At 42.0% G+C, this 72,089-nt stretch overlaps 3 protein-coding genes across 3 annotated transcripts in view; 2 read left to right on the top strand and 1 right to left on the bottom strand.

The window, feature by feature from the left end:
- Positions 1–2,622, top strand: part of LOC308145182 (sodium- and chloride-dependent betaine transporter-like) — a gene marked incomplete at both ends in the record, with an annotated part of 8,670 nt that extends 6,048 nt beyond the window's left edge. The window contains 7 exons of the mRNA XM_080516544.1: positions 103–206; positions 357–481; positions 572–684; positions 857–994; positions 1,094–1,196; positions 1,284–1,384; positions 2,431–2,622. Coding sequence (XP_080372670.1) covers positions 103–206; positions 357–481; positions 572–684; positions 857–994; positions 1,094–1,196; positions 1,284–1,384; positions 2,431–2,622 — 876 coding nt within the window. The remainder of the gene's footprint in view (positions 1–102; positions 207–356; positions 482–571; positions 685–856; positions 995–1,093; positions 1,197–1,283; positions 1,385–2,430) is intronic.
- A 15,102-nt stretch (positions 2,623–17,724) lies between these two features.
- Positions 17,725–30,117, bottom strand: kdf1b (keratinocyte differentiation factor 1b). The gene is made up of 4 exons (XM_080515666.1): positions 30,033–30,117; positions 27,388–28,339; positions 27,216–27,302; positions 17,725–18,956 (listed from the first exon to the last, which is right to left on the bottom strand). The coding sequence occupies exons 2-4, from the start codon at positions 28,331–28,333 to the stop codon at positions 18,898–18,900; spliced, it is 1,092 nt and encodes a 363-aa protein (XP_080371792.1). The 5' UTR covers positions 28,334–28,339; positions 30,033–30,117; the 3' UTR covers positions 17,725–18,897.
- A 2,069-nt stretch (positions 30,118–32,186) lies between these two features.
- LOC308144376 (palmitoyltransferase ZDHHC18-B-like) lies at positions 32,187–41,947 on the top strand. The gene is given in 9 exon segments (XM_080515484.1): positions 32,187–32,559; positions 33,051–33,211; positions 35,598–35,747; positions 35,830–35,967; positions 36,089–36,282; positions 36,284–36,391; positions 36,487–36,596; positions 36,850–36,952; positions 39,000–41,947. Coding segments are annotated over 9 exon segments (1,515 nt in total). The 5' UTR covers positions 32,187–32,302; the 3' UTR covers positions 39,294–41,947.
- Positions 41,948–72,089: the final 30,142 nt, after the last annotated feature.

The raw sequence follows: 72,089 nt of genomic DNA, 5'->3' as shown, positions 1-72,089 counted from the left end.
AACAAGATTGTTACAGAGGAGCAAATATTGAACGTTACCCACCAGTCGCTGTCCCTCATATGACGATATCAGTTGTGTTTCCCTTCACCTTTTTTTCGTCAGGTGTGGATGGATGCTTGTTCTCAGGTCCTTTTCTCTTATGGTGTTTCGGCCGGAAGCATAATCACACTGGGCAGCTACAACAAAGAGAAAAACAACTGTTACAAGTAAGCCATGTGATTGCCACACTACTAGTAATGGTTTTTGGTATATTTTGGAGTCCGCGATGTGACCTCTTACATTGGTTTATGGCGACTTAAATAGAACCTTGAACTCTGATGTCTTGTGTCACTCTGATCGGTTCCTTTCTCATGCAGAGACAGCTTGTGGTTGTGTGCACTCAACACTTGCACCAGCCTTGTTGCTGGCTTTGCAGTTTTCTCAACTTTGGGCTTCATGGCTCATCGCCAGGGAATTCCCATCGACGCAGTGGTCGATTCAGGTATCTTTAAACGTTAAAGCTTGGTTTTATTTTGAAAATGTCATTTGCATCGTCATAAGTTTGTTGAAAAGCCCCTTAATGTCCTGGCAGGTCTTGGTTTGGCATTCATTGCGTTTCCTCAGGCTGTAGCCATGATGCCTCTTCCTCAGCTATGGGCCTCCTGCTTCTTCCTCATGCTCATTCTGTTGGGGCTGGACCCAGTGGTAAGACTGCGCAGTGCTTACCGCTGCCAAGTATTCACTGTCGCTGATAAATCTTTGGTCAAACAGTATGATAGCAAAGAAAACTCAGTTGATACTGTTGGAGTCCCAAAATCCTTCTATTGCACAACAAAATGACTAATGACTAAGACACATTCTTCTTAATGTGTCTCAGTTCACAGGTTTGGAGACGATAACGTCAACTGTGGTCGACATGTTCCCGATGCAGATGCGCAGACCCTGGCGCCGAGAGTTCTTTCTCCTGCTCTTCTGCTTGGTCTGCTTCATCATACAGCTCTCCACCGTCACTCAAGTACTCACCCTGAATCTCATGCCCACTGATTATTTTATAACAGAAGACCAATTTAAAGCGTGTATACTGTAAGCATGTTGTTTGCCCTGTGATGTCCAGGGGGGGATCTATCTCTTTGAGCTGATTGACTACTATGGTGCCAGTGGAGCGAGCATATTGTTTGTTGGCCTGCTGCAGTGTCTTGCTGTAGGGTGGGGCTTTGGTAAGCAGAACCACTGTAATGTTAAGGTATTTTACAATTTGATTTTTGTCATTATAAATATCAAAACATGATGCGTTCGTACTGCAGGTGCTGAGCGGCTGAGTGACGAGGTTGAGAAGATGATCGGACAGAAGCCACACTGTTTCTTCATCCTGTGCTGGCGATACTTCACCCCTCTGCTCTCTGTTGTGAGTTAACAGCCATTAACAGTCATTACTTGCTTTGGTCTCAGACAAAGCAGGATAGAAGAGAATAACAGTGAGTAAAAAAATGATCGATTTGAGATTGTAATCCATATCTTTGACTGGACCACTTTCACTGCTTTTTAGCCATGAATGTTTCAAAAAGCTTTTTCCTAATTGAACTAAACAGCAATTTCACATTAAAAAATTTTCTCCCACATCTTTCACTATGTAACAACGAAGTGTGTGCATTTGTGTGCATAGTGTCTGAAATAACATGCGTTAGACCTGCGTTTGTCTTTTCAAACACTATGCCATAACAATCAACTTGATAGGATCAACCATGAAGCAATTTATCACACTACCAAATAAACAAATGTGACACATGCATTTATCATATATTCATTGACATGCACATGAAACATTTAATTTGTAACTTAAATGTGAGGTAATGTGAGGAAGATGATTCAATTCAATTCAATTCAATTCGATTCGAATAGAAATAGGACAGAAATGCTTTATTAATCCTAGGGAAATTCTTGAAACATCTCTGTATAGAAAGTGAGAACAGAAAGAAGCTCATATAAATAAAAGTCTCCCAGCAGTCTAAACCTAGTGGAGCTTAACGGTACAAGGTGGTCCGCCCCTAGACAAAACGGTAAGCTTTATTAAACTGAAAAGTTTCAAACCTAATCTTAAAAGCAGGGACTGTGTCAGTCTCTCATGGAAACTGGGAGCTGATTCCACATGAGAAGCACCTGATAGCTGACGGCTCTACCTCCCATTTTACTTTGAGAAAACCTGGGATGGAGCCGCAGGACGACACACTACAACAAACAAAATTGGCTTCTGTATTTACCAGTCGCGGTGCATGAGGTTCAGAGTGACACTGATATCTCACTACATGCATACAAAAGTGACTCCTTACTTTTCAGAAAATATGACACAACCCCCAACATTCATTCTGTTAAAAAATAAATAAATACATTTGTGCTGTGTGAGACGTAACTGATATGGAAGATGTTTTTTTCCCCTCTTTTATTTCCTTCAAGGTTGGTTTTGTCTGCTTCTTTTTGGAATACACGCCGCTCACATCCAGGAGGGGAGATGCGTTCCCACGCTGGGCGTACGGTGTGGGCTGGGCCATAGCTCTTTCCTCTGTGGTTGCGGCACCAATCTGGGTTGTTGGTAAAATCTGTCTCACCAAGGGCCCCCTCAAAGAGGTATCAGGAAAAACACATTAGTACATCAAAATATTTTGGATTCATCTGACTGGTGTTCTCTTTTTGGCTTTGTCTTCAACAGCGTTGTTTGGCTCTGTTGCGCCCTGTTCATGACCCTGATGCCCTGGAAGCAAGGCAAAAAGAAAGGAACAAAGATGCATGTACTGTCATTTGTCAGAAAGTCCAATTACTGGAGAAGCCTGTATGCTAGATACTATAGTTCACTATAGATACTATAGCAGCTGCAGTAAAATGTTTACTTTAAATGCTTATTTTATGCATTTATGCTTTGATGCAAGGACAGTAAACCAGCATCACAACAGGAGGAAGGCTGAAGCCATTCAGTTTGTGCGCTATTGTGATTAAAGTATGGCTCAGTTTGCTCAGTAATTCTAGATCTGGTGCTTTCTACAAACCACTGCTGTTGGTCTCACAGATATAGTAAAAAACAACCAAATAATGAACTATATATGACTTATGTTAGTGTTATGTATTGATTCTTTGTGGGAAAATGTGATTTATCATTGATAAATGTGACATTTTGATCCACAAAAATGTCTGTCAATGTAAGGGAGTAATACCAATAGGCTGGTGATGGAGTAAGCATTTATTCATAGCAAGTTTTTATTATGACCACAGGATTTTTTTTTAATACGGTGAATTAATAAAGCTTGGGAGCATTTTAGGTTTTCTTTCCCACATTTTGCACAATAAAGAACTTTGGTTTCTCTTGATGTTTTTGATTTACTCTGACAATGTGCATTCTTTCCAAAATGTTTCAAATTCCAGTAAAAGAAAACTTCCAATCAGTCAAAAACCACAGCTTAGAAGGGCTTGAAAACCGTCTGAGTCCAAACTGCCAAAAAAAGGTTCAAGATCAGGAAGATCAACTTGATTAACTTGTCCATGTAGCTTTCATAAATTACACTTCCTCATATTTTCCTATAAATTAGATTAAATACTAAAAAAATTATATTCAAAAGGCTCGCACAAACTTGATGAAGTTGTAACTCACACATGCCGCCATAATTAGTATAGACCAAACCCTGAAACCTGTTGAAATGCTACATAATTTGAGATGATATTAAACAGAGACTTTGTAGGTGGCTCTTAAAATGTAACTAGGCAAGCTCAATTTCCTCAGTATCATAAACACATTTTCAAAATGTCTAATTTGTGGAGCGCAGTAAAATGTGGATGTGGTTGAACTCTGCAGTTTTAAATATTGACTTGATTTTGATCAACGACCCCCCATAATTCTGATTTGGTGTGAAATCAGTGAACGTATTCTTTTGTCAGATATATAAAGAAGTTCACAGCACATCTATTTCAATATATCGATATTTATTTTTAAATAACAACAACAACAAAAACAAAATCCAATTGTACATAAGGGCCCGTTTTGGATTTTCATATTTCTTCAGGGAATTTCATGAGAATTGTTCAAGTTTTTAATTCCAAATGATTTAATGTGCATGTCAGCAGGTTTGTGGGGCCGACAAAGCGTCCACCGCAACAATGGGATGGACCTCATCTTTTGGAACGAGACAGTGGCGACAGATATTTGTGGAATTTGTGTCTTTCTGTCAATTTGCCCACATTTCACAGCCACAAAGCATCTGACGAGAACAACTGAAGGTGAATCAGCTGATTTTAAACCCAGCTGAAGGTTGGTGGTTTAATTTCTACTGAGCTGGAGGAGCTCGCAAATTACCCTGACTATCATATAATAATTTACTGTTGGAAAAGTAAAAAAGTGACAAAACATACTGATAATATGAACCTAGTTTTAAAGTTACCTGAACAAATCATTGGGGAATCAAGATGGATTTAGTTTTTTCATTTGATTCAATACATTTTAAATAGATTAAGTTTAACTATTTCCCTCCCAAGGTTTTATTTGTGCATTGTGCAAGGTAGAAAAAAACACAAGTAACAGCAACGCCAAGATTTACCTGGGACTTACTCTCATAGAAATGTGCATTGTATTACTGTGCTAAGCACTCCAGTGTTTTGGGTTAGTGGGAAGAAATGTCCAGAAAATGGCTTCACAGTAGCAGCTCATAACTGAGCCAAATTAATCTAATTACTATGTTTCCCTCCATCATGCTCATGGTGAAGGTATCATTTTAAATCTGTTGCTTTAGCGCAAAACATTTGCAAATGAGAAGGAAATCATTTTCATTTGAATAGATTTTAATATGATTTACATGTCTTGTTAATATCACAATGTAAATTGTGCTCTTTTTTTTTTTTATTATTCCTTTGTTGCCTTATAAGGGTGCAGCCATGTGGCAGAAGAGCTCACATCAGTTCAGCTGCAGCTTCCATCATGTTCTCTGTGGCGCCGTTACTGCTGCTGGCAGCTGTTTCCTGTGAGGAGTTTTCACTTACTTATAAACAGAGGAGAAACACTGAATAATTACACGAATGATGAAACTGATGATGGTTTCTTATTCCAACAGGTGTCGACAGTGTCAGTTTCATTCAGCCTGATTCAATGTCCGCGCAGCCTGGGCAGTCTTTGACCATCACCTGTCAGGTGTCTGGTTATTCTTTGACTGACAGCAGATTTGCTACAGGTTGGATCAGAAAGCGGCAAGGAGCAGCAATGGAGTGGATTTTGGTTCGATGGGGTGGAGGAGACTTTTACCAAAACAATGCGCTGAAAAACAAATTCAGCTACCGCACACTCGCTGCTGCCAGCAGAGTGGAATTAACAGGGCTGAGTCTGCAGCCTGAGGACAGTGGCGTTTATTACTGTGTGCGAAGTGCCACAGTGACACGAGCCACCAGCATGCCTGTACAAATACTTCATTCACATCAGGCTCAGTCACTCACTGCTACCACTACTACTACGACTACTACTGCTGCTACTACCAGGCCCGCCCCTCCCTACATGCAGAACACGCGCTGTGCGTAGGGCCCCGCGATCCACGGGGGGGGCCCATTTTGCGCAAGTCAATTGAATTTCCCTCGGGATCAATAAAGTATCATCATTCTCTGCAAATGCGCAAAGGATGCGCTGCATTTTGCCGAGAGGCGCGTAGAACACCGCCACCAAGTCAGCCCGAGGCAGGAGAGAGAGAGAAAAAAGAGATGCAATGATTGAAAGCGCGAAGCGTCACCATCTGACTTATTGGCATAAACATAAACTGCTAGCATGTCTGCTCGTGCTAATCATGAGACAGAAGAGATGATAATTGTGTCTAGATGTGGACTGGAGATATTGTTCTACTGTTGATCTGTAAAGTTATTGTTCCACTTTTGATCTACAAAGTTCCTGTTCCACTGTTGATTGAGGCTGTTCATTTGATTCGTTAGTAATTGTAATTTATTATCATAATTATTATTATGTTATTGGAAGGGGGGCCCAAAAATAAAATCCTGCTTAGGGCCCCCACTTGGCCAGGGGCGGCCCTGCTGATGAAGCCCCGAGCTGCTGATGTTGGTAAAGTTCAGTTTCTGCAGTTGAAGCTTAGAAAGAGAAATATCACACATCAGATCTGTACAGAGTTCAGCCACTAGATGGCAATAAAACCATGAGGTGAAGAAAAAGGAACACGCTGAACTGCTTCAATAACAATAATTAAAGTCACAAAGACTAAAGAAAATGTTGATTAGAACATTTAGAATAGAATAGAATAATGTGTCATTGTACAATGAAATCAAAAGACAACTCTTGAGGTAGAGAGTAGAAATAGAGTAAGACAAAAAGAAAAAGCTGTAAATATAAAAGATAAAAAACTAAGTAAATATACAAGGGAGCCAATACATACATGCATGCATACATAGATAAAAGTAATTCACAAAGCATCCTGAGGCCTCAGAGCTCCTTCAGGTGGAAAACCACTAGAAGTAGTGAGGAGGACTTTAAGAAGTCTAAAAGTTTGTTAAACAGACAAGATGACGGAAAGACAAAGAGAAAGGAAAGATGTTCTCTGTTTGTTTAATCAGTGGCACCAAGCCACTGGTGTTCAGCTGGCAGAATAGAACCTCCACTCAGAGCAATTCTTCTGCGGCGCTCACCACAGTATTTATACTAGATTACTCTGCACACTGCTCTCACAGCTGACAGCGGCTGTGAGAGTAAATGTTCTCTTAGAAAAAATGTGTCATTGGATCATTTCCCAGGGCACACCTGACTATATCTAGTGGTTGAAAAACACTGCAATAAACCATCTGTCGTCTCACTTTAATTGCTCAAATCTTGTGTTTTTATGTTATTTTTGTCGTCATGATCATTAAAAAATATTAAAACCAAAAGTCAACGGACAAATTAAATGATTATTTATTATAATTTGGTGGACAAACGTATAAAAACTATGAACATTCTGTAAAACAATAATTTGTCACAGTGCAGACAGCAGAGCCACACCAGGGATGTTCATCCTCTACAACTCACCTGCTCTGCAGCAGGATAGTTGTAGAGGATAAATCACCATGGTTACTTCACCTGGATGAACCTGGTCTGCTTTCTTTCAACCACTTTGGGGATAACTTTATCCAGGATAGATGATTTTTCCAGGCTTTATCCCTTATCCTGGTTTTGTACAATACCCCCCAGGTGTGTGTGTGTGTGTGTGTGTGTGTGTGTGTGTGTGTGTGTGTGTGTGTGTTCCATGTCTGGGGACAATTTGAGCAAACACATGATTCCTGCCTGGTTTTTCATTGATTATTTGAAGTTTATGAGTCAGAGACCATCTTTTTGCAGAACTTTTTTGTTTTATTTAAAAAGTTATCGACGCTCTGCAGGAGTGGCGACTCAGATGGTTCACAGTACTGGCATCAAGTCTGCCAGGTACCTGGACCGTCTCTTCTTGAGAGGCAGGTTGAGCTCTGTGAATTTCAAAACATGAGATGTCAGGAAAAACTTCAGGAAAGCCGAGACCAACACTCCTCAACTATCCACAACCTGGAAGAGTTACAAAGCTCTAACATAAAACAACGACACAGGGAAAGTCAACAGCAGCCTCCACTAGCTCAGTTCTGCTTGTTTGTGAGAATCCAGCATGATGTTCTTACCACTGGACAGCAGCTTGGGGGACGAATGGCCAGTCTGCTGGGAGTCTGCCCACTGTTTCAACCATCTCTGCATCAAAAAAAGCATTAAAAGGACAATGAAATAACCTGAAAAGTGCTGAGCTGAGCTTTACTTTGAAAAGTAGAATTAACTTCCACATCAACGGGTGGAAGGTTGTGGACTCTGCCTGCAGCTCGTTACCTTTTTGCAGCAGCCACTCCTCTCCTCCACTAGAAGTGGGCGGGGCCTGTGTGTGGGGAGAGCTGGTGGACCAGAGTTGTGGTCCTGAAAACACACAATGGAAGACTGTGTTGAAAACGAGTGTTCAGGCAACATGGGGGGAAAAAGTGAGTCAGGATAAGTGATCTTACCTTTATGCTCGTGGACATCCTGGATGTCTAGAGAGAGAAAATAAACTCATTCAACATGTTTGTAATGGGAAAACAAGTCCCTCACTGTATCTGGATCCAGTTTAATGGTGAGCTGATAGGCAGCAGCGCTCACCTTGACCCTCTTGCTCTTTGGCATCCCCCAGGTCTCTTCTGTGCTTCGTCTCTTTGTGGACGTGTGCATCGTCAGCTTGAGCCTGGTGGGACTGAGCAGGTCGGCGGAGTAAGACGTAGTGCACAGAAACAATTCATATGAACTCCCAGCTGTCCAGCGTTCTCCAGCTACCAAAACAAACGAGAAGGGAATTGGTTAGATATCATGAACAACAAAAACAGTCGAGCTTTGTGTCGTGAATGAGCCACGTTACCCGAGACATTTTTCTTTTTACGCCGCTTGGCGGCTGGGAGAGGGGGCCGGGCATAGCTGTGGTCCTGACAAACACAACGGAAAACTGTTGCATCTTCAAACGAGTATTCAGGCAACAACAACAACAACAACAAAATCGAGTCTGATTGCAGGAGTTAGCAAAAAAACAACAAAGGTATGAAAGGAAAACAGGCTTGATCCATATTTCACACCTCCAGAAAGATTCAGTGTGCAGTGAATGTTTGTTGAAGGAGTGTGGATTCTACCTGGAGCTCCAGCCAGAGACGGTGGACTGGGTCTGGTCTGAGAGGATGTTTTACACAGTCAGCCATTGCTTTGAAAGCTCCCATTCTAGAGATGGAAAATGTGTTGGATGTTAGAATGAGCGGTGATACATATATGTGTGTAATAACAACAATAATAGTGAAAAAGTATCATAAAGTACCAGCAATAGTGAGAATATAAGTAAAATATAAGTAAAATGGCAGGTGTTTATGCACGTTGTCATGGAGATCAGGTTAGCATTAGCAGCTAGCTGTCAGGCCTTGATGGATTTGTAGTCATCAAACAAATGATTGTGATTCCAGAGCCAAGTGACCAATTTGAAGGATTTTTGAACTTACAGCACCAGTTTTACAGTGTGAAATGTTACTTTTCCTAACTCTCGTAGTTAAAGCTTGGATGCACTTGAAGTTTTTCAGTATTTTTGAACTAAAAAGTTTCTCATCAGTGTTTATTTACTCTTATTTTTGTGTTAAACAAATCAAAACATCTCAGAAATGGAAATTGGAATGAATAAAGTGTGAATACACCTGAAAGCGTACAACATAATTCGTAAACAACACAATCTCACCTGAATATGTAGCAACATTAGTATTAAGTGAGGTGAAAAAGTTTTTAAAAAAGCGTGTAAAGATTCTTGCAAACACTTACGCTGACTTTCTGCGCACTCTGGACGAATTTCTCCCTATTTTTTGGACAGGCTCGCTGAAAGAATGGCTCTGTGGGTCTGGAGCTGCTCCGAGTGCGAGGGCTGCCGGCAGACTGAAGCTAGCTTAGCACTGCTAGCATCACATTAAAGGCTCTTAACGGCTAACTGTCACCATGGCAACAGATCCTGCTGGCCTCCACGCAAATGTCAAATTTTCCAGAGTTTTCCAGAGTTTGTAATATGTATATATTGATAATTATATTAATTGTATTAATGAATAATTATATTATTGTATTAATTAATTATATATAAAAATTATTAGATCATATTTGTTGGACCGCACTGTCAATTGAGCGACGCAGCGGCCCGGTGTTTCGGATTAACTCGTTTCCGTGTTAATTGGTGACCACCAATTGACCACCAATTAACACCGGATATAACAAACCAGATGTAACAAACCAGATATAACAAACCAGACAGAAATCCGTAGCGGTCCTCGCCAGGGTCATTTAATCACAATTACAATAAAGTTTCAAAGTGAGTCTTATTTTAACATCTGCAGTGACGATCAGCAAGGACTGAAAGAAGTTGGTCACCAGTGAACAAGGGCGCCAGTTAATCCGAAACACCAGCGGAAAGTTCGGCGGAATGATTGATAGCGATATTCCTGTCAGTGAGCAAACTATTATTAATCCCGGAGGGAAAACTAAAGTAAAATAAAATGGAGGAAGAAGGACAGTCAAAGGATAAGGTAAGACCTCGACAACTATCCTGCTGCAGAGCAGGTGAGTTGTAGAGGATGAAGATCCCTGGTGTGGCTCTGCTGTCTGAACTTGTTGTTTTACAGAATGTTCATAGTATTTATACATGTTTGTCCACCAAATTATAATAAATAATCATTTAATTTGTCCGTTGACTTTTGGTTTTAATATTTATTTAATGAGCATAGTTTATTTATAACAACAAAAATAACAAAAGCACAAGATTTGAGCAATTAAAGTGAGAAGCTGGGAGCAGAAAAACTGCTGGATTCCGGTATGTAGAAACACATAACTTCACATGACCTGGAGCACATATAGGACAACAGGAAGCACCGACTTGGATCTTTCATTGAGGAGAATTTCTGAAACAAATAACCTGGACTTTACATTCGGGCAATATGATTTACAGACAAATGAGCTCGACATCGACCCTGAAAATAACCTTTTTACTAGAGCTATTAACGATTGTCATTATTATACAGAGGTTCTTTACAATAGTTAACTTAAGAACTTTAAGGCATTCTCTGTAATCCACTTCAATAGTTGAAGCCTCTATGCAAACTTTGACCACATCAAGAGCTTCTTAAAACAGTTTTCTAAACCATTCAATGTGATTTTAATAACAGAAACATGGACTAATAATGACAGAGAAATGTAATTCTCTATTGATGGCTATGAATTTCTCAGTTTGAACAGAAGAAAGAAGCATGGTGGGGTGTAACTATGTTTATACACTCAAACTAGAGTTACAAAGTGATGTAAAATAAGACTATGGTGGTGGATGACACACTTGAATGCCTTACTGTAGAAATTACAAGGCAAAGAAAGAAAAATATCATGGTAAGTTGTATTTAGAGAACACCTGGCTCTGATATAGAGATTTTTTCTAATTGGATGGAGGAACACTTTTCAGTTTCAAGAAAGTCATGTTTGTGGGGGGATTTTTTAACATCGATCTGTTAAACCCAAATAAACATAAAAAAACGGACGAATTTATAAATACTCTATTCAGCATAGGTCTGTTTCCTCTAATAACTAAACCGAGTAGAATAACAACCCATAGTGCTACTTTGATTGACAACATTTTCTCAAATGAAATAGAATGTGATACAGTCAGCGGATTAATGATAAATGAGATCAGTGATCACCTTCCAGTTTTTGTAGTGTACAAATAATGTTCAAATAATGAAGAGGAAAACAAACATTGGTTTAGAAGGGTAAAAACAGATAAAACTATTGATGCATTTAAAAAGGAGCTATGAACTCAAGACTGGAGTATTGTACTCAGAGAGAATGATACTAATAAGGCAAATGATGAGTTTGTAAAAATATTCCCAAAATTATATGATAAACACTGCCCAATGAAAAAATACTGTATAAACAGTAAGTGTAAAGAAAACCCATGGATGTCTAAAGGATTGTTGAATGCATCCAAGAAAAAAAATTCACTTTACAAAATATTTATAAATAATAGATCAAAAGATGCAGAGAACAAATATAAGAAATATAAAAACAAATTGACAGGTATAATTAGAAAATGTAAACAGGATTATTATAATAGGTTGTTAGATACCAATAAGAATAATATTAAAGGCTTATGGAATGTCTTAAACAGTATAATTAGAAGTAAACCAAGAACGATCAATTATCCACAGTATTTCAAAGATGAGGATAAAACTGTAAATAATATGAATGAAGTAGTTGATACATTTAATAAATTCTTTGTAAATGTTGGCTGTAAAAATAGCAAACGATGAGAATTATAATTGTGAGCTCATAAACACAAATCCTCTGTCCTGTTCCTCAATCCTGTGGAGGAAAAGGAGATACTGGACATTGTTAGAGGGTGTAAAAATAAAACCTGGACACATTATTATGATGTGGATATGAAGACCTTAAAAAGTGTTATTGAAAGTATCTCTAAGCCGTTAACATACATCAGTAACTTATCATTACAAACTGGACAATTTCCTCATAGCATGAAAGTTAAAAGTGATTCCTCTGTTCAAGGCAGGAGATAAACATCTCTTCACAAACTACAGGCCTGTCTCCCTTTTACCGCAATTCTCTACAATCTGAGAAAAAGTTTTCAATTCCAGACTTGACAGCTTTATTGAACGGTTTAATTTACTCAAAGCTTTACACACCTTATACTGTTCTCTGATTTTGCCCTATTTATATTATTGTACTGTGGTTTGGGGTAGTACTTATAAAAACACAGTAAAAGCAATAGTAATATTACAAAAAAGAGCTATTCGATTAATTCATAAAGGTTTTTGGACCACACAAACTCGTTGTAGATTTATTTTTCTGCATAAAACTTTCAAGGAAATGTTTGGGGCTTTTTTTGTTTCTATTTTAAAAGGGGAAAGAAAAAAGATGGGGACAGTACAATTAAGAAAACTTGAACCTGACATTTGTCCTCTGACTGTGTGTCAAGTCAAGAGATCAGTTCCCGGGACGAGGCCTGTGAAGCCAAAGCCTATAAGTCAGCCACAACCAGCTGCTGAGAGGAGTGACCGCCAGAACATGAACCACACTTCCCTGCCTCCCATCACTTTAAACCTGCAGGCAACAAGCAGGCTGTGCACGGGAACGCAAACACCAGAGAAGAAAAACACCTGAACAACAATCACGAGAGATCCCAGGTCCAAGTGGAGCTTTTGACTGGTCACATGGTTGGATTAATAATCATTTATTATTTAAAGGGATAGTTCAGGAAATACGATTTAAATACTCCACATTTTATAAGAAATAATCTAAATCAATTAATGTGCACAAACAAAAATAAATCAAATACATTTATTTTTCTGCATATTTAGTATCTTAATATTTTCAATGCGGTGCATTACATACACCAAAAGCTTGAAACATTCAGACAGATGTTTTGAAACTTGTGAAAATGTTACAGTGTGTGTAGAGAACTGACCTGATGTGTGTCGTTCCGTTTCAAAACAACCAACATCACCAACTAGTGGACCAGCATGGATGTTGCAGGATTTTCAGGGTTTCCATGGAAACACAGATTCTTTTCAGAACGTTGTGGTGTTAACACAAAACTTTGCTGAAATGAAAAAGCAAAAAAAAGGTTTTGATTTGATCCGTTGCCGTGGAAACAGAGCCTGTCAGTCACTGTGTGGGAACCAGATGTTCTTTACGTGTTGGTGACAGGTTGTATCTGCTCTTCTGGAGCTTCTGCAGCTTGTCTGAAGTTGTTGCCTGACATGGATTCTCTTCTGTTTGTTTCTCAGAATCTGATCTGGGATCAGTTCCTCCTTCAGGAAACTTCACGTTCACAGGATGAAGGAAGGCATGAGTGAGGATTTACACTCTCACCCTGACAGATGTTTACAGTAGTGATGGCCAAATGAAGCTTCAATGAAGATTCATGAACCACTGTCTGTATTTTCTGACTCCACCAGGTGGAACTCTTGGTTTGAAGATAGAGGATGAAAGACTGTCAATGAAGGGTTTTCAAACATTTATTAAACAGACAGTGCCATCTAGTGGCTTTAAAACATATAGAAAGTGGTTCATGAAGCTTCATTGAAGCTTCATTTGGCCATCTCTAGTTTACAGCCTCTAACACCAGATTATAGAGCATCTTCCTCCTCTATCATCAGATTATAGAGCATCTTCCTCCTCTAACACCAGATTATAGAGCATCTTCCTCCTCTAATCCAGATTATAGACCATCTTCCTCCTCTAACAGTCAGATTACAGAGCATCTTCCTCCTCTAACATTCAGATTATAGAGCATCTTCCTCCTCTAACATCAGGTTATAGAGGATCTTCCTGTTCTAACAGATTATAGAGCATCTTCCTCCTCTAACATCAGGTTATAGAGGATCTTCCTGTTCTAACAGATTATAGAGCATCTTCCTCCTCTAACATTCAGATTATAGAGCATCTTCCTCCTCTAACATCAGGTTATAGAGCATCTTCCTCCTCTAACATCAGGTTATAGAGGTTCTTCCTGCTCTAACAGATTATAGAGCATCTTCCTCCTCTAACATCAGGTTATAGAGGATCTTCCTGTTCTAACAGATTATAGAGCATCTTCCTCCTCTAACATTCAGATTATAGAGGATTCTTCCTGTTCTAACAGATTATAGAGCATCTTCCTCCTCTATAACTTCAGATGAACGTAATAGTGGATTAGTCATTACCCACACAGATCAGATTGATCAGTTTCATAGAAATAACTGATCCCGTGTTGCTGAATTTGAAACAAAAAGTGAAAGTAAACATGATGAAAAGTACAGAAGAGACAGAGAGGCTGAATTAATTATGGGTTCGTCCATATGTGTCTAATCTGTTCCCAACTTTACATCACACACACCAGAAGCAGTTAAAGAACCACAGTCAGTATTTCAGCACTGATGAAAACAAGCTTTACTACAGTCAGATTGAGAGAAAGTGCATTGAGGTTCCCTTTCAGAACCCTGGTTCTGCTGCTGGGGGTGTGGAACCTCTCGATGGAGCGGTGGATGGGCAGGTATCTGGAGATGTTGGTTTTCCTCAGCTGAGCTTTCTGCTGCACAACAAACACGACGTCATTGGGCTGTGGGTTCTGCTCAGCTGGCCTCCATGGGAGGAGAGAACATGACGTTCAGGAGAACCTGGGCCATCTTGGCTCTCTTGGCCATCTTGGGTTTCCCTCCAGACTTCTTGCGGTCGATCTGGTGACGATGAACCCAACGTCTGGGACAGGAAGCAGAACCAGGCCGAGGCCGACACATGAGGAGAACCGCACTGAGTCCCATACATGGTTCTAATGAATAGCTCTGGCGGACTGGGGTTCCACTAAACTCTTCAAAGGTTATTTCAACATTTCTCAGTTCTGGGTCATCACTTCTGTTCCCTGATGTTCCACACAACTTCAATGAGTTTTCTGGGATCCCTTCACCTTCACTCACTCTTCTTTGTGTCATCAGTGAGCCTTAACGTTGAATCCTGTCCTCAGTGTTTCAGAGCAGGTCAGTTCTTCAAGGTTCCTCCCAGTTGGACAACAGGAACCGTCACAGTGAAGCTTCACATTCACATGAGCGTATTTGACCGTGGTCACATTTCAACCGCCCCATGGAGCCGTTGTCGTGACAACAGCAGGTCAGGGGAGGAGCAGAACAAACTCAGAGCGTCTCTGTCGCCCTCTGGTGGCTTAATCCTGTACTGCTCCCAGGAGGAAGAGGAGGATGAGGAAGATGAGGCAGAATCACCTGAGAGACTCGGAGCGGTTAAACTGACGACAGTCTGAAGACGAGAAGTAACAATCGATGTCCTGCAGAACCAGGTCCTTCATGTCACTGAAGGAAATAATAGGGAGAAATAAACATGGAACAAGCAAATCAAGCCTGAACAAATCCCTTCTATAAAACAAAACCATCTTCAACATGGTTAACAATAGAGATGGCCAAATGAAGCTTCAATGACGATTCATGAACCACTTTCTATATGTTTTGAAGCCACTAGATGGCACTGTCTGTTCAATACATGTTTGAAAACACCCTTCATTGACAGTCATTGACAGAAACTGTTTCATTCCCCAAAAGATTCTCCACCTTTAAAGAGCCTTTTCATTTAAAACAATCAAACTCTGGGATCTTCCAGTCCAAGTCTGTAGACTGAAACACTTTTTCTCAAAACTTAAAAAAAATCACATTAGTTAAAACCAGCTGTGTCACATTAGTCTATTTTAATTGTCCACTGTGATGTATTTTAGTATTTTGTATGAATTTTAATTTCCATTGTTGTAAATAATAATGTTACCGATTTGACTATAGTTTATATTTTTAATGTGTATTGTGATGTGTTCCATAAGATTTTTAATATCTGTAGGCATTTCTATGAAAGCAGGTGTTACATTGTAATGGTTACTGTTAATGTTATACATGTTTACTGTATGTTATATTTGTAACTATGTATCATTATGTTGTGTTCCTGCAGATGGAAACGAGCGACGGCTAAAATCTGGTACAAAGCATCTTTTCTTCAAGATAAATGTTTTTTGCACACGGCCCCTGAAAAGTAAACTAAATCAATAAACACAAATAAAGAATAATTGAGGTGTCATCATGTTAAACTCATAATGTCATACCAATGTCATAATGGTTTTAGTTTTGTGCTCTTGCTTGTTGCCGATGTTGAGGAAGCGCTGCTCCAGATACGTCTTCATCACGACACACGAGGCGACAACAAGTGGAAGAGCGTCTCCTCGCTTCTCTTCAGTTTGTCCTTTTTTCTACAAAACACGTGTGCAGACATGGCGGAAGGACGAAGTGAAACCTATCAAATTCTACCCCTTGTCCAATATTATAGAGAGTTCCACCTATGAAATTAATATCTTTCTGTATTAAAAATATATTTTATATGCAGTAAGAATGCTATGTAATATGACACACACACACACACACACACACACACACACACACACACACACACACACAACCCGACTAGACCTGGACATGAGGGCAAACAGTGACAGACAAATTAATAAGAGTACCGTTTTAAAAGCATTTGGAGAATAACAACTACATAGTGTGATGAAACAAGAAACCTGACTATTGTAGTATTAAAATATTGAAATTAAAAACACTTAAAGTAGGCATTCATCTATTATGCAAAACAGATTTTCATTGTACCGTTTAATATCATAAAACATGGAACGTGTACAAGTTGTGAAAGTGACCTTTGATAATGAGAGCTGTGTAGAATGAGTCCAGGCCCCCCCTGAAAACAAATCCTGGCTACGACTTTGTGGAAATTGGTATTTATGCACTGGAATGAGACGTTCCCCTCCAGGAGGCTGAAACACAACTGAAGTGGCAGATTAAAACTTCACAAAGTAGCAGGACTCAAAGTATCACTGAGTGTCGTCGGGGGTGGAAAACAGCGAGGCCTCACTTCAGAAACATGAAGGTGGTGTCGGTGTTCCTCATGAGCACAACCTTACCTACTGTATAGGTAGAGCAGAAGGGCAAAAGCTCGCTTCATCTTGATTTTCAGTGTGAATACAGACGGTGAAAGCGGCGCCTCACCATCCTTCTGACTTTTTGGGTCTTAAGCAGGAGGCGTCAGAAACGTTACCACAGGGAGAAGTGGCTTGTGGCGACCAAGCGTTCATAGCGACGCCGCTTTTTTATCCTTGGATGTGGCACTTCCTGTCATTGTGAAGCAGAATTCACCAAGCGTTGGATTGTTCACCCACTAATAGGGAACGTGAGCTGGTTAGACCGTCGTGAGACACGTTAGTTTTACCCTCCTGATGATGTGTTGTTACAATAGTAATTCTGCTCTGAATTACTATTAATTACTACATTAATACTAATTACTACAGCTCACGTTCCCTATTAGTGGATAAACAATCCTTGCTTGGTGAAGCCACTTCTCCATGTGGTACCTTTTCTGACGCCTCCTGCTTAGCACAACCTTACCTACTGTATAGGAGGTAAGGTTGTACTGCTGTACTGTAGGTAGTGCTCCATTCAAACCTGCTGTGTTTCTTCAACATGGAGGCTTTTCAACAGGTTTTACTGAAGAAGTTGGATAAAAGATGACTCATTTTAATAGATTCTTTATTTTAAAATGGAGTTGTTTTTTTTTTTAACTAGTAGGCGTCCCCAAGTTCTACGATGACCCCAACGTGACGGCAGATAGAAAATATTTTCTGTGATTTGACTCTTCACATTGAACCCGTCTCCACGAGGAAGCCAACATTTCAGCTTTATGTGACATTACAAATACAAAAAGCGGAACATTTCCTGGGAATAGATTTTCTTATGAAACTATGAAAGTGAAAAAAAAACAACAACAAAAAAAACCTGGCCTGAAATGAATTATTGAGCTACTGGGAAAATTCCTAATTCCCAGTTGTGGAAATACATCTGATCTCTGTCAAAACTGGAAGATGAGACTGGGATTGTTCCGGACGGCTCCCAGCTGCTATGTGAAGGTGATCAGAAAAACTCAACATTCCTAATGACGTAATAATCCACCTTCTCAGTCAAACTCCTCCGGAATGGAGCCAAAGAGGTGTAATAGCAGAAATAACTGAAATATTCAGACTTTGTGAGCCTCGGCTACATAGTTAGCTCGCCGCAAAAATAACTGCACAGATTCTAGACGTGAGAGTCGACACTAATCATTGAATCCATCAAAAATGAATTAAACTGATATGGGAATTTACATGTAAGAAATGTGTCATTCATCTGCAGATTTTCTAAAACCGCCTTGTTGACTGTTCCATGTCATCACGTGGGTGCATCAACTGGGAAATGTCTTCATAACTATTAAGATTCCGAGTTCCCACCACAAAATAACTTGGTTTCATGGTTTAACGTGTTCGTCTTTTCACACCCTGGACGGATCACAAAGCACCACAACACTGTGCTAACGTTTCTATTTGTGACATTATTTTCGCGGCACAATATGAAACTACCACGCATCATTTCTTCATTACACTGTTGCCTCATTGAGCAGAGCGTATTAAAACAATTATAAAAAACTATCACAACACAGAATGGGTTGATACACAAAAGCTTAAATTAACAAATATGTTCACACACTCCGAATTTTTTTTTTACCTATGAGAATAAAGCCATATGTGCAAAAACAAACAAACAGGCAAACACAAGACATCACATTCAGTTTTCCATGAGATTGAGAGAATGAGAATGGAGACCAGGAGTAGGTGAGCCTGCGGAGCAAGCTCCCGATCCTTCAAACACACTCCTATCAACTTTTATCAACCGGAACGACCAACGCCCAGAGCCCCGCGTTCTGAACAGTCACGTTCCTCCTTCAACCTTCAGACGGCTCAGCGGGATTCATGTCGTCACAGCCGAGGAGTCGGCCGGGCAGCGGGAGGGAGGACCGGAGGGCTGACCTGGGGAACCAAGAAACAGAAATGTTAAAAAGAAACACAAAGCAGGCGGTGAGAGAAACGGCCAGAGCTTCAAAGCAAACCAAGGACGTCGTCAAGTGAAAACGGACAACTTTGATGTGTTTTGGGCGTCTGTTTCCACGACAACGGTGACCAGAGCAACTGAAAACGGCTCCCAAGGTGGGACTCCAACTCCATGGAAATGGGAAAAATTTAACTTTTTTTGTTTTGTTTTTTTTTCTCCCTGTTTTTGTTTTTATTTTGTTTTGTTTTTTGTTTCGTTCTGTTTTTCTCTTTTTTTCTTCTCTTTGTTTTATGTCCTTTTATTTTTGCTTTTGTTATAATTGTTGTGATTATTTTGGTTTTTGCTCTGTTGTTGCTCAGGCTGGTTTAATCTCATGGCAGCTGGAAAATATTTAGATCACTGTGATTATTGTATTATTAAAAAGAAAAAAATGCATGTAGCACTAACAAGGGTATTGTATGTATCTCCCCACCAAGTCTTTCTCTGTCTCTCCTCTCCTCTCCTCTCCTCTCCTCTCCTCTCCTCTCCTCTCCTCTCCTCTCCTCTCCTCCATCCTTTCACCCCAACCGGTCCGCAGAATGCCGCCACTCTGACTCTGGTTTCTACAAAGTTTCTCCTTGTTGGTGCAGTTTTTCCTTTCCACAGTCACAAACACAGCTGCTTGCTCATGTGGATATGTTGGGCTTTTCTGTTTTCTCTATAAAAGCACATTGGAATGACTGTAATGTATTTAAAAATGTCTTTCTTTTTTTTTATTAAAAAAAAGAAAAGGAAAGACTTTACTTTTCTGCTACTGTGCATGCGCACCATGGACGGAGCAAATACTTTTTCTGCACGTGCTCAGTCGGGGGACGGAGGTTCGCTCAGACTTGGTGTTCCCATACGTTTGGAGCGATTCCATCATACGTAGTGAATCCGAACTCTGCAGGTGTGAATCCCTCAGTGTGAATCAAAGCTCAAACTCAAACTACTCCCCCTGGTGGTCAGAGACGCATCTGACCACGGTTACTTTGAAAAAGTAATATGATTACTGATTGCTAGTTACTTCTTTAAAAAGTAATTAGTTACTTTGCTGATTTCTTGTATTTAAGAGTAAATGAGTAAGATTCTAAGTGACTTTCCAGGTACTTTTAGCAGCTGTCAACAACACCCCCCCACCGTCTCAACAAACAAATGACAACTGACTTTTCCAAAGACCCTGCTGATCACTGCCTGGCCTCCTGCTGACACATATTTAACCTTTGACCTCTTGCACCCTGCTGATACATATACATATTTCATTACAACAACCAACAGCGCCAACTTGTTGCCCAACTTGAAAACTGTAATTACAAGTTATTTGTCAAATAATGTAATCAGTAATTTACTTTAAGCACTAAAACAAAAAAGTTACATACCAGAGTACTTTAAGTTACTTTTGGATTACTGTTAAGTTAATGTTTATTTTCCGGACAAAATCTGAATGTTTGGTGAGAGGCTGAGTCTGGAGCATGAATCACTGATTCATAATAACTAACAACCTGCCACTGAGTCAATGAGCAGACTAAAAAAAAAAAAACTTGTGTAGCCCCAATTAATACCTAAAACACGAGCTCCTCTAAACGTATTGAGAATGTCTTCCTACCATCACCACCAGGACTGGTATTGGCAGGTTACTGGCAGGTTATGAGTTAATAGAACTAGTTAACAGAGTCCAGGTGTGTATCAGGTGTGAAAGTGAGCAGGTTTTATCCTACCAGATGTTTCTTCAGGTGAGACTTCTAGTCCCTAGACGTTCACAGCACTTTCACGGCTGGGAGGGTTCGGGTCATTAGCATTGTACAGAGAGGTTAAGAGACTCCTCCCACTTTAAAACATAGTGATGAGAGCAGCTGGCTGCAGTATCCATGGTAACGCGTCAGTGCCGGCCAGCCTGAAAGCGTCAGGAAGTGTCACAATGCCAGTGGCCGGCGCCTGTTTTAGCTAAAGTTATGGTTTATTGCATCTGATTTTCTATTGTAATCCTGCTCAGTAATCCCAGTTTTTATCTGTAACGAGATTACACTTTTTTTAATGTATTGTAATGGTACAGTTAAATTTTTTTGGTATCCTAATTACATAACGCTGTTACACGTAATCCGTTGCTACCCAACCCTGGCGGGTCGCCTGTCCCTTTAAGACGCCGGTCTGCGTCAGAGACGTGACTTCACTCATCCAAAAGTGGAAGTGAAGCGATGGAGGATGGTTCAGACGTTCGACGCCTCATATGTTTTGGATTCTTTCCGGAAGTAGCATCACGAGGACCCAGAAGATGGAGTGGGAAGGACGGAAGACGAGTGAATTGTTTGGAGCGAAGGGCAGGTTGCAAACTGTACCGTGAGAGCAGCGATGGCTGATAGTTCAGACGGAGAGGTCTGGGCTACTGAGAGATTAGTCAAATGAAATGTGCAAGAACACAGCCTTGGTCAGAAGCAAGTAGCGGAGGAGAGAGTAATCTAAGTATCAACATGAAGAAGATCAGAGCTGCCGGCAACAAAGACGAAAGCATAGCTGAGAACCAAAGGGAATGGAAAGTTATTATTACACTTGATAATGATAAAGGACACTTTCACCAGTTCAGGTGACGAAAGCAATTGGTAAAATAAAGTATGCAAAATTGTTGAACAATAGAAGGATCTTTATTTCTGCAATAAACAAAACACAACAGGAAAAGACAGTGAAGTTGAGTAGCCTGGACGGAGAGAAGATTCAGGTACAGATACCAGGAAAGGCAGCAAAGCTGAGAGGAGTGACGACACATTGGAAAGAGAGGCCTAAAGACTGCAAACTAATAAAGGTGGTGTCAAACCAGATAGTTTGTCAGTTTTATTGGATTTGAGAAAAAATTGCCAACTGAGGTGAGAATGGGCTGGTTTGACTATAAAGTGAGAGAGGACATCCCACAGCCTTTAAGGTGCTTTAAGTGTCAAAGAATGGGACACAGTACAGTACCGCAATGTAAATGGAAGCAAAGATGTGCAAAACGTGGAGGGGAACATGAAGATGGTAAATGTAGTAATGAAGCTCAGCTGAAATGCTGCGACTGTGGAGGAGAGCCTGGTGCTGCAAGGCTGGATGTGAGGAACAGAAACAAAGCAAGGAAGTCCAGAGACATAAGATTGAGAATAAGGAATCATATGCAGAGGCAGTAAAGAGTGTTTGAGTCATTGAAAGGAAGCAGAGTAAGATGAATGAAAACAGGTATGTCGATGAGATGCAATACTATAGTGAAGGCCGACCCCCAACCAGAAAGGCCGGCGCAGCCACAGCAGACATGTAACATGAATGCAATGTTGAGGAGAACACCTTGATTGTAGAAAAGAAGAGCTTTGTAGGTTTCACGTGTAAAGTTGTTAATGTAGCTACAAAACAAAAAAGGAAAAGTGACAGGATTAAGACGGTGGTGGACGCTGCTGAGGAGTTTCTAGGAATTAAAGACTTGAGGGCTGAAGAGACACGTGGGATGTTGAGCATAAATAATGATGGTGGATCACAGAGTGTTGCTCAACCTTCTGATGGTATTCCAGCTCATACGATGGAATGCCACAAGCTTCATCGCAAATGGTCAGGAATTCAAAAAGTTTATCGCAGAATCCAAAAGTAAACCTGATATTACTTGTGTTCAAGAAACTTTCGGCCCCACCTGGATTTGATCTTACCTGGTTTTCAATCAGTGGCGTATGATAGAAGTGAAAACCAGGGTGGTGGGAGTGCAACTTTTATTGGGGATGGAACAGCATTTAGAAGGATAAAAACCACACGAGAAACAGAATGTGTAGTTGCAGGAATATGTAAAACAGATGGGAACATAATAATAGTTAACTTGTACAATCCTAGTAAACCATTAAGACGAGAATCCTGAGAGAAGGTAGTAAATAGACACGGTGATAGAAGAGAAATATGGTGCGGGGACTTCAATGCACACAGTGGCTTCTGGGTAGTAAACACTGTGAGGTGGTGGAGGAACTGGTACAAACACTGTGAGGTGGTGGAGGAACTGGTACAAACACTGTGAGGTGGTGGAGGAACTGGTACAAACACTGTGAGGTGGTGGAGGACCTGGTACAAACACTGTGAGGTGGTGGAGGAACTGGTACACGGCAGGCAGTTAGAGCGTATTTCCATTATTTAGACACACAAACACATTGTCAAGTATTGATCTCACTCCAATTTCCAATAATTTGGCAAGTGCCTGTGAATGGAACGTTAAAGTATTGGAAGCGACCATTTTCCAGTTCTGTGCTCTGTAAACGTTTAGATCAACGTACAAGAAAGTCACAAGAAGTGGAATTTTGAAAAAGCAGATTGGGGAACATTTTCAGAACTATGTAGTGAGTCAGTGAAAGTGATTCCAGGTGAGGGTAGCGTTGAGGAATAAGCATCAGAAATTTCAAATGTAATACGAAATGCTGCATTAAATTCTATACCAATGAAGACATTGGAGGGGAGAGAAGATAATGGCTCCGTGGTGGATTATCGAATGTACTCAAGCTATAAAGGAACGAAATGGTGCACTGAGAATATTGAGAAATCATTTGAATCAAGAAAATGTACTCAATTATCAAAGGAAAAAGGCTTTAGCTTGTAGAGTAATTACAAATTCTAAACGTAGTGCATGGAGAAACTATTAGTCTACCTTTGGGAGGGAAGTTCAAATTGGAGCTGTTTGGTCAATGTTAACAAAATGAATGGGAAAAGGGTATTTGTTAAAATACCTGAATTAGAGGACGAGGGAGTGGTGGCAATAACAGATGAGGAAAAGGCAAACATATTAGGTAAGAATTTGTCTGGTGTCCACAGTGGAAACCATGTAGATGACCTCCATAGGCAAAGAGAAAATGAAATGCTAAATGAAAATGGGGATTTATTTAGAAAGAAAGACAACGAGGAAAGTGCTATGGATGCAGAAAGAAGCATGAATGAAGTGGTAACAGCATTAAATGGATCTGGTTATACTGCAACAGGAGAGGATCAGCTGAGTCATGCTATGTTCAGAAACGTACCTGAAGAAGTATTAAAGATCATTTTACAGCTATTTAATAAAATATGGGGAAGAAGGTAAAATACCAAAAATCTGGGAGAGTGCCGTCGTACTGCCTTGTAACAAACCAGGTAAAGAACCGAACAACGCCGGTGATTGTAGAGCTATAGCATTAAACTCTCATTTATGTAAATGGATGGAAAAGGTACCAGTCAGAAGACTTGGTTACTTTTTAGAACATAGAGGGCTACTTGCATCATATCAAAGTGGATTTCAGAGACGTTCAACAACGGAGGCTGTGGTTCACGTAAGTAATGATAGAGAAGACATTTAAAATGAAAGAAATAATGGCTATAGTATTTTTTGATATTGAAAAATCTTACGATTCTATGTGGAGAGAAGGGTTGTTAAGTAAAATGGACAGGATTGGAATTAGAGGAAGATTCTATAACTCGGTATTCGATTTCCTTTCTGATAGAAGGTTTCAAGTTAAGGTCGGCTCAGAATTGTCTGATGAATTTGAGATTATTAATAGAATACCACAAGGCAGGGCCATTAGTCCACTTTTATTTAACATCATGATTAATGATATTTTTATGAACGTGGACAGAAGGATCAGGTCTTTATGCAGACGATGGGACCGTCTGGGCAGGGGGGCGAGGTCTCTCCACAGTTATGGGTCCAATTACAGAAGCAATAAGTAAAACGGAACATGGTCATACGATAGGGGTTTTAGACTTTCTACAAGCAAATCCTGTTACATGATCCTCAAAAGAAAGAAAGGAATACCTCAACAGAGCCTGAAAATATACGGACAAGTCATGGAGAAAGTAGATGCATTTAAACTTCTGGGCATTTGGCGAGAACATTTGGCCTCTGGAAGACATGTGGAGGAGGTGGAAGTGAAACGTAAACAAGTTGTTCATTTAATGAGAGCAATAGTGGGGCTAGAATGGGGAGAATGATGTATTTTTATAGGGTTCTGATGAGATCAATAATAGACTATGGTTGTTTTCTTGATGGTGCAGCTGCCAAAAATACATTTGAATAAGATTGAGAGAGCAGTAAATAAAGCACTCAGGATGTGCAATGAGGTCAACACCAATCAAGGCTCTACTGGTAGAATTAGGAGACGTTCCAGAAGAGATAATCTTACACTCACATATTGGAGCCGCCTACGTGGGTGTGGTGATGAAAATAATACCAAGAGTGTAATACAGGAATGTTGGGAATACAATACATTCCAAGGTAATGGAGTTGGGTGGATAACAAAGACTAAATCACAGGAATATGGAGTGGAGAACGTGTATTTCTATAGCCCTACGCCTATTAGTACTAATGTGCAGAAATCCATTAAAACACAGGGAATATATAGAGCCAAGAGAAGAGAGGAGACTGTTAACCAGATTAACATTTGATCCTACAGGTCTAATAAAACAATGTTCTTGATATGGAAAAGTAATTCAACTGAATGTGCGGAGTGCAAAATATCAGAAGATGTGGAACACGCATTAATGTACTGTTGGAAATACAGGGGAGAGTATGGCAGGTAGAGTATGGCAGGGAGAGTATGGCAGGGAGAGAATGGCAGGGAGAGTATGGCAGGGGGAGTATGGCAGGGAGAGTATGGCAGGGAGAGTATGGCAGGGAGAGTATGGCAGGGAGAGTATGGCAGGGAGAGTATGGCAGGGAGAGTATGGCAGGGAGAGTATGGCAGGGAGAGTATGGCAGGGAGAGTATGGAGCCTCCAGGGTCTCCTGGGAACAACAGGACACACACAAAGCTTTAGTGGAGTTCTTGAAGGAGACAAGATTATATTGTAGAATTTAAGGTTAGCTGAGTTTTTATTTTATGATCATTTTTATTTTATAAAAATTTCTATTTTGTAAATATTGATCAGTTAAGCGATTTATAGAAACTCATGCTACATACTGCGGTACAGGAGGTGGCGCCGTGTAGCGACGCACCGTCCATCAGGCTGGACGTGAAAAGTCATTTTACACACAAAATATTTAGTTCTTTAAGGAGAATTAGGTTCGATGGTCTTTTTTCATATCACTGTGGAGAAATCTGGTGTTTTCAGGCGCAATACAGACTAAGTCACGGTGCAATCCGCTCTCAGTCCTTCTCATTTCAAGTCATCTGTGCTTATCAGCTCTTTAATAAATCTTAATAACTAAAAGTACTTAATTTGTATTTTCTTCATTTATTTTCAGACAGTGTCGTTTTACAGTCCTTTAAAGTAGCAATAAATAAGTCCAGGGAGTCATATATCAATATAACTGCTACATCTAGTGGCCAGTTTTGTACAGTGCAGTAGTTGTCGTCCATTTTTATTTTAGTTTTGTTTACTGACATGTCAAATATTTCCCTCTGCTATAACTCTGTCATAAATGGAATTTAAAATGTTTGCAAAAAACACAGCTTTGTGTACATCTTGCACAAACATGCCACCGTATGTTCATTGTTAATTATTTTGTTAGTTATTTCTGTAATAAATGCATTCAAAATGAAAGCAGTAATCATTACGTTACATTTTAATTGTGACAAATATGAACTTTGATTGGAAAAAACATCTGAAATTATGAAATATTCTAGTATTCAGCTTTTTTCAAATTTTCATTATTTATATGCTAAAAATATAAAGATTAAAGTAGAAGCATTTCAGTTTAGACGTCACGCATACATTTTTGTTGATTAAATTATTAGTGAAATGAACTTTTTCATTGTATTATAATTAATATAAGCAACTCCAGTACATGAGAAAGACTGTAAAATGCAGTCATCTCACTTTGTTCTCAGAGGTTTTTTTTTATTAAATATTATAACTTAACCAGGAAAATAATTCACATTTAGAAAGGCTATATGCAGAGACCATGTAAGATAAATCCTGAATCTTTAAGAGGACAAGTTGTCCTCTTAATTGTGTGAAAATCAACTGTCTGTAGACTTTTTGCTGAGTCATAGTGAACTGGACTTGAATGTGAGCAAAAGTCAGACAGGGAAGTCAAATGAGCTGCAGGAAGTAAATTAAAAAAACTGCTTTTATTATCAGATTCCACAGTGTGTCTATGTAATGAGACACCACGGCTGTTTACACAACATTTTCGAGAAGCGAAAACGTAAAACTCTTGTGTTTGTGGAGTTTGTTTACACAACAACGGCGCTCAGAGTCACTGAAGACACAAGGAAAACTCAAAACACGTCAGCATGTGGAGGACGGCCCGGCCGGTCTTACCTCCATTGTTCCTCCACATCTCCCGGGCACATTTATCCGAGGAGGTGGGCTCTGATATCTGGATGTTGGGGTTTGAGATGTAGTCGTCTGGAGGGAACAGAGCGAATAAAACAGGTTGCTGGGGTGATTCCTCCCGAGTGTCGGCGTTGACCGGCAGAGAGCCGGGACTTACTGTTGTTGCTGAAGGAGGAGGACTCGCTCTCCCTCATGGTCTCGTTGCCGCTGTCCGACAGCGTCCGGTTGCCGCGGGAGACGGCCGGCCTCCTGCTGCTCTTGCGAGTGCTGATGCGGATGATGCCGCGCACCAGCCGGCACTCCGCCTCCTGCTCGTCCATCTTGTGCTCCGCCGCCAGCGAGTTGATGAGGTGGTTGATGGCCTTGCTCTTCTTCAGGAACACGGAGTCTGTGGTGGCCCTGGCCAGCGCCTCGATCTGGTACTCAGAGTAGAGCTCCAGCAGCTTCTTGGTGATGAGGACGTCCACGTCCTCCTCGCCCTCCTCCCAGTCGTCCAGGTGGACCGAGTCCTGCAGCGTCTGGCGGGCGGGCGGCCGCGCGAAGGACAGCGGCTCGCCGTCGGCCTCCAGACACTCCCTGGGACAGTCCACTCTCCTGCCGCCGATGTGGACGTCCCCCAGCCAGTCCGCGTCTGCGTCGCGGTCGCGGTCCTCCCCGCCGTCTCCCGCGCCCGTGGCTCGCAGGCTCACCTTCTCGGGCTCGTCCGGCGAGCTCTCGTCGGGCGCCAGGCAGGGGGCGAGGGCGGAGCGCCGGCAGACCCGGTACAGGCCGCAGGTCAGCACGCTGCACACCAGCGTCCGGCAGCTCCCGGGTGAGGCGCAGGGGTTGCAGCCCCGTGTGGCGGCCGGCGTCTCGGCGCAGCCCGGGACGAAGCCGACGGTCTCCGACTCCCTCCCGTCGGCGTCTCTGAGGTCGGCCTTGTGCGAGGGCCGGGGCCCGGGGTCGGGCCCGGGGCTCGGCAGCCTGTCGTCCGCTGGGTCCACGCAGCGCTCCTCGTAAGACGACTCCCGGCTACTGCTCCCGCTGCCCGCCGCCCTGTGGCTGCCGGGCCGCGAGCCGGAACCAGAGCCCGGCCTCAGGCTGGACGCGCTGCCTGCCCACATCCCTTCCTGGATCCAGGAGGTCAGAAAAAAAAAATAACACGTCAATCAAAGTTCAACTCACAGATAAGATCAGGAGGGTCAAACACACTTCACTTCAGAAGCCACACATTTTAAAATTCACATTTTTACTTTGTTGTGTTGCAGAGTATATGTAATTAACGTGTCAATATTTTTACAAAACCAAACATTTACTACAGAAAATCACTACAATTTTAATATAAAGCCCATTTTAATGAAACCTCTGATGCAAGACCCAGTGAAATGTCCAAATAAACTTCTCTTAAAACTGTTGCATTGTGGGAGTTTTTACAAACTCACACTGACAGCACAGTTTTGAGGCTAATGCTAGTTTGGTAGCTTTCATGGCAGCATCATTGATCTCTCAGCTCTTGGGTCTCAGTGTTCCGTTGTTTCAGCTTCTCTCAGAAACTTGTTGAAAAGAAGATCACCAATGTTTTATTTGACATTTTAACAATTTGCTTGGTGTTTTGCCAGGATTGGAGCCTCAAGCAGGCCTGCTGTTTGGCACCTCCAGTGAATACTGTTTCAGAATGACATAATGATTGTAATTTTAATAATATTAATACTTTTTTCTAAATATTATTGATTAAAATACATTTAATTCTAATCTGTTTAACTTACATGACATGCATTAATGCTGTTCAGTACTGCGATATGATTTGATACACTTGAAGAGATAATGTCCAGTAAATAATCTCTGAATATTTGCTTTTGTTACCAACACATGTGCATCTGCAGGGTTTCAGAAGTAAAACAGTCTGATTTTCTTGTTTTCATGTCATTATTCGTTGATTTTGTTGCCATGGCGTGCGTCAAAACATCTAAATCTCCAGCAGTGAAGTCAGAGATGAATGACATTTATCACACAGTCTGACATCTATACAGGTGCAACGCAGTGCAGCAGCTCCCTACTTGTCGCTCCCTGAGGGCATCTGTCTCCAAAACAAATGTGAAAGTGCTATCCCGAGGAGGCAGGTAATGTAGCTCAACAGGTTTGAAAGAGGATATGGGAGCCCAGAGTCTGACTGGATCCCCTTCCACACGATTTACGCACATGATGTCAAGGAATTTTCCCAAAAACTGCATTAAAAATCATCTGAAATCCATCCCACAATACACACTGTTAAGCTGCATGCAAATCCATCTCAGGTGTTCACAGCCACGAAAAGAAGCGTTAATGGTGGTTTTACCTGAAGGGGTAAAGACTGACACCATCCACACACTGATATTATCAAAACTAATGCTTTACATGTGTGAGATCCTGGACTATTTTGAGTTTTAATCCTGTACTGTAACCAAAATATGACTACAGACTAAATGTACGCCGAATAAAAGGGGAATACATGTCAGATTGTAAAGTCCTAATCAGTGATGTCTTCAAATGACATTTTTTTTTAGTAAATAAGAGACGATTTGTTTTAATATTAGCATGTTTTCTAATGCAGTCTGGTGTTCAAGTCTTTGCTGTTGGGAATGATGTTTACAATCATATGTCGAGTTTACAATCCGTTTATATTCATATATTTCGCTGCTGTTTACCACATATTCCTCTACTAATTAAAATCAAAGTGTAATCTGAGAGTTAGCAGTGAACATGGAGCTAAAAGTGACTTTCATGGCGACCTGTCACTGTTGCTCTTTCCTCCATTAGAGGACTTTTCTCTTTAACGTGACTCACAGTAAGACGCGGTGTGAACCTCCGCCTCAGTCCTCACGGTCACGCCGGCTCCGCCACTTTGAGACGAACATTCACGCCCTTTTTCGGTCCATTTTAACGTCTCTGGCTCAAAATCCGCTCCGAAAGGGACACTTTCTGCAACGTTTTCCAGCAAATCCGTGTACCTGCGCGTCAAGGTGGAGGAATCGCTCCAGGTAGCTGCGAACACAACACGGACTTCCGGTCAGGACTGGCTTCGAAAAATAAAGGACGTGGTATATATATTTACTGTGATTTTTTTCTAAACAAAAGCAAATAATCTTGTTTCAATATTCATCCAACAACTATTTGTGGATATTATAATCTAATACATAAACGTGCTCCCCTCAAGTACTGTTCCAAACCTAAAGTTAACATGCTTATTATTTGTTGTGAAAAACATGCCGGTTTTAGTGCTGCTTACTTTACTTTATTTTTTTTCATTAGTGATCTTTAAAGTCAGACAACCGGAAGTGGAGTTTCTTTACATAGCACTATTCACACAAAGACGCTTCACAGTGTTTTAATGGTAAACGGAGGAAATTCATAAAAAGCAAGTTGATTAAGAAAGGCATAAAATAGAATAAAGTAAAAAGTTTAATATGATGAAGGTAATAAAATGAGTAAAAATAAATGTATTGTTTAAAATACAATGAGAGGAGAAACATCTTTATTTGCCCCACATAAAATTTACATTGTTGCAGCAGCAAATGCACACACCATTATACACAGTATATGATAACAATATTAAGACAGAAAGTTTAACTTTATAAAGTTTTGTAAAGTTATTTTACCTGACGGATGATTGAGAAAGTGAAAGTCACTGGCTTTACTTACTACTGGAAAGCTGAATTTAATGACCACAGAAGTAATTCTGCAGCAAAACCGCAGGTTGCCATGTTGGCTGACCATTAGCCACCAAACTGTTAAAGCTGAAGGAAATACTCGCAGGTACAATATTAATTTACCCTCTTTCTCTCTTTCCCTGGCTCTCCTCCATACGGTGTGTGTGTGTGTGTGTGTGTGTGTGTGTGTGTGTGTGTGTGTGTGTGTGTGTGTGTGTGTGTGTGTGTGTGAGTGAGCGCCATCTCTCTCTCTCTTTCTCTCTCTCTCTCTCTCCGTCTCTCGTGTGTGCATGTGTGCGTGGATATTACCGTATGTTATTGCCACTTTGTTCATGTAATAAGTTCACAACTTTATTTCTAGAAATATTCCAATTCTGAAAGTGGCACGATGACAAAACCAAGACTTATGTTAGATGTTTATTATTTATTTATTTGTGTTTATATTGTTTCCCTTAAGTTGGAGAGAAACAGTTTCATGCAAACCTAAAAGGACGTTATAAACATAGTATTTGATTTTAAATATTATATCTGCATGTGTTGAGTCGATATTAATTCCTTCACATTCTGTGTATGTGTGTGTGCATGTCGAATGGTGCAAAAATATCAAAGTATCTAAAACAATAACAACACTAACAATTACGGATACCTATGGCAATATATCGTATTAATATATTAATATCTGTGCTTGAATATTGAAGAAAAATATTTCTTAATATCTGGTGAAACAAGTTACATATACAAACAAAAACTCACAAAATGTATCTGAAAATTTTAAACGAGTTATTGTCATTATTGATCTATTAACAATAAGTGTTCCGTACGACTTGTTCAACTATTGTAATTCATTTGGTGTTTCGGATAATCTGGTTTCCCTGTTAACTGGTGACCAACTTCCTCTCGCGCCAGAGGAAGTTGGTCACCAGTTAACAGGGAAACCAGATAATCCGAAACACCAGGCGACTCGTTTATTATGATAACCGAGCGAACCGTACACGAATTCGAGACCAAAGAGCGACATTGAAGTCTGAATAGCGTTCATTTAATTAGTGCAGGTGAAGCGGAAGTGGACTGAGATGACCCGGCGAGCCAGGGAGCCCCGGTCCGGGTCGGTTCGGGTCCTCGGGGTGTGCTGATGCCGAGACCGCAGCTGGATGCAGCGCGCAGCGGCTAGGAGGCTCACGATGGACCGCTGGAGGATGGATCTTTAACTCGGAGGAGAGAGAAACCCGAGAGGCAATGGAACGATGGAAAGTAATATCGGGGTGATTGCTGGGATTCGGGGTTCCGCCTGCCTCCTCCTCGCTCCGCGCGGCTGTTGTCAGGTCCTCCGGGGGCGGTGATGCTCTCCTCCCCGGGGTCCACATCCGGACGACAGCAGCCGAACGCCGCGAAATAAGAATTAAAAACATGAAAAACTGCGACTATCAGCAAATCGACCCGCACGCACTCCCGACGCCCACCCCCACCCTGCCGCCTCCTCACCCGGGCAGCGACGCGCCCAAGCCGGCGGAGCGGAGAAGGAGACCCCGGAGGAAGTGGGAGGTGTTCCCCGGGAAGAACCGCTTTTGCTGCGGCGGCCGGATCATCGTGGCCCGGCAGAGCGGGGTCCTGCCCCTCACCCTGGGCCTCATCCTGGTCACCAGCGGATTATTCTTTGTGTTTGAGTGAGTTGTCACTCATTTCTGGCACATCACTGATGAAGTCCCGGTCCCACAAGCACATATTGAGCCAAACAAGACCTTTTAGTTCACATTGGCACGATTGGATGTACTGGCCATTTTCAACCATTAAATATGTTTACTCCTTCTCTACAAAATTAACTTTCTCTCAGGAACCCTTTTAAAGCTACTAATGTCAGATTTCACAATGTAGTCTGGCCCTGCCAGTGTAATCTCACAATTTAAACAATGAAGACAAGCATCCTCTCTGCCTCTGTAGTGAAAAGTGTGCCACATCTTGAAGGATTTAGATGGTGATTAAAACTGAACTTTAATTAAAGTCGATTCCTTGCTGGGTTCTAAGTAAAACCAGCTTTTTTTATTGAGTTTTTGCGCCTCATCTCTCTCTCTCTCTCTCTCTCTCTCTCTCTCTCTCTCTCTCTCTCTCTCTCTCTCTCTCTCTCTCTCTCTCTCTCTCTCTCTGTTTGTAATCCCAGCTGTCCCTTCCTGGTGAAACACCTGACCGGCTGCATACCGGTCATTGGAGGCGTCCTCTTCGTGTTCGTGCTGATCACGCTGCTCCAGACCAGCTTCACCGACCCGGGCATCCTGCCCAGAGCCACGCCAGACGAGGCTGCGGATGTTGAGAAACAGATTGGTAAGAGGAAGCCAAAAGCACAAGTGTGTCTAGCTGTTAATACCTGCTTTATCAAAGTCAGGACAGTGGTGGACTGTAACCTGGACAGATCATCGGATTATCAGAGACTCATCTTTACTGTATAGTTGTGAGGTGACAGTATGCTTCACATGCAATGGGAGAACTTCAGAATCAATGGTCACTTCTCGGCCTGGAATCAAACTGGGATCAGCTTTTTTTCAAGAAATGGTTAAGTCCAATGTCAAGATTGACTAATATTCCCAGATTTTTTTCGCCAGGTTGCTCGAAAGACACATAATCACTAAATTGATCAAAATTCTGCTATCAGGTGTTTGGATTTTAGAGAAGAAACCAGACCAACTGAACCAGGCACATGAAGATCAGGTAAACTGAGTCTATGTGCTTTAAAGCAGCGATTATTGGGGAATTCTTGCAGTTTTACACAGTCCAATGTTGAGTTCAGGTGATTTCTGTGTGACGTCCTGTTGTTTCATTGGCCTTCGTCTATTTTTTCGTCTCTGGAGATTGAAGACACGGATCTGCCTGACATACCTGACAGTCACATCCCACCTCCCTGCATGAAACCCTCGACACATCCAGGGTCCTCAGTAGGGCTAGCCATGACTCATTGCAGTAAACGTCACTCTGCCAGCACAAGTTGGACTGAGCCACTTGGTTGAAGAGTTTCTGCACCTCAAACCGTCTCGCGGCATTTTATACTGCAGCATTTATGCTCACTGTCTGATGCCTCGCCAACATTGTCCTTCCTTTCTGTACGGCTTCCTTCAGTGTCATACCTTGCAGTCTACCCTGGAAACTCCTCCTCTTCCTCCTCCACCTCCTCCTCCTCCTCCTCCTCCTCCTCCTCCTCCTCCTCCTCCTCCTCCTCCTCGCCCAAAGCTCGGCAGACCTGACGTAACAAGTTCAGTTTGCTGGAGCTCTTTCTGAGACAGAAGATTCTGCCGAAGATTCTCAGGAAAAAGTCTTTAACAAGCATCTCAGGTTCATTTAGAAGTTGACTTCTCTAACAGAACCTTTAGAAGAAGTCTAATTCCAACCTATAAATAGGAGTTTTAAGCTATTTTGAACCTTCAATCACAATTCTCACCTATAAATGCTGCTGAAGGTATTTTCAGACTTTACAAGTCCCATTAAGTGAAAAAGTGAAGGATTGGAACCTTCTCCTGAGTGAAGTCGGGTAAAGTTTTGATAAAGCTTGTCAGACTGTGGCTAAATAGCAGCGCCTCTTTTACGAGATGCTTCAAGTGAAAACGGCACAGTTCCTGTTGTTTGGGTTGAACAATTAAAACAAAAAAGATAAAAGAAATTCTGTTTTATATCGTAGCAGTTGATGTAGAACTCCTATTTTGTTTTTTTGTTTTATATATTTTCTGTCATATGTTATGTCACAAGGGCATCCTGAGATGAGACCAAGATCTTTCTGGAGTACTGCAGTACCTTTTTAGATCAGGGGTTGGCAACCTTTAATGCTCAAAGAGCCATTTGGTACCGTTTTCCACTGAACACTACACCCAGAGAGCTGCACACATTTTATTTTGACAGTCCCACTGCCAGGACGAGACGACACACAAAACCTTCTTCACTGCTGGTTGACAACTTACAACTAATAAACTTAACTACATCAACTAAGCAACAAAAACACAACACAACACAATTATTACCAACACTACAAACCTAATATAACCCTCAATAATTACATTTAAAACACCACAAACAGAAACTCCCATAATGCATTGCAGCTCTCAGCTCCTTTATTGCTACACATTATTAAAATGGAAGATAAATGTGGAGATCTGGGATTTCTAGAACTATGAGTGTGATGGTGTGTCTTTAATGTCCTTTAGTTGTTGTGGAATTCATTAAAATGTTCCGTCACTCTCAACAAGTCTGCAATGAACCTCCTGGAATTGTCGGCACAACGCAGCAGTTTTACTGTGAAAGGTACAGGAAGCTCCCAGCTTCAGACACCAGTTGAGCCGCTGTCATGACCTGCAGCCGCTATTCTACGTTCTTCATGTCATTATTGTTGCGTAATGACGTTACATCGCTGCGTCGTTCACGACCCTACATTTGACCACTCTTTGTAGGGACTGTGACTGGGTGGCTTTGCCTCCTTACGTCCCTCCAGGATGAACTGCAGTGGGACCGAGGCTCAAGGAGCCGCAGTGGAGGGACCAAAGAGGGTTGCCGACCCCTGCTTTAGACCAACGTCGCCCCTGGAATTGATGCTCCAATTCAAAGTAGCCTTATTATATGTCAGCAGTAGCTTTTGAAGTGAAGTCGTTCCCAAAAGAAAACTGTTGTGGAGCTTGAGCATTTTGTCCCGGTTTCAGTTAACGAGCATCTCCCTGGTCTCCTCTGACAGACAACACGGGGAACAGCAGCTACCGGCCGCCGCCGCGCACCAAGGAGGTCGTCATCAACCAGCAGGTGGTCAAGCTCAAGTACTGCTTCACCTGCAAGATGTTCCGGCCGCCGCGCACCTCCCACTGCAGCCTGTGTGACAACTGTGTGGGTGAGCCCACACGTTTACCTGCTAGATCACAATAATAAACTCCAAGATCACATGTTAACGCCCCCCCCCCCCCCCCCCCCAGAGAGGTTCGACCACCACTGCCCCTGGGTGGGCAACTGCGTAGGGAAACGCAACTACCGCTTCTTCTACACCTTCATCGTGTCGCTGGCCTTCCTGACGGCGTTCATCTTCGGCTGCGTGACCACACACCTGGCGCTGCGTACGTGACCGTCATCCACTCTTGTGTTTTGAATGGCTGTCTTCACCCTGTCGCTTCACGCCGGCACGTTTTCAGCAGGTTCACTTTAAAGTCACTCGGCTGTTTGTTTCCTGGGTTTCAGGGGCTCAGGGTGGGAAAGGCCTGGCGTTTGCTCTTCAGGAGAGTCCTGGCAGATATCCTTCACTTCGCCAACCGTTCAGGTCTTCAGGTCTTTCTGCTCGTGATTGTAGGTGTCTAGTTCCTACTGGCTTCTCTGGACTCCACCGATTTAAAACGCGTATTGGAAAAAAGCACATTGCTCTCCTTGACCTGGCCGTTCACTGCAGTGGAGCTCGTCATATGTTTCTTCTCTGTCTGGTCCATCTTGGGCCTCTCGGGCTTCCACACTTATTTGGTGGCGTCCAATCTGACCACGAATGAAGACGTGAGTATTTCAGATTCCAGTATATTCACCTAATTTTTTTTTTTTAGAAGAATTCCCCCCTTTGCTCTCACAGGAGTTGATGGTATTGGTTTCAGATTAAAGGCTCCTGGTCGGGGAAGAGCGGAGAAGAAGTCACCAACCCGTACAGTCACAGAAACATCTGCATCAACTGTTGCTCGGTGCTCTGTGCGCCGATGCCTCCGAGGTTAGTGCATGGATGGAGAGGGTATTGTTTCATCCAGAGCATTTCTTTTTACATTTAAAGAGTTAATATTGATCCTGGCTTGTCCGAAATGTAAAGAATTTACCTCTTGGGTTAATAAAGTATTTCTGTACTATTTGTTAAAATGACATTTGATGCTAAACTTTCACTTGTGTCTGGATCTCGGTGTATAAAATCCACGTTTCTCAGCATTTTTGTAAACTACCAAAACTTTTTTCCGGCCTGTGGTTTTCAGCCTGATCGACAGACGCGGCTTCCTGCCGGCGGACGAGTCGGCTCAGACCAGCAGCTCGGACCTCCAGGTTCCCACACTGGCCACTAAAAACGACATTAACGTGGTAGGAGCGTCCTCTCAGCTATTAAACCCCTCAATCCCTCCACATCTCCATCAGTGCTGCAGACACAAAACACAGTCTTTTAAGCATTACAATCACACTGATTGATCCGAAACAGCCGTGTCGTTTTTTATAAACTACTAGTTATATTTAATAAGCAAAGTAGCAACAGACTTCTGATTCCAGCCTTTTCATAGTGAAACCATATTAATTGGTATCCACATTGTCCTGACTCTGGAGTGTTCCGTCGGCATTATTGTTAAAAACAGCAACACAAATAGAGGGAACACACCTGGATGCACCTCTGGATGCAGTAATGTCAGCTGGTTTCATGAATTAGATCAAAAACAGCTTCAGCGTGAAAATCTTTAAGGTTTTATTCCTCAGGTGATATTAAGCTGATCTAGTGTGAGTATTTCTACATCGTTATGTTCTGTTTCTGTTTCCTGATCAAAAAAACAAAAACCCACATTTCAATTTTGACCTCCAATTTGTTTGAATTGCAGCATTATGTGGTCGTCGTTTGACACCAGCCTCACTTCAGCAGTTTATCGCAGAGAAATCGTCAAAACAAACCCGTCATTCGATTCAGTGTTTTAATTACAGAAAGTTTATGTTAACATTCATTAGTCATCATGTACGTGTGAAATTGGTTTAATCTGAACATTTACTGTCACATTAAAGATACGAGTTTCTGAAATCAGGAGGAAACGTCCTCCTCCTCCTCCTCCTCCTCCTCCTCCTCCTCCTCCTCTCCCTCCACAAACAGATCTTATTATTCATGTTGTTTCATTTGAGCCAAAGTTTTTGCTGCTAAATGTAAAGGAGTATCTTTAAGATCCAGCTGTTCCTGTTCTCATGGTTACTTTACATTTTTGGTTTCCATGTGTTGAGGCTGAAGTGCCTCATGAATCCTCCGTCCTCCCGTTTGCTCCTTTTGCTCTGTTCATGTCTCATCATCCATTAAATTCTCACTCCTCACTTTGCTTTTTCTTCCTCTCATTTTACGTATTGATCAAATCACTCTGTCTTTGCATCATAAATGAAGTGAAAAGTTTCCATGGATCAGAGAGACTGAGTTTCAAAATGAAGCAGGTGTGTGTGTGTGTGTGTGTGTGTGTGTGTGTGTGTGTGTGTGTGTGTGTGTGTGTGTGTGTGTGTGTGTGCGCGCGCGCGCTCCTGCATGTCTTCAGTGTGCTGTCAGGATATCAGAAGATAGAATCTACCAGAATATAAGCTGTTGTGTTTTCACTCCACTGCCAGAATAAATAGTTTCATGAACATGAAGCTGCTCTTCACGAGCGTCAGCATGACAGTGGCCGTATTGCAAAAATAGAAAACTACTGTCCTTCAACTGGAATTGTGTTGATACACATGGTACATGCAAATCCTTTTTTAATAACTAATCACAGCAGGAAACGCAGGGTGAGGTTGAGGAGTGGCTCCATTGACTTCTCAGCAATCCACTGTGTCAATGTGTCTGAGGGGATGTCATGACTTTCTGCTGAATCATTTAGCTTCTTTCACTCACTTTTAATGATAAAAACACACATTCCTCTCATCATACATCCACTAGTGTGATTAAGTTCAAACTTGTAGGACCTGAATGGAGTCCAGAATGTGTAGCGCATGAATTGTTTGGCTCGTCCTGCTGCTGATGTTCTGCCTGCTTCCCTGCTTAGGTTCACTTAGCTGATTTATAACCAGGAAGCTGGTTTATAACCAGGAAGCTGGTTTATAACCAGGAAGCTGATTTATAACCAGGAAGCTGGTTTATAACCAGGAAGCTGATTTATAACCAGGAAGCTGATTTATAACCAGGAAGCTGGTTTATAACCAGGAAGCTGATTTATAACCAGGAAGCTGGTTTATAACCAGGAAGCTGGTTTATAACCAGGAAGCTGGTTTATAACCAGGAAGCTGATTTATAACCAGGTAGTTTATTTATAACCAGGTAGTTTATTTATAACAGGGAGCTGGACCATCCCTCACTGCCTCCCTCTGCCCCCCCCCCCCCCCCCCCCCCCCCCCCCCCCCCCACCCCCCACAGTGCGCCCAGGGGACTAGAGGCCTGCTGTCCACTTCCTGTCCTCAGGGGAAACCCCAGACGTCTCACCTGCGTCCGGACCCAGCAGTGACCTCTGACCCCGCCCCCGAGCTCTCCAAGACCCCGCCTGTCGCCGGCTCCGTCGGGGAGACTCCGCCTCCACGCCGCTCCACGACTCGCGCCAAGAAATGCAAACGAGCAGCACTGCATATTCCCAACCCCGCCTTCGAGGAGCCCGTCCCCCCGACCTCCCCGGACGACGAAGCCAAGGGCGGCAGCTTCGGGCGGTCGCGCTGACTTGACTTCGCGAAAACACAAACAACTTGCATGCAGCACATTAGTCAGATCCAAGTCGCTCTTTATTAGTGTGGGTTGTCTGAAGTCCCCTGGAAGCCGTGGCTTCGTACGACAATCGCTCTGCGGCGAGGAAACGCCAACGACGTGGCGGACTGGTTGATTCTGGATGGAGGTTCCTGGCGTGGAGTGAAGAGCACACATGAACCACGAGGTTCAAGTCGAGGATTCTCTGGACCCGCTGGCTCGGCGCAGACGGTCCTGACTGACTGGGAGCATCCGTGAAGAGGAATGTTGCTCCGAGAGGGAAAATCCATCCTGGATATTGGATTCACATGTGTCATCTCTGGGTTTATAAGGCTGATCCCAGCCAGTTTTTCCCTTCAAGCTGAACAGCAGATGCACAGTCTGCAATAATAACGTCCCCTGGAGACGGACAGAGCGGTGAATGATGGGACAAGCGGGTTTCGGGACTTTCGGGGACACAGGGACTTCGAGTTCTGAGCTCCAAACAAACTCCGAGGGACGTAACAGAAGGGTGACAAATGACTACAGCAGCTCGACATTCTGACAGAGTGTCGTTCCACTACGAGCTTCCAAAACACCTGCTATGAGAGGTCGAGTAGGAAAGATTCACAGTGAGTCTTTGTGTCAATCTGCAGTATTGATCACTGGTAACCAACACATACTGACACCAGAACGAGAGAAAAGGTGGACTGATGTCAACTTAAAATGAAACAGTGGATGGATCCCACTATAGAGCCCTTTCATTAGAATTTAAAATACACACATAATCTTAAGATATCTGAATGTTCCAGTCGAATTTGGCCAAATTGTCAAATATTGAGTTGCAACTTACATTTGCAATAACCGCTTATGATCTCAATGTGCTCTTTGCATGAGTTGGGTTAGGGTTAGGGTTAGGGTCACCCCGTCGCAAATTTCTACTCCTGCTACAATCAATGACGGACAGAGGAGAGGCTGGTGTCCAATTACAAACAGTTGACTCAACAAGCAACTGGGCCTGAAACTGTTTGTGGTAATAAAATATTTAAAGACGTCATATTATGCAACATTTAGTTTCTCCTGGTTTTCCAGCAGGACTAATCGTCTGCATACCTGGAACGACGCCCCAGAAGAAGAAAGTGTGTCCTCTCTCTCCCTGGCTTGTTCCAGGTTTTAAAAAGTGTGTTGCTCCAACCAGCCAATCAGAAATCAAACCCTATATAGTGTCATCGGGGGTTCAGCCAGTCACAATCAAGGTAGGCTCCTCCCCCTTTGACTCCTCCCACAATCAGACAGCTCTGCTCTGGCACATGGCACCACGAGAGGAAGTACTTCCTCCTCTTCCCAAGATGGGCGTGTGTGGGCGGAGCCAGTCCAGCTCACACAGACACAGCAGATTCTGAATGCAGCTCCATGATCCAACATTCAAATGGAGAAAAATCAAGCAGGAGTTGGAAACTTTGAATACCAGGTTTTCTGGACCAACGAGACCAAGAGGAAGAGTTGGACTGCAGGAGAATAGGACTCCTTTTAGTTAATGCATTTAAAACAATCCTCTGACAATGTAATACCTGCAGCCAATAATAATACGCTATTCTTTGAAACAAAATAATTTTTTTGCAATTTTACTACGGCTCAAATTCCCAAAAGTAAAAAAAGACATAAATCACGTGAAACTACTGGAGAGAATCACTCGTTGGCATCATATTTCCTTATCATTACCTTATGTCAGTCAAACTGAAATTTACAAAAACATTAGTACAACAGTTCCTTGTGGTCTACCAAAGTTTTCTATTTATGCAACAAAGCTGTCATGTCTTCCTGACGATCGCTGTGCAGTGGATTAAATGCCTTGAGGGAATTTCATTGTGAAATGACGGAAGATGACTGAGATGTTTTAACATCAAAAAGCTGTAAAACAGTATAAATTCAACTTGTGCAAACGTCGACTAAGAACCATCGATGATTCTTTGACACTTGTATCATGATGGACAAGCCTTCTTTCTATGTTGTGTTCAGATTTTAATTAGAATCCGCACTGATGGATCCATCAATTCATGGATCATTTGAGTAAATTGAATTAAAATGAAAGAGTTCAAAGCATGTTAACATTCAGCCCTGTTGGATTTGAGTAACTGTACCAAAGTTTGCCTTATTTTGACGATCAGCCGGAGCAACAAAAGACTCAAACGACTTTTCTCTAACAAGGTTAGAAAAATCTAGTTTGGAATTGATCCTCATTATAGAAAAGATCCTCACACGTTTGTTTGTCACCCTTCTGTCGACGTTACACCCAAGATCTGCACTGGTGTGAGTTTCAGCATGTTTTATGGTTCTTTTTGGATCCACTCTGTGGATTTTCCCTTTAACTTTGCTCAAAGCAGCACAATGAGGCGGGTGTGTGTTTCCTGGGCGGCGAATTCAACTGCATGGTAACCAGGTGTATTTTACAATATGCATTACAATAACCTTTTTGGTTATTCTTCACACCACCTCATTTTTGTAGCAAAAACCTTCAGTGTAAAGGACTCCACCTGCTCGCTTCGGCTCAAGCAATATCTTTAGATCACCTGTTTCCTCCACACTCACTTCTTCCCCAGCGCTTTGGCTGAACGGGTGTTCACTCAATATGCAAACTCTCTGTGACCAGTGTTAGTCCACCCTTTAGTCCCTTTACATGTGGGCCTAACGCACACACACACACACACACACACACACACACACACACACACACACACACACACACACACACACACACACACACACACACACACACACACACACACACACACACACACACACACACACACACACATTCTCATATGAAGGTTTTCTTTAAAATTTTTCATTTCAGAAAGTGAAACCTAAATATTAAATACATTTATTGCACATAGAATTCATATTTTAAGTCTTAATTTCTTTATATTTAAACTATAGTGGATCACAGACATTTCATTTATTTCTTTATTTTTCTCTGCTGAAAATCTAATATCAAAGTCCAAAGTTCCCACCTATCGACCAAAAGTATTTCACCAACAAAAAGTGAACAAGTACAGCAGAACAGTGTAATCAGGTTACATTTTCATTTTCATTCAGTTCATTTCAACATGTTAGAACTATTATATTAAGACTTGGAAATGTCTAAATAAATGACCTATATTTTTGAGTAATTAATTATATTTAATATAGAATAAATATAGTAAAGTCTGATCAGAAATATGGAAGGGTATTCAAAATATGACAAATAAATCTGAATACATTTTGTCTCGATAATGAAACCCCCAAATTCACTGTGTCAGAAAATTTGAATATTACATATTTTTCTAAAGCCTGACATTTCTTTTAAAAATATCCTTTAAAAAAAATTGGTCCCGTCTAATTTTCCGAGTGAATTTTGGGTTTTCATTACCTGTGAGCCACAATCATCCACATTTCAAGAATTAAAGGCTTAAAATATTGATTCTGTGTGTAATGAATCTATATAATATTTCGTTTTCACTTTCTGAAATGATTAACCAAATACAATTAACCTTTTCATGTTAGTCAAATAATTTTTTCGATGTACCTGTTTTTGCGGAGGCTTACCTGGATTGTTTTTCACTTTGTTTGCAGCCATCCTTCACTTCACCTCCCATGAGAGTGAATGAAAACACTCCTGAGGAGAAACATGCTGTACTTTATTTGTATGGATAAAAAAAAAAGCTATTTCAGACAATTCTCTTCAAACAAAAGAACAATAAAGCTCATTTGATCTCGTTGTGTGGTGATGTAATGCTGCAGGAGGCCACCAGATGGCAGTGATGACCCATGGATACGAGGACCGTCCATCTATTCATCTTATGCAGGTTCAGGTCACAGGGATGAGGTGGGATTGGAGTAAATCCTTGCCAACTACAGAGAATTAATCATCTGGATATTTATGGAAATTTGCTTTTGTTCCCGAAAAGGTTGCGGTTTCCCTGTCAGAGCGGTGTTTCCTCTTTGCACTAATGATCGAATAAAAGTGAAATCCAAAGTTGGGGTTTTGAATTTTTAGATTTGTATATAATAATACTATATAAAGTACTAAGATCCATGCATCAGTATAATCAGTATGCTTTATCAGTTCAATGATAGCTGGAGTCTCGGAGTGATAATCTATCATTGGTTCACTCACATGCAGCCAATCTGAAGTGATCAATCCCCCAAACATTTTTAGTCCATGGGCCAGAGGCCAATATGGAGCCATCTGGGTGAGTAAAGGCTTGCATATATTTTATGAACGTTAACAGTCTCAGGTGTCTGAAAATGCATGATAACCTTTTCAACTTGGGAGCTTTTAGCAATTACAGCTCGACAAAGAGCGGAAATTGTGAATTCATATCTCAAACTGTCATAATGTAAAATTGAAATAGCTCAGCATGCAAAAGTGATATACGTTTGCAATAAAGGTGTACTTATTGGTTATTTGCAGTAGCGTGCAGTTGTGTTTCATTCAGGGCCAGCAGTTAAACGAGCACTCACCATCACTTTAAGTCCATCCTGCTGTAAAATGCTGACAAAGCCTTTGTTGGTCTCAATTCGCTCATTCATTTCTGCTGTCAGTCTTCTTCTACTCACAATTGAAAAAGGCCCCTGAAGCAGGTCCGCTATCGTATCATCCGATCTTGCTGTTAGATTAGCCGTCATCACTCCAGAGTAGCAGATAATAACAGAGTATCATCACCTCCTGCCCATGAGCCAATCAGTCAAGCTCATTTCAATGACGACACCAAGACCAGCACTAGAACCTCTGCTGGCCCTGAGGCGGTCCGTCAATAACACATCAACATGTGATTGGCTGTTGATCCTGTCACTCAACATTTTAACCCAATAGCAGCGTCCAGCTTCCATCAGAGGGCAGCAACGAAGTTACTGCTGGTCCCAGCAGGGGAAAAGAGTTGTGATGCGTTTAGAGGACATAGGAGATTTGAGCTCCACAAAATAGAACCAGTCGTCTTCTGGATAAAGTTGCTAAAGTCACTAATTGATTCCAGACACAGATTTCACAATTACTTCTTTAATTATTAAAGAAAAAAAAATATATATTTTTAATTATATATAGAATTAAAAAGTGATTTTATATATAACATTTTTGATGCTGATCCCGACTGCACACCACTGGTAATTTATGACATTTAACATGCTCTAGATACCACCACATATATTTTATAGCTCCAAAGGGAATGTAATCTTGAAGGCAAGGCTATAGGGTTTTGGGAAATGTGTCATACGCCTTGCAATTTCAGATCTTTGTCGAGCTGCAATTTCTAAAAGCAATGTTGAAAATGTTGTCATGCATTTTCAGACAGCTGAGACCGTTCGCTTTCAGAACAGGTATGACGGCCTTTGCCCACCCAGATGCTACCACTTTGTCAAAAATTGGCCTCTGGCCCATGAACTCTTTGTGTTGTGAGAAAGCAGCCACACCAAACTTGACTGGAATAACTCATCCGTCAGGAAATTCATGCCAGGAGACATCTTGATGTCAGTGTGCAAGGGTTATGAGAAAATATGGGAAATGAGAAGCATCGTGACGAGATTTCTACTCTGTCACTTGATTATATCAGTGTTTGTGAGATCACATTTCATCAATTTGCAGGTATGGTTACTTCACCTCCAGGCGTGCATTTTCAGACACCTGAGACTATACACAGGCTGTGAGAGGTCTGTAAGTAGATGGTGGGGCTGAAAAGCAACTTGGACTTTATATGAATAACCCACATTTTATACCCAGAGAAGTTAATTTTATGATCCCGAACAACCTCTACCCACTGGATGTGACAAATACTTCTGGCAGGTTGTGTTTCATTAATACCTGAATTAGAAACCTCGTCCCACATGAAATCAACAACTTGCGCTGCCCCTACTGGATGTATTGATTAACAACAACGTCAACATATGACAGTGTTTGGAACACAAGTACTAATTTTGTAAAGGAAGCATACTTAGGCTCAGAGCGTGGTCCAACTTCCACCACGTCATAAAGATTTGAAGATCCTTAATTCCTCATTTCAGACAGTTCGAGTCACGTCAAACTATAAAAGACTTTACGCAGAAGGTTTTCAACGTACAAACTTCTACGAAGACGTCGATGTCGACCTGCAGTCCAGACATGTCTCACCAAGTGACCCGTATGGACCGAAGCAGGCGGAGCAAATGGATCCTGTGTGACGACACCGCCAGCGATTTCAGTCGTTTGCCTTCAAGCCTTCCAGAGGATGAAACCCAGGATTCATTCCTGTCTAATTAGCAGGTGCTTCTTAAATCAGCACCAGTCACCTCTCGGCTGTGTGAGTGAAACCACATGTGAAGCGACCCATTCGGATTTCATCAGTATTTGGAAGCACAACTAATAGTTCAGGGTTCATGTACATATCCAGAAATGTGTCACCACGAGAAGGAGGATTTTGGCCATGGTCACATTGCCTTTGATGCTTTTCAGTCACTGAAGTTGTGTTTTTCGACCCAAAAGAGTCCAGAAACTGGTTGAAAGACAAAAGAAGTGTCCAACCTGCGAAAAGTTCCTCCAAGTCTTTGTTATCTGCGTTTTCACTCCCGTTGAAAGTTTTATGTAGAAACCACTGACAGCTGTTCTTCTCCGTCCACGTGGAAAGTACAACATGCTCTCATATATGATTGAATTTATCAACATTTTTCCTCGGTGAGGTGCAGGTACATCCAGTCGACGTTGAATAAAATATATTTATAGTGTATCATCTGGCCAACTCAGGTATTGAATAAATGATGTGCCGACTTTCGGCCGACAGATAAAAGCTGCTGCTCATTTTAGAGGCTGATTCTTGGATCCGTTAACAAAAAAGTTTTAGCCACAGAAAATAAACTCTGTGACCACACAGGTGCTTGTACTTTCATATTTTGTTCATCAAGATTATTTTTTTCAGATGTAAACACTATTTATTTATTTATTTTTAATCATTTTTAAAGCCATGAAGTCAGGAGGGCTATTCCAGTGTTGTACTTCATTGTTAAAGTCTGAAAACAGGAAAACAGCTTTGGTCCAAGCAGCCCCGCATGACTTGTGAGAGCAGTGCTGAAAAGACGCCAGACCTCTGGACTGTAGCGCATCAGCTTCTGGAAACATCTACCGTAAAATGACTTTATAAGTATTTTCCTCCTGTATATCTGGTAGTTTACTGGTAGTTTCTGTCTGACATGTGTGGGTCTTATGAGGGAAGCCCCACTTCCCTCATAAGTCTGCCCTCTGAGGAATGTCAAGATAGACTAGATTGCTCCAGGCCAAAAGAGTCTGCCGTGTTTAATGAGTTCCTCGGAAGAACAAATAAATGTTTATGGAGAACTGCCGCTCAACATGGCTGATCTCTTTTTTTTTTCTCTTGTCTCCTATGTCACGAAAACACGGAGCTGTTGCCAGGGAGATCCCCCCCCCCCCTCTGCATTTAATGAGTGGAGTCTTTGTTGAAACCTTTCATCGCCCTTTACTATTCGTTCACTTCTTGGCACTGATAGTATCTCATCAGACACCGTGACGGACTCTCCTTCAGAGGCACCGGCCTCGTGCAGCACAGGGACAAGTTATACAGCCAAAGTCAAGATGAACAGTAACGCCGTGAGCATTTCCAGAACTTCAAGTCATCAGCACTCGTTTACATGATTTTACTGACTGTTTCAGGCTATAAAGACAAAAATGGCTCCATTCTACATATGTCAAACCTAAATATAAAACAGACGGCTCTCACAGTATATTTTACTGAACTCTTTGTTGCAATAGTGATATTTTTCAACATTTTTAAGCTCCTCTTTAAGCTAAGTTGTAAAAAGAAAAACACCTAATTTGGACCATGTTCAAATATCAACCACGGACACATATATGAATGATATGTTCTTCAAATTTGCAGCCATATGCTGATTCTTCCATGGAGTAGATGTTTTCACTCACAGTTTAGTCATCTGGGATTTCTCAAATATCAACATCTCTGGTCTACATGTGTCCACATCAGCCTGATTACTGGTTTTCTGTCTTCCAATATCTTGATTACAACAATGTGACTGGCAGGCCAGATGAAAAACACCAAAGGAATGAAAACTGGCCCTCACAGACACATCACACAAATATATAACGATTACATTCTTCAGGGCCTTCATTAAATGAGTTGAACTTAGCGTCCAGTTACTTTTACTTTAATTCCAAAGTAAAGTCCCTCAGACTGGTCTTTGACGTTAGCCCACCATTTGGCCATTATTACACCAGTATTAGACCATTAGAACACCAGTATTAGACCATTAGTACACCGCTATTATACCAATATTACACCAGTATTAGACCAGTGACCCACCATTACACCAGTATTAGACCACCATTAGACCATTGACCCACCATTGGACCAGTGTCAGACCACCATTAGACCACTGACCCACCATTGGACCACTGACCCATCATTAGACCAGTGACCCACCATTAGACCAGTGACCCACCATTGGACCAGTGTCAGACCACCATTAGACCACTGACCCACCATTAGACCACTGACCCACCATTAGACCACTGACCCACCATTGGACCAGTGTCAGACCACCATTAGACCACTGACCCACCATTAGACCACTGACCCACCATTAGACCAGTATCAGACCACCATTAGACCAGTGACCCACCATTAGACCAGTGACCCACCATTAGACCACTGACCCACCATTAGACCAGTGACCCACCATTAGACCACTGACCCACCATTGGACCAGTGTCAGACCACCATTAGACCACTGACCCACCATTAGACCAGTGACCCACCATTAGACCAGTGTCAGACCACCATTAGACCACTGACCCACCATTAGACCAGTGACCCACCATTAGACCAGTGACCCACCATTAGACCAGTGTCAGACCACCATTAGACCACTGACCCACCATTGGACCAGTGTCAGACCACCACTAGACCACTGACCCACCAATAGACCAGTGACCCACCATTAGACCAGTATCAGACCACCATTAGACCAGTGACCCACCATTAGACCAGTATCAGACCACCATTAGACCAGTGACCCACCATTAGACCAGTATCAGACCACCATTAGTCCACTGACCCACCATTAGACCAGTATCAGACCAGTGACCCACCATTAGACCAGTATCAGACCAGTGACCCACCATTAGACCAGTGACCCACCATTAGACCAGTGACCCACCATTAGACCAGTGACCCACCATTAGACCAGTATCAGACCACCTTTAGACCAGTGACCCACCATTAGACCAGTGACCCACCATTAGACCAGTATCAGACCACCATTAGACCAGTGACCCACCATTAGACCAGTGACCCACCATTAGACCAGTGTCAGACCACCATTAGACCACTGACCCACCATTAGACCAGTGACCCACCATTAGACCAGTGTCAGACCACCATTAGACCACTGACCCACCATTAGACCAGTGACCCACCATTAGACCAGTATCAGACCACCATTAGACCAGTGACCCACCATTAGACCAGTATCAGACCACCATTAGTCCACTGACCCACCATTAGACCAGTATCAGACCACCATTAGTCCACTGACCCACCATTAGACCAGTATCAGACCACCATTAGACCAGTGACCCACCATTAGACCAGTATCAGACCACCATTAGTCCACTGACCCACCATTAGACCAGTATCAGACCAGTGACCCACCATTAGACCAGTGACCCACCATTAGACCAGTGACCCACCATTAGACCAGTGACCCACCATTAGACCAGTGTCAGACCACCATTAGACCACTGACCCACCATTAGACCAGTGACCCACCATTAGACCACTGACCCACCATTAGACCAGTGACCCACCATTAGACCAGTGACCCACCATTAGACCAGTGTCAGACCACCATTAGACCACTGACCCACCATTGGACCAGTGTCAGACCACCACTAGACCACTGACCCACCAATAGACCAGTGACCCACCATTAGACCAGTATCAGACCACCATTAGACCAGTGACCCACCATTAGACCAGTATCAGACCACCATTAGACCAGTGACCCACCATTAGACCAGTATCAGACCACCATTAGTCCACTGACCCACCATTAGACCAGTATCAGACCAGTGACCCACCATTAGACCAGTATCAGACCAGTGACCCACCATTAGACCAGTGACCCACCATTAGACCAGTGACCCACCATTAGACCAGTATCAGACCACCTTTAGACCAGTGACCCACCATTAGACCAGTGACCCACCATTAGACCAGTATCAGACCACCATTAGACCAGTGACCCACCATTAGACCAGTGACCCACCATTAGACCAGTGACCCACCATTAGACCAGTATCAGATCACCATTAGACCACTGACCCACCATTAGACCAGTATTAGACCACCATTAGACCAGTGACCCACCATTAGACCAGTGACCCACCATTAGACCACTGACCCACCATTAGACCAGTATTAGACCACCATTAGACCACTGACCCACCATTAGACCAGTATTAGACCACCATTAGACCAGTGACCCACCATTAGACCAGTGACCCACCATTAGACCACTGACCCACCATTAGACCAGTATTAGACCACCATTAGACCAGTGACCCACCATTAGACCAGTGACCCACCATTAGACCAGTATTAGACCACCATTAGACCACTGACCCACCATTAGACCAGTATTAGACCACCATTAGACCAGTGACCCACCATTAGACCAGTGACCCACCATTAGACCAGTATCAGACCACCATTAGACCAGTGACCCACCATTAGACCAGTATCAGACCAGTATCAGACCAGTATCAGACCAGATACGACCACCAATAGACCATTACAGACCAACACAGACATATTTTTTGTGTATCGTTTCCTACGTTTCCCACTAATTGCACTCTTGTGCAAATTTTGTCCACTGTGGAACTTTTTTTTTTTTTAATTCCCATTTACTGGGACATTCTCGGAGCACGGCGGTGAAAGGCCATCCAGAGGAAGCTGGGTTGAATTCTTTGGCATCCAGAACAACAGACTGACACTCAGAGACTCTCATGCTTCAGGTCTCTGTTGACTTTTTCAACCTCTGACAAAGACTGCGATCTTCTGTACCTTTTTTTTTCTTTTTCTATTTAAGCTGGCTAATCTTGGCCATGTGTGACCAGCCTGATGTCTCAGGTTCTGCCAGTTACAGTGGCAGGCCGTGAATTTCAGACCACGGCCTTCACTGCTGGTCTGAGTCAGTCCATCCCTCAATAACTTTTTTATGGCAACAAAAACCATGTTCCCATGTAGAAATGCAGTATAAAATCCTTTACATCACAGATATACTCGTGTAGCCAGAATAAATACCTTTATGAATGAAAAAAAAATCCAAGTTCACATCTCTTCTCCTGCTGCAGCTGCATTAAAAAAGCTGCTGCTTTTCCCGAAGCTTCTGGGGGTCGAGGAGGGAGACCAATGTCAGCTTTTCCTGGCCTGGAAAATAATATAATGGCAAATAATATAATCTTGAATCCTGCCATGGAGTTTGTTGTGAAGAGCTAGAGGAAGAGGGCGAGGGAAGTGTGGGCAACTCTGACTGGACTGCTGCCTCCGCAACCAACGAAATGAAGAACATGATGGTGCATTTCCCTCGATTCTATGGAAATGGAGTCAGAATGTTTCCACCTTGGGAGTCATTTTCAAAAAGTTGGGATTTCAGTGATTGCTGTTGTTGTTGGGTAAACAAAACCAAACCAAATTTCTCCATTTTCACTTGAAAACCTCGTGTAAATGGGGAAAACAAGACACACATGCTAGGAAATTGTTTTATTTGTTTATTATTATTTATTTACTTGTTTTGCATTCATGAAGTTTTGTCACTCTACAGCACTGTAGAAATCTTATGAACTGCTTAGCTGATTTAATTGTTTTCCCTTTGGTCATATGATGCGTGTTTGACAATTAGCCATTTTAGCACGGGGGCTAGTTGTTGGACGGTTTTTGACTGCTTTTTCCTTTTCACCTTTCATATTTTAGTCATTTTGAGTTGTTGTTCGCTATTTTGTTTTCATCTTTTACTTGATATTTTAAGGAATCCTTTCGAGAACGAGGCTTACCTGCAAATACAGTAAACATTTCTGTTGGAATCATTTGACGAATGGGAGGAGAGAGAGGGACAGGCGGGAGAACAGACGCCTGAAAGATCAAACATCAAATGAAACTAAAGACTTTAATCATGTAGAGGAAAAGACCAGAAAAACTAGAAACAGGAAAAACACAAGGCGACAGGAAAACACACACAAAGGAAACTATTAAAGCAAACAGCAGGGCTTTGACAAACAAAAGAAAGCATAACTTACTATTGCAAGTACCTAATAAAAAAATTTCTGTAACCATAGCAACAGCAGATCATTATAGGATAGTTTCATCTTAAAAGTTTCCTCAGATTTTCATCTGCAGACAATTTTTTTTTCTTCAACAAAAGTAACAAAGACCCATATATAAAACCAAAACTCACAGATAGCAGATTTTAAATATACATATATTTTAAAATCTAAATTAAACTCAAAATGGTAATTTTATGCATATATTTTTTCTAGTTTTAAAAGCTTCTGTATATTTGACCAGTTCCAAACAGTTTTAGTTCCATCAGTCAGTCAGTCAGTCTTCCTTCCAGGGAAATAGTATATTTCTCACATTCAGAATGTCTCCAGTTTCACTGCCTTCTCATTTTTATGCATCGATTGCGACTCGGGTTCACAACCCCACAGCTGAGTCCGTCTCCCCGTCGTCACTTCAATCTTTGAACACCATAACGGATAAGTGGTCGGCCTCGCAGTCATTTCTCCTGGTTTGATTGATATTCAAAGGCGTGCTGCCTGACGGCGGGGCAAATGGAAACTGGCGGAGCAGCTGGAGAGCAGCTGGAAAGTCACAGAATTCCGAGAGACTGTAAGAGAGACCAGATGAGTGGCTTCATTCCTCAGTGTGCTGCTGGACAATATTTCCCTTCCCAGTCATTAGCTTATGTGCTGACACACATCCACAGTTTGGTGGTAAAATTAGTAGTAAATGTGGGCAGTTTTATTTCTTTTTTTTTGTGTTTAATTTACGGGGTGGTTTGGCGTCGTCTCACCACCGACAGTTCTGCCTCTAACACTGTGTGGGGTCCAGCAGCATGACACCCGGCTGGATGGATGGATGGATGGATGGATGGATGGAGAAGAGAGGCTGGAGAACTCGTCTTTCCTGCAGCGACAAATCAATTGCAGATGCTTGACTGATTGTTGTTTAACTGGCAAAAACACACACCTTTTAATGCTGGAAGCACTTTTTGAAAGCTATAACTAAAACCCCACTTCCCCAAAAGCACAAACTGCAACGACTGACATGGAAATGTGTTGAACTCATATGTAATTCCCAATAGAACAAAAGCAACATGTCAGGTATTGAAATGGGGACAATATACTCCTGGAAAGTATTATCTCATGTTGAATTTGTTGACGGCAACGCATCAAGAAAAACACTTGGAACGAAGCTGGAAAAGTAATAAGCACAAATCAGAAACAACTGGAGGAGCGTATGACACGTATCATATTATTTAACTCAGGCTTCTGCAGCCCTTATGGGCAAAAGAGCCACTTTTTGTAATTTTCCACCAACATTTAATTTACCTGGAGCTGCAAAACATGTGTGACATTTAAAATGAGGCCGATGCAGCTTCTAAAGTTTCATGTAGTTTTGACACACGTGCAAAAACTATATCTGATATTCCATTTATTAAATTTCCATTATAGTTCAGGATTGTTAACATATGCTTATACTTTCAACTGTTTATGTACTTGCGGTTTCACCCTGCCTTTTCAGCATTTTTGTTCAACAATTTAGACATTTGAGTTGTTTTAACCTTTTGGGCTCCTTTTTAAAAAAAAGAAGGAAAAAAAAGCAGTTTCAGCAATTTGTTTCTTTTGGATATTGTAGTTATTTTATTTTTGGATGTTTTTTTAAAGCTGTTTTTGCATTTTTTCTGATGATTATACCCCCCCCCCCCCCCTTTTGGTTTTATTAAAGCATTTTTAGAATTGTGTGAAAGCTTCAGGAGTGACTACTGAGGGGATTAAGAGCAAAAGGTTGCAGACCACTGGGTTAGACTGTAAATGGGTTAGACTGTAAATGTAAATGTATTTAAATTTTTTTATTGGACATATGTGTAAAAGTAAATGTCTTAAATCCATTGTCTAATATTCAGCTGAGTAATGCTTCATGAGAATACGAGAAACCCAGAAACAAGAGGAGGATGCTGGACGAAAGCCTCTAAGGCCCCGTTTGCAAGATGTCAAGTAAAAATGCAAAGCTTTCATTGGGGTTGAGTCCGTTCATACGACGACGGTGCATGAAGCCACTGAAAATGCAACTTTTTGAAACGCGCCTGCTGTGCATGCACACCACAGACAGACTGACAATAAGAACAGTGTTTCCTCTGTCGTGTCATGACTCCATCTCCTCCTGGACGTGGTAGTTTTACAGTCGAGTCACCAGGAATAACAAATACAACTTGGTCGTCTGTATGTGTAATGTTTGCGATGTATTGTTCTCTGCAACCAACAGTACCCACACATGCTGACAACATCCTTTTCAAAATGAGAAACCTTTCTGAAACAGAAATGTGTTTCCACTTCAAACTTTTAGTCAGGCGCTTGTAAAGAATGGAGAATTCCTGATATCACTAGGCAGGATTCCACACCAGCCACAGGTGGTAAATGTTGGTGTTACTAAGATGTTCAAACGCTTTAAAATAGTGCATCTTAAAGGTTCGTGTTGCTGCAAGAAAACTGGAACTGGAGCGTGAGAGGAACGTTCCTGGAGTGAAGCCAGCAGCAGATCTGAGCCAGGAATGGACTGGATGGAACCAAAAAAACAAGTGTGGCGCTGCCCTGTTTCATCTCAGGACTTTTTATTAAGTGTGATTAAGTCATTTAATCCATGTTGTAAAAACAAAACCCAAGATTGAGTTTTTATTTGATTTGATCAAATACTCATATTCAGACCAAGACGACAGTTCGCTGAGTTGTCAGCAGTGTTGTCAGTTACCTTGAAAAGTAATCCAATTAGTGATTACTAGTTACTCTTTTAAAAGGTAACTTAAATACTTTACTGATGACTTTTTTAAGGTAACTAAGTTAGATTACAAGTTACTTTCAGCATCTTCCGACAACACTCCACTGACCACTGCCTGGCCTCCGGCTGGTAGATATTTAACCTTTGACCTTCATTCTTTGCTGTATTTATATCTGACTCACGCTTTTATTTTCACATTTTTACTATTACTGGTATTTATTTACCTGGAGGTGTCCTCATAGACTGTTGTTGCATTATTTATCTATTTGCACTACCTGCTCTGTGCAACCTATTAATTGCTTTCCTCCCATGGACAAATGAAGTATATTATTGATTGGTTGATTGAAAAAAGGGGCGGGGCTTCCTGCCAATATTTCTTTTTACTCAGGAAAATTTGAAAAACAGTCTAACATCTCTGCAGCTGTGTTCTTGTTTCAACGTTGAGGTCTAGTGTTGATTTGTGTTGGTTCCGATTCTTTTGTGTCACCTGAACATTTAGAGCAAGCTGGCCTGTGATTGGCTGAGAGTGGAGAAGGGGGCGGGTCAGGTGAGCACAGACACACTGACTGCATCATGCTCCGTGGTTTTGTGATCCTGTTTGTTGGAGTTCCTTGTGTTCCTGTGTTAAACAATAGAAGAGGGTTTGTCTCTACATATGAGGCAGAATCAAGATATTCAGAAAGCGGAGACTTATAAGAATCTTACCTCTGCACATCTCTGCGTTTTGTTCTTTTCTGTGTTTTGAACTGTGCAAAATAAGAAAAGCTAACTGATCAGTGATAATAAATAAATACAGAAGTCAGGAGTAATCTCTGTTGACAGAGATGGAACGACGTGACAAGCAAGCAGGATTCTCTGCTCAAGGTCACTGCCTGGGCTCAGGAAAACCCCACAATTCATATTTACACACAGTTCAACCTGAAGTTCAGACTGGATCATGCAAAGCAGTAGCTATTTGTGAACAAAGACTAGAAACTGACTCCTGAAAAAGCTCATTTAAAATGGACTGAGGCAAAACAGAAAACGTCTGTGGTCAGATTAGTCAAAATAAGAAGTTAGATTTGGAGACCACGGATGTTTTGTCCTGCAGACTAAAGAGGAGAGGAAAGATCTGGCTTATTAAGGAGCGGAGAGCCTGCAACTCTGATTATATAAGGTTGTATTATTGCCTATGGTATGGGGCATTTACACATCTGGAGATTCACCGTCAGAGCTGAAAAGTACAATGGAGCAACATCTGCTCCCATCACCAACAGAAAACATTTGGCCCATCATGAAACAGCGGATCTGGCAAGGAATACCAAGGAGCATTAAGCAGCTTGAATCCTGCAAGAATGGGTCAACACTCATTTTCCTAAACTTCAGCAACGAGTTCCCCCGGTTCTTGGATGTTTACAGACAGTTGTTAAAAATGAGGGGACGCGGCACCATGATAAACATGTGCCAATGTAAATAAAACAACAACAAAAAAAAAGACTTTGAGATATTGTGGCCATCAATTGCAAAATGAGCTCATATTTTCCGTGAAACATTAAAATGTCACCCTTTCAAAATCACATTGCTAGATTTTGTTCTACTGGAAATCAATATGGGTCAGGGAGAATCTCACAACGCAGCATCGTGCTTTGATTCACAATTTTGGTATCAAAGCATCAAAGTTTTGGTAATCAGATAATTATCAGCAGGAGAGCATAATCAGCAGGAGAGCATAATCAGTGTTCCCTCGCCCCAGCTCCCTCACCCAGCTCCCTCACCCAGCTCCCTCGCCCCAGCTCCCTCACCCAGCTCCCTCACCCAGCTCCCTCGCCCCAGCTCCCTCGCCCAGCTCCCTCACCCAGCTCCCTCACCCAGCTCCCTCGCCCCAGCTCCCTCGCCCAGCTCCCTCACCCAGCTCCCTCGCCCAGCTCCCTCACCCAGCTCCCTCGCCCAGCTCCCTCGCCCCAGCTCCCTCACCCAGCTCCCTCGCCCAGCTCCCTCACCCAGCTCCCTCACCCAGCTCCCTCGCCCCAGCTCCCTCACCCAGCTCCCTCACCCAGCTCCCTCACCCAGCTCCCTCGCCCCAGCTCCCCAGCCCCAGCTCCCCCACCCCAGCTCCCTCACCCCAGCTCCCTCGCCCAGCTCCCTCACCCAGCTCCCTCACCCAGCTCCCTCGCCCAGCTCCCTCACCCAGCTCCCTCACCCCAGCTCCCTCACCCAGCTCCCTCACCCAGCTCCCTCGCCCCAGCTCCCTCACCCAGCTCCCTCACCCAGCTCCCTCGCCCCAGCCTGCGCTGCAGCTGAGATCAACCGCCCCAATAGCTGATCCTTTCCAACTGTTTAAACTGGCTGCAATCATAGCACAGTGTGTGGATAGGGCTCATTTATGTCCCATTTACACAACAATACATTTTTCCATTTGTAAACAAACATGGCAGACCTGTAATGGTATGACTCGCGGTCCGTGTTCTGGTTTTATCATCCATATCAGTAGTTTAATAGTTGAGACTCTCCCATAATAGCATCTGTTTCCTCATCAGTCCATTGGTTTTCTCCATTTTCGCCACATTTATATCGTATTGTTCTCTGCACACGTGTCTGTGTGGTTTCAGTACAAAATCAAGCAACAGCGCCCTCCCATGGCCCAGCATACTAACTACATCATTGTCCCTGTGTCCGCTGCTGCAGTGTAAACACACTACTTTTTTGTTAACGGATTAGGTGTTGTCACATGAAACATGCATTATTGGGAATAATGTTTAGGGCGTTGATTCACTGCTTTGATTTCACAAAATTGTTTGGTAACAGTTTCTATGGATTTGGAATTGTATATATATTATAGAATAAAATCCATCCCCGTTGGTGCAGACTAAGGTTCTGAAAAGTTGAATTGCATTTGGTTTCAGTTTACTTGACAGCTCTGCTCAGAGCCACTGAAAAGTTGGTTAATTTCTGACGAAAGACAATCTTCACGTCATGATATACAGTCAAGATATGTGAAGTCCGATTCAGGATCTGCCTGAGCTTCACACCCAGCAGGGGGTCCTGCAGACACTGCAGTCCCATGCAAATCCCCCGCCCCTTTCCCCCTCAGTGACACCGACTTCCCCCACGCTCAACCAGTCACAGATCGGTCGGGCCCCCAGGATTTGACACCTTCGAATGCCCCCACCTCATCAAAAGCTTTTGGAAAGATTCTGTCTTCAAGCTTCAGCTTCTGCTCTTTGACAGAGGAGGTGATTTGCTGGAAGCAGCTCACCCAGTGTTAGCATCGTGCTAACACCAGAGGCCTGCAACGAAGTCCTCAGCTCCTCTTCTGACCGACCACAAGGGTCAGAGCTTCCCCCGGACCCAGAGACCAGCCCCCAGTGCCGGATCTCCCATCAACCAGGGAACACCAACCTGTCTCTCCAGGACGAGGCCGGGGAAACAACACCTCACAGAATGTCTTTGTGCTTTTCCTGAACAGGCGGAAAAACCATGACAGACCTGAGTGACCAAGATGAATGGACGACTCGTCCACGGACAACTCGACCACAAAACTTCAACCCTGGACAACTCGTCCATGCAATTCCGGACAACTTCAACTTACATTTTTTTCAGCATTAGTGAATTTCAAAGTTAATTTGACACATTTGGAAGCATTATTAAATATATTTGACACAAAAACATAAACATTGGCAGCTGCCCAGAGCACAAACTCAACAGTCTTTAGAAATACGGTTTTCAGAAATGTATTTCTGAAAATATTGAGCCGTAACGTTAAAACGCTGCTTCATGGATGAGTGATGCGTTCAAGTGCTCTAACGTTTGGAAGTCTGCCTTCTGACATATTAACGAGCTGCGGGGCTCCTACAGTTGCAACGTAACATGCTTTTATCAGCATTGTTGATTTGAAGGATTTCAAAGTAGAGTCACTGTGCACGGAGAGTTATTCAACTGTTAACACACCTGCAGAATACGGACAACGGACTCACTTTCGTAACTGACATCGTTGAGTGATGCGTTCAGGTGCATCATGTAACTCCGCCCTCTGACATGTTCAGGAGCTGCGGGGCTCATACAGTAGCGACGTTGCTTGATAAACATGATTAAAATATGACTGATACAGTCATTAGTGAGCTGCAACGTGCAGCACAGCACACGGCAATGCGGAAGTTTTGGGTGGGTGGGGGTGGGTGGGGGGGGGTATGGGCAAGGAAGACCATTCTTCGTGAGAAACAAAGCCATATGATACTATACTAAATATATATGGCCATATACTCCCATATTTTCCACACTATAGAGCGCTCCTGAATTTAAGCTGCACCAATAAAATTAAAAAAAGTAAATAAATAAATAAAATAAATAAATAAATAAATAAATAAATAAATAAATAAATAAATAAATAAATAAATAAATAAATAAATAAATAAATAAATAAATAAATAAATAAATAAATAAATAAATATAAGCCGCACTTGACGATAAGCCACAGGAGTCCACGTTGTAACAGGGCTAGAATTTCACTGCAGGAACACGGGGATTGCTCATATTTTCATAAATTCTTGAAAATCTGTCTTTCATAGAGCTGGAAATTCCTTCACACAGTCTGTGTTGTGCCTCCTGTGCCTGCTGCGAAACCCGCAGACAGACAGAGAGAGACACAGAGAGACAGATACATAACCACCAAGCATTTTATCTCTGTTGATAAAGTATTTTATCGGGTTATTTGCTGGTTGTGATTCTGAGGAGGAAGATTCCTCAGCCAAGGATGAAACACGTCGGCTTTACGATACACCTGAACACAACATTCATGGTGACAGACAGACAGAGACATAGAGACACATAGAGAGACACAGAGAGACAGATACATAATCTGCAAGCATTTTATCTCTGTTGATAAAGTATTTTATTTGCTGATTGTGATTCTGAGAAGGAAGATTTCTCAGCCATGGAGTCCAACGTGTGAGTCACACACACACGCGCGCACACACACACACACACACACACACACACACACACACACACACACACACACACACACACACACACACTGAATCTGTGTTTTACTTGTTTTCATTGTAAATAAATATAATTTTTGGAATCATACTTGCTGTGTTATTAATGAGCACAAAGGTGAATGAAATGTCGACTCTTCTGTGTCAAGAACTCCAAAATCCTTCAATCTTTACTGTTAATTCTGGTAATTGTAATTAATTTAACTATTAATTCAAATTCCTAATTAACTGTTTAGTATATCTTATGAGACTGATATAACTGAATTGGCTATCATTTCCTGTTCAGATAGGTGGAGCTCCGAAGTATCTGATACAAATCAGATCAAATTTTCAATAACATAATTAATAAGTAATTAATAATGAATCAATCTTTGATAGCTAAAATGCCAAAACCCTACAGAAATACCTTGTGATCCTTATGAGGTACGAAATCCCTACAGTCTTTATGAATGTCTGTGTTTTTGCTATTGATAATGTTTGTAGCATCTTTTACTCTGTGCACACGTGTGTGTGTAGTTTCATGACAAAAATCAATATCAGCACCCAAAGCTTCTCTGCCAATTGCAAAAAAATAAAGTTTCAGAAACCAAAACACAGTCTTTTCATTTTCGATGACATTTGTTGAAACATTGTCGAGTAAAGGGCTCTTAAATCAAGTTGTCCTCCAGAATTTCGACTTGCGGTGCGGCATTTAGTTTAGTGCAGGGGTGTCAAAGTCAGTTCAGTTGAGGGGCCACATCCACCCTAACCTGACCTCTGGGGGGCCCAACAAGTCAAACGTAACATATTAAACTGCAGATATGGACAAATGCAAAGTCTTTCCTTCTTTTGATTCTTTTGTAACTGCAAGAATTTGACAGTCTATTCTGAAATATACACATTAAAGTTAACCAGATATTATTATATTTGCAAAAAAAACCCCACAATATCTGTATCTGGATATCATATTTTTATTCAGGATTAAAACAATTTGGCATCATCTGGAAATTCTTTTGAGTTTACGTGTCTAAAGTATCACTTCACATAAATTGGACTCGTTGTTTTATTGTGAAAGGCGTTGTGTTATGTGACCTCCACAGATGCATTAATTAATTCTGACCAAGGGCGGTTTTGAATGTCATTTTTGCCAATCTAGTGTTTTTAGATCAGCCTCTGTCAGTTTTCATATTTATACTTTAAAAAAAAAAAAAAAAAAAAAAATCCCATGGTGGGCCGGATTAGATCCTGTGGCGGGCCGGTTCTGGCCCCCGGGCCGCATGTTGGACACCCCTGGTTTAGTGAGTCTTTCAGCGCCTTTGGCGGAGACGCTTCCACACATCACGATGCGTTCACTGCCATGCTTGAGCCATGCTTGTTGTTTGATGACCAAAAAGCTTCAGGTCGGTCACATCAGATCTCCCATGTTTCTCAAGTCCAGCCTGAATTTGAGTTTTTTTTTTTTTTTTTTTTTAAATCTCATATAAAGAAAAGTGAAGCACACAGGCCACAGTAAATATCTACAGCCAGACCAACACCAGCCAGTGTGGCTACTGAGTTAGTGAGTGAGTGGACAGTGTCCCATAAGCATTCGGAGGGTCGGCTGGTGTTAATGTTTATAGAAATGGTTCACACCATAGAACTACAGACCTCTTTGGGGAGACGTTGTGTATCACCTTCTCTGAGGTCGTCAAAATCAAATTTTAAAATGAAACCTTGAAGAACCTCCAGCAGACTCTAGCAACTGCTGAAGATCCCTGCTTTGGTACATTCAAGAGAGTAGCTGTCCTCCAGTTTTTGGTGTAACTGTAATGTTTTAGCAAATCAGAGTTTAGAAAGGGGGTTTTCAGCATTTCCGATCGGCAATCTGCAGCAGGGCCTAAAGGAACAAAAGGTTGTGAATCACTGGTTATGAACTGTGATATAACCAACATGTCGATAATCTTCTGACTGAAAAAAAATCACATGAACCCAGCGAAGATTCTGTTGATGGGCCTCAAAGTCACTGTTACCCCAAAAACCGAAGTTTTATCTGACTTGCTAGATTTTTGGTTTTCAAGAAGCAAAATGCAAATCTGCAGCATTTTGTAATTTGACACCAGCCTCGTGTTTTTTACTGGCAGCTCATGTGCAAAACCAAGCATTCAAAGCAGTCTGAATCCTGAGAACAAATGTCCAAGTTAGTGATCTAATATATTATGAGTTAATTGTTTAATAACATGCATGAGGGTAGATTTGTGCATCAGAAGGTTTAATGAAACGCCAACTTCTTCTGTTCCTTTACATATTGGTCACTAAATAGAAGTTAATATCAGTTCATGTCAGAGGACAATTTGAAGGACTTAAAGCCACACCGCTAAACCTTCTTTTTGAGGAGAGCCTATGGAGGCTGCCGGATCTCGAAGCTGCAATTGGACCTGGCAAAGCTTTGGCTGAGCCTGCAAGTCCAACCAGCAACCAGAAAATCAGAGGCCTAAAATAGAGCAAAGCACTGCAATTCTGTCAATGGGCCGTGATGTGCAAGTAAAAATAATTCAGTGGGAAAATGTCATCAAAGAGTTTTGCCTCTCCTTTTTTCAGCATTTGACTTCATTCAAGCTAAAATAAAGTAAATGTGCGAGAGAAGCTTTGGGTTTCCCACACTGTTCTCACTGCTGTAAAGACCGTTGGCTGACTTCCTTAGAGCGAAGAGATCAGGGGAAGGCAGGGAAGTGGCATAATAAATACAAGTTTAAAAGGAAACCACCCAATCTCTGAATTCAGGCTCTATTTAATGACATTGTTCTCTGTAAACCTTTATAAATGTGGCATGGTGGCAGTTGAAATAGAAAGATAAGTAAGCAGGGTGAGTGCGTCGGGGTGGTGGAGGTGAACACACAAATACACCGGCCTTTAATTTGTCCAGAACACACTGTGAGTCACTTTTAATTTCTAGCTGAAGGCTTTGCAGTTTCACCATAACCAAAGCTTCTCCCCAGCCTCAGCCAACATTGTTTTAGTTCTCAAAATTATCACACTGGCCTCACCCCGGCCCATAAATATAGTTGTTTGAGTTGCCCAACTTTGTGATTTCAATATTTTTATTACATTTTTGAAACATGACATTCAACATACAATCTCTTCATCATATTCTTTCTTTTTAACTGAACACAAAGAAAAATAAAAAGACAAAAAAACAAAAAACAAACAAACAATGTGAAATCTTTTAAAGAATGTTTTTGTGATGAAAACAGGTATATTCTGAAGAACTGCATTCATTTCCATTTTACCAATAAGAGAGATAGGTCAGTGTTTTTCAACCTTTTTGAGCTAAGGCACACTTTTTTGTTTGGAAAAATCTGGAGGCACACCACCACCCGAAAATGTTAAAATTAGAACTCTGTCGCCTCTATTAACAATATAAAGTCATTCTCGTCAAAGTTTTATCAACAGGAATCAAATAAATACAGAAAAAATTATTTCCCAATTTCTTTTTTTTTATTTTGACTCCCTCAGTGTGAAACCTGGACCTGATGGATGAAGAACTGATATCCTGGTAACATTCTTCCTTTTCAAAAACTTCTCCATCACTGTCACTGACACAGTACTTTCATACAAGATGGTAGCAGGAGGTGGAGATTAACCACACTGACGTCTGTTAAGTTTCATTTCACCAGCAAAGTTCTGTGCTGCCATCTAGTGGTGAAGAGTATTGTAGCATCACGGAGTTGGTCGCTGCAGGGCATGATGGGAGTTCAGGTTATGTGTTGCCGGAGGTTAATGAGGGGTTGTTGGGGTTGTTGTGTGTGTTGGTTTGTGCTTGTGTTGTGTTTTTGTTCCTCGGTTCAGATAGTTCATTATTTCATCTAGTTTGGTTTGTTGGATGTTGGTGTGCAACCATGAGTGAGAAATGTGTTGTGTGGAGTCTCATCCTGTTATGAAGTTCCAGCTACATATGATGATGTCATAATAAAAACCTCTGCTGCTCAGCTGACAGAATAGAATTTTAATTAAGCAATTCTCCCCTGGCGCTCAACACAATATATTAATTTGATCAGTGTTTGTCAAGTACTGTGCCGAGTAAGGTGTGCTGTGGGAAATTATCCAATTTCACATTTTTTCTAAAAGAAATTTTACTCTCAGCCGCTGTCAGAACAGTGTGCAGAGTAATCGTGTGTAAATACTGTGGCGAGCGCCGCAGAAGAATTGCTCTGAGTGGAGATTCAATTATGCCAGCTGATCACCAGTTTAATGATTAAAGAATCATCAAGCCACACTGAAAAATCCCTTATTTTACATATCTCGACGGAACCTGAAACACCTGCTGGTTAGCTCAGTTGGTTAGAAAGTGGTGCTAATAAACCAGAGGTTGTGGGTTCAATCCCTGTACAGGCACACAGTTTTTTGCCCCCAATAGAGAAATTCACTTCTTTTTTTAACGCTATAACCTGCTTTCGTACCACGTTCTTGCGTAATGACGAAGGTGTAAAACCCAATTTTTACTCAAACTGGTCGAGAAGAAGTCAGGTTTGTGATGAAACCTTCCATTGCTAGCACAACACAGCACGTCTGTTTGATTCTCTCACGTGGCTCTGAATGTTTCGTAACTCTGTAGTTAAACTGAGTCAGCAGCTTCAATAAACATGAGTTAAGCGATACCTGCAGCTAAAAAGCACTGCCTTCTTTAAACTTTACCAAAACTAGATAAAGACGAGATAAAGGTTACCGTGATACAACGCAACCTTCTGTAAATTAATTTTCCATATTGATGACACCAAACAATTCTATGTCCCAACACAGGAGATCTCATTCCTCAACCACTCAACTCAGTCAAGTTTTCACATCTCAGACATTTCTATTAACCATCTTTCCGGCATTTACAAAATGTATTTTCTCCCCTGTCAAATTCACATTTTAAAAAAATCCAGCGACCTCCATTCATCACGTGACATTTGGTGACACCAACCACAGTGAATGAAATACATTAAAGCGTTTCTCATCCATTATGCTGCAAACATTTACTCTCAACCGTTGTCAGCTGTGAGAGCAGTGTACAGAGTAATCAGCAAAAGAACTGTTCTGAGTAAATATTCTATTCTGCCAGCTGAACAACAGAGGCTTTCCTTTTGACATGAAAACACACAACTGGAACTTCATAACAGGATGACACTCCACACAACACATTTCTCACTCATGGTTGCACATCAATATGTAACAAACCAAAACAAACGAGACGAAATAATGAACTATCTGAACCGAGGAACAAAAACACAACACAAGCACAAATCAACAGTTTTTACAGTTTTTTAGATTTTATTGTTTCTGAAATGTCCCCACTTGTAATCTTAGCTCCCAGGAAATCATGGTCGGCCTGGTCCAGTGTTGGTAGTTTACACGTGTCCAAAAATGTTTGCATATCTCCTGGAGTTGCGTTCATTTGAGACCTGTATAAAGACTCATGAAATTGCTTAAACCTCTTACTCAGGATGAGCGAGTACACCACTATCTGTATCTGTAAAACCATCTAAATGATCTGTATCTGTGTCTGTGCTCAGAGTGGGTGGGGGCCTAAACTGGAAGTGGGTGTGGTTCAAGTGAAACTGGGAGGGGCTTAAATCGGAACAGAAGTTGCTTTATTTATTGTTTATTTGAAAACTATTTACAGAACAGTCTCAGAATTGAGATTCAATGTTTTATATGTAAAAAACTATATACTATATACAGTGTATAAAGCTTAATTTGTAATATTAATAATATTATATTTATTTTTATGAACAATACAAAACAATAAACATATTATTGCTTCACAAATATTATTTGTGTGTTCAGCTATATGTGTGTAAGTGGTCTGTAAGACTGTTTATTTTTAATGATGTGTGTGAACCTGGTGATTCATGTAAACATCCAGTGACGGCAAACAGGGAAATAATATGTCAGCCTTGTTCACTGTATTCTTCTCAAAAGCACCACGTTCAGTACGAGCAAAGTTTTCCAACTGCCTTTACACCACCAGCCAAACTAAGAGCAAGCAGACGGTAAAAAAAAAAAACCGCACCGGAGTGGAGGCAGTGACCGACGCAACACGAGCCGTTTTCAGCTCTGTCTGGTCAAATGCACTGCGTAGGTTACGAAACAAGTTCACCAAGTGACTTTAAATGTCATACAAACTGAAATAGAGGCGAGCTGAAGAAAAATAAAAAGTACTGAAGAGAGCAACGTGAGCTTGAGTCAAGCCAAGCACAGAACTCAGTCACTGTCTGTGTGTGTGCAAGAGTGGAGCAGAGCTCTGGCTGCAGATGTGTGTCAGGAGGGGCGGGCGCCAATCACAGAGCGTGAAGACAGTCACTTACCAAATGAGGATTTTCCTTCAGCACGAGCACGGATATTGACGAGTTTTACTTGTATCATGCTCGTACTCATCAAAAATGCTTTATCCGTACCGAATACTCATCTGAAACGAGTATCCGGCTCAACCTTCCCTAATTCTATGTCTTTGTGTGAAGTCAGGAGCTGTGGAGCGCTCGATCTAATTCTATGAATCATACGTTCGCTCTCTCTGGAGCCAATAATCTATGCGATTTATCACCAAATTCTGTTTTGTAAACATAAAGGATTTATTAATTTTGGCTGAAAGTATTTTATTAAGTTTGTATTTGAGTGTCAGGATTTTGTAAAATTTGTCTTTGGAGGGACATTGTGCATTTTCCATATCCAGCCTATGTATTTCTTTTTCAAGCTTTGCCTGTTCCTCTCAATTGAGTTTCCTCTTGGAGTCTTGGAATGACATAATACAGCCCCTTAAATAAGCCTTAAATGTCTCCCACAGTAAAGAGGGAGCAATTTCAGGTTTGTCGTTTGTTTCGAGAAATGTGTTTTAACATATTCACAGAAAACTGAGTCAGCTAAAAGCTGTGGATGAAGCCATCTGTCGACCTCCCCTCGTCTGAGCAGTGGTCCGAAATAATAATGTTATGGTATTTCACGTTGCCTGCGCATGCTAGTAGTTCACCGTCAACCAGAAAGTAGTCTATTCTTGTATATACATTATGGACATGAGAGTGACAGTTGCCCAACTTTTAACCAAACCCTTAACCAGGTTTTGTTTACTTGTCTGAGCTTTGGATTGCAATCAAAATAGACAACTTAAGATGCTGTTATGTGTACTTACATTTCGTGCTCATTAGGCACAACCTTGAGTTGCCTTGCATCATTTCAGAGTAAATATTGATATAAACAAGGAAAGGTTGTGTCGTTCATCTTAAAGAGAGTCCGTTTGGGGACAGCTCGCAGCTTGTGGCTGCATTCTGTGTTCAAACCCGTCCGTTGTGCCGAGGTTACAGAAGTTAAAGCAAAGTTGACAAAGGACCACAAGCTTCTGCCATTTTGGGAGGTCTTTATTCCACTTTATTTGAACGTTTTTGTTTTTCTTCCCCATGCTCTCTCCACGCTACTGTGAACCCAGTGTGGTGCCACAGCCCCTCTAATGAGAGAAGACCACCCCTGAAAGACGCTGCGATGCCATTAAGTTACATTAGCTCACTGCACAAAGGTGTATTGTTGTAGCGTTACACAAGGGAACAACTAGCACAACTCTCAGATTCTTTCATTAAGCACACTAGTCTCCTTTACGGTAACTTCGTATCTACTGAATCCAGCACACGTGGCCAATGCGGCGAGAGTGTGAAGGTTTCCCAACAAGTTGAGGAAGAAGTGAATTAAGTTTTGCAGCAATGATATCATCCAAGAGGCTTTCGAAATACCTGGATTAGCGGTGCAGGACTTCAAAGACCTTTAGTGTGTCAATCCTGTGACGTGAATCGCTCTTCACTAACATCAAACAAGCGAGTGCCGATGAATTTATGTGGCTGTAAAAAGGGGTTTTTGGTTTGAGCGTAAATGGCCTGACATCTGTGCTCAATCTTCACTATGGCGTGTAATGAGCATCATGGGGCCTTTGTTCTCTCCCAGAGGGGAACAGGAGCCAGGTAGGGGGGCTCCAGCTCAGGTAAGCCTGTGTATGAGCCTTACATCTGATGCAAAACGTGAGTGGGCTAGGGGTGTGGAGAATTGAGCCCCCACCAGCGACTCTTTAAAGCCATGTGGCCAGATCATCAAGCTTGGCTCCGACCGAAAGGTTGGGAATCTCCCACAGATAAAAACGAAGGTGCGCAGCTGGGGCCTCAAACTAAGTGCGACATGCTTTTGCATTTACATGGTGACCTTGACCTGTTCACAACTCGCAGTGCGGCGCGCTACAAGATCAGGGTCAGTGGGTCAACCCCGTGGGTTTTACCAAGAACAAAGAAACGAAGCACAGCCGGGTCGAAAGATTCACATCCCCTGTTTGATCGAAGAATAGTGAGACAATGGAAACCTGAGATTGGACATTCCTGTGATTGAAGTCTAATTTTAGTATTCAAATACTTTAACCCAAGGTCCTTATTAAAATGGGTAAGATCTCATCATCTTACACTTTGAATTCAGAATGTAGAATCTCTGGTGAACTCCTGTCTTCCTGGTTTTTATGATGGCAGCAGGAAAGAAAGCATGAAAACAGTGAGTGCATTTCCTTGCATGGATTTGACTCCCATGGCTCATGTTTTAAACATATTGTTCACTGCATGAATGTGTGTGTGCTTTCATTACAAAAACAAACAACAGCTCCCATCCACCCATGGCCAGGCATGCAAACTACAGCACATTGTTTTCAAAGCATAAACATAATACACGTAGTAAATGTGAAAGTTTGCTGAAACTAAAGTGTAAAAACTATGATGATACTATTTGTATTTAAAGGCTCTGTGTTTGCCAACTAGTGAAATGACCTTTATGCTATCCTAATTTTTATCTATGAAATATACAGATTTACACAGACTTATGTTAAAACTGACTCATGTTGACGTACATTTAATTTCTTCAGGTATTTCTCACCATATTCTAAATTCTTTACATGTGGTTTTCATGATATTTAGTCCATAAAAGCTCCTGTGTATGAGTCTTCCTCAGTGTGCAGCTGCATAAATAAGAGTAAGACGGCCACCATGGGGCACCCAGCACTTGGGTGGCTGTCGGTCAGCGGTTCTACGTGATGCGCCACTCTGAATCAACACTGCGCCCTATTGAAAAGAACCACTTAGAGCCGTGAAACATATACAGCCTTGACAAATACTGGGAGTGTGGCTTCAGGCCTAAATACAGAAGGAGCACAAGTGAAGATTAATATGCAGAATGAACTCCAGGCAGTGTTTTAATTGGCTTTATAAGGCTTCCATGAAAAAACTTATTTTTTGTCTATTTGATGCAAATGCTTGAAAATGCAACTTTTCTGAAACGCTGCTACTGTGTACTTGCCTTTATTATGTTTATAGCATATTGTTCTCTGGACACATGTGTTAGTGGGTTTATTATAAAAAATAAACAACACGTTCACGTTGCATTTTGAGACCGGCTCAAACTGCCTGTTATGCAATTACAACAGCTGCTCATTTGGGGGGTGCTGTTGTCTGAAATGCACACTGACCAGAGAGGAAGTAATAAAGAAACACAGCTCATTGATTGGTATGGACTGAAAGAGGAAGTCCCGCCCCTTTAAGCCCATGGTGGCTAGGCTAGTTAGCTCATGGCTAATAAGTCATCACACAAAACCGCGATATATAGTCTTCAAACCAGATATCAAGGGGACGACACATATGTGAATGTGTCTGTTCTCTGAAACTGCAGCTCTTATGTTTATATTTGCATATAGAAAAATTATGTGTTATGCACCAGTGCAACTGGTTTTTGTGACACATTTGTTGAGCGATGTAAAAAAGACAGTATGTACTAGATAATTAGACTCAGAGTAGGCGTTGCTGTCACTCATGCGTTTGCATTTTCAATAGGGTCGAAAGTTAAGCTCTAGCATTCAAGTTAGACATGTTCGCATGATGATGACGAACGGCCAATGAATCAGCAGCCAAAAACCTAGCTGACAATTAACACGCAAACATTTTGATTTGCATAATGATCAATAAATTCACTTTGACACATGTGGAGATTATGCTATTTTTGTTGCATCTGCAGATTGTAATGTTTGACTGTCATTGGGTTGGTTTATTACAGAGTTCATCACTAAAATAAATGCTAACATTATGGAAATCTATTTCCGACAGGAACCAAGCAACTCAAGCCACTTTTTTTGGGGGGGGATGAGTGATGACTGACAAATATCTACAACGACTTTTGTACTTTCATCTGGAAATGAATGTCGTTTTTGCTCCTTGTAATTGCACTGCATCCTCAGACCAAGCAAACTATTGGTGCACCGATGCCACTCTTTCAAAAGATGAGTACAAGCAAAGGTATAACCTTTTGTTACTTACCAATACTGAGTACCTATACAAATAGTGATCAATACCCGCTGAAAAAAAATCTGCACAAGTTCTCTGTGATTCTGGTCCTGGATCTGCGGAGATGCAGGACAACCAAGATTTTTTTTGTCCTGTCCAGTCCTAAAGAATCCACTCAGTTTGCTGCTCATTATAATTTATTTTATAACATGTAATTTATATACTTTACCCACAGGTGATGGTGCTGTCATTCAGTACTCGAATATCAGAGATTATTCAAAAATACTTTGCACAGTGTTGAACCAGATACCTGACACCTAAATAAAGTTGATTGCTTCAGATTTGCCTCCCAACACTTGCATATACAGTATTTTAGAGAGCAGCAAGAATTTAGTGAGAGCAGCCAATGAGACCGAACCACAAACGTTGCCTCGGGTAAACTTGTACTGGATCGACTCTGACAACATGTTTTCTTCTAATGACAGGAGGAGGCCAGCATTTGCAATAATGCCGGTTTGCAGGAACATGCTTCCTCTTCTCAAACAATAACCTCCAACATGGAGAGCAAAATCTCTGTCAGTTTCTGCATCTGAGGTAAAGTCAAGCTGACCATGTTAACCGATACAGAACATTGCAGAACAGGAGTTGTCTTTCACTGTTGTAGCTGGGTGTGTTGGATCAAAGTGATCACCGGCACAGATTGTGACAGAAGCTACAATAGAAACAGACTGATTAATCATATTATTCCACGTGACACAGTGAGAATAATCCTGCCTAAATGCAGCTGCAATGTCACAGAACATCCTCTAAACTAGGTGCAAACAACAAATCCCACGTGAGGATTCAATATTAGACCATCTGGGTTTTGAGTGATAAAATGGAAATCCTCACACAAGCCACATCTTGTTCGATAGTGATGCTCCTTCATATTCCCAGGCAGGTGAGCTCAGGTTAGATCAGCCTTCAGAATGAGCTGCTGCACACTGAGGTGAAAAAACAACAAGGCCAAACTACTGGATGTTTGATGTAATGGAGAGAAAAACTGCTTCCCTGACATAATGGGTCGTAGCTTTTACAGCCGTTACACCTCATAAAGCTCGTAATGATCTCCACTGACCAGGAATTCACCTGTGTGTTAGATATTTAATTCAGTCGGGTTTGTCAAGAGAATTTCAAGGAAACTCGATTGATCTAGACATAAAGTTATCTGATTGTAGAAAAGCAAAGTCGAACCAAGAATCTGACACCTGTTTGGTTTTGACCAATGCATTTTTCATGTCCTGAGTTCCCTTATTTATATCACAAAACTACAAAATTCCAATGCCATATTAAAATGTATGATTTATTCTATCAATTAAAAATAAATCCATCCCTCCATTCATCCATCCATCCAATGTCCACCAGGGGGCATCCGAAACAGATGCCCGAGCCACCTCAGCTGCCTCCTCTCGTTGTGGAGGAGCAGCGGCTCTACTCCGAGCTCCTCCCTGGTGGCTGAGCTCCTCACCCTATCTCTAAGGGTGACTGAGCTCCTCCCCCTATCTCTAAGGGTGACTGAGCTCCTCCCCCTATCTCTAAGGGTGACTGAGCTCCTCACCCTATCTCTAAGGGTACACCCAGCCACCCTACGGAGGAAGCTCATTTCAGCCGCTTGTATCCGGGATCTCGTTCTTTTGGTCATGACCCATAGTTCATGACCATAGGTGAGGGTAGGAACGAAGATCGACCGGTAAATCGAGAGCTTCGCTTTTTGGCTCAGCTCCTTCTTCACCACGACGGACCGATACAACGTCTGCATAACTGCAGACGCTGCACCGATCTGCCTTTCGATCTCACGCTCCATCTTTCCCCCACTCGTGAACAAGGCCTGAGATACTTGAACTCCTCCACTTAGGACAAAGGCTCTCCAATGATCCGAAAGGGGCAAGCCACCTTTTTCTGGTCGAGAACCATGGCCTCGGATTTAGAGGTGCTGATCCTCATTCCATTTGCTTCACACTTGGCTGTGAACCGCACCAGTGCACGCTGAAGGTCCAGGTTTGATGAAGCCAGCAAAACTACATCGTCTGCAAAAAGCAGAGACGAGATCCTGTGATCTCCAACCCGGTCCCCCTCCGGTCCCTGGTAGTGCCTAGAAATTCTGTCCATAAAAGTTATGAGCAGAACCAGTGACAAATGACAGCCCTGCCGGAGGCCAACGTGCACTGGAAACAGGTCCAACTTACTGCTGGCAAGGTGAACCAAACTTCTGCTCCAGGCATACAAGGACCGAACAGCCCTAAACAAAGGGCCCCGGACTCTATACTGAACGTCCTGAGGGACGCGGTCGAATGCCTTCCCCAGATCCACAAAAAACATGTGCACTGGTTGGGTGAACTCCCATGAACCCATGAGGACCTGGTGGAGGGTCTAGAGCTGGTTCAGTGTTCCACGACCAGGACGAAA

This window comes from Blennius ocellaris, assembly GCF_963422515.1.
Source record: "Blennius ocellaris genome assembly, chromosome: 20".
Lineage (NCBI taxonomy): Eukaryota > Metazoa > Chordata > Actinopteri > Blenniiformes > Blenniidae > Blennius > Blennius ocellaris.
The sequence above is the reverse complement of the archived record's forward strand: the minus strand, read 5'-3'. Positions and strand labels throughout refer to the sequence as shown.

Excerpts from the sequence above, each read along its gene's own strand:
- kdf1b (XM_080515666.1), bottom strand. The coding sequence starts at position 28,333 with ATGTGGGCAGGCAGCGCGTCCAGCCTGAGGCCGGGCTCTGGTTCCGGC. Across the intron at positions 27,303-27,387 it reads CTCCTCCTTCAGCAACAACA|ACGACTACATCTCAAACCCC; the intron begins GTAAGTCCCGGC and ends TGTTCCCTCCAG. Across the intron at positions 18,957-27,215 it reads GATGTGGAGGAACAATGGAG|GTCAGCCCTCCGGTCCTCCC; the intron begins GTAAGACCGGCC and ends TTGGTTCCCCAG.